Source organism: Paroedura picta, chromosome 2 (genome assembly GCF_049243985.1).
Source record: "Paroedura picta isolate Pp20150507F chromosome 2, Ppicta_v3.0, whole genome shotgun sequence".
In the NCBI taxonomy this organism is placed as follows: Eukaryota; Metazoa; Chordata; class Lepidosauria; order Squamata; family Gekkonidae; genus Paroedura; species Paroedura picta.
The window spans coordinates 2,433,350-2,503,720 of record NC_135370.1 but is presented as its reverse complement, the minus strand read 5'-3'; the positions used below and the strand labels follow the sequence as shown (position 1 = coordinate 2,503,720).

General features: G+C 48.8%; 2 protein-coding genes and 1 long non-coding RNA gene across 5 annotated transcripts in view; all 3 read right to left on the bottom strand.

The window, feature by feature from the left end:
* Window positions 1-5,979, bottom strand: part of CTLA4 (cytotoxic T-lymphocyte associated protein 4) — a 6,627-nt gene extending 648 nt beyond the window's left edge. The window contains exons 1-3 of one of the 2 annotated variants that reach the window (XM_077318857.1): window positions 5,753-5,979; window positions 3,707-4,112; window positions 1,984-2,093 (exon numbers count right to left, since the gene is read on the bottom strand). In XM_077318857.1, the coding sequence (XP_077174972.1) occupies window positions 1,984-2,093; window positions 3,707-4,097 (501 nt within the window). In that variant the 5' untranslated portion in view covers window positions 4,098-4,112; window positions 5,753-5,979. The remainder of the gene's footprint in view (window positions 1-1,983; window positions 2,094-3,706; window positions 4,113-5,752) is intronic. The other variant, XM_077318847.1, reaches the window with a different exon arrangement.
* A 24,653-nt stretch (window positions 5,980-30,632) lies between these two features.
* LOC143828488 (uncharacterized) lies at window positions 30,633-35,398 on the bottom strand. The gene is made up of 3 exons (XR_013227667.1): window positions 35,275-35,398; window positions 33,873-34,016; window positions 30,633-30,924 (listed from the first exon to the last, which is right to left on the bottom strand). It is a non-coding gene; the product is annotated as an uncharacterized LOC143828488 (long non-coding RNA).
* Window positions 35,399-52,630: 17,232 nt separating this feature from the next.
* On the bottom strand, window positions 52,631-69,839 carry CD28 (CD28 molecule). 2 transcript variants are annotated; one of them, XM_077318839.1, is made up of 5 exons: window positions 69,755-69,839; window positions 64,295-64,491; window positions 57,677-58,036; window positions 56,363-56,469; window positions 52,631-54,658 (listed from the first exon to the last, which is right to left on the bottom strand). In XM_077318839.1, exons 2-5 carry the CDS (start codon window positions 64,350-64,352, stop codon window positions 54,518-54,520), a joined length of 666 nt encoding a protein of 221 aa, XP_077174954.1. In that variant the 5' UTR covers window positions 64,353-64,491; window positions 69,755-69,839; the 3' UTR covers window positions 52,631-54,517. The 2 variants fall into 2 exon arrangements, with proteins under 2 accessions (XP_077174954.1, XP_077174955.1); XM_077318840.1 differs by lacking the exon at window positions 69,755-69,839 and adding an exon at window positions 65,490-65,600.
* Between the last annotated feature and the right edge of the window lie 532 nt (window positions 69,840-70,371).

Here is a 70,371-nt window from a genome sequence, read left to right as displayed (position 1 = left end):
AGGCAAACCTTTCCAGATGCCTGCATTCAAAGTATGCTTCTGTTTATCTCCAATATGACAAAATCTGCGAGGCTGCGTTCCCTGGTAGCTCCTTCATTGTTATCTAGGGCAGGGGCTCATGGGAATTGTAGTCCATGAACATCTGGAGGACCACAGGTTGACTACCCCTGATTTAGGGCATGATGTCCCTTCCAGATCCAGATCCCAGCCCCCCCGATAGCACTTTGCGTTGCCCTCAAGTTGCTGCTGATTTATGACAATCCCACAGGGTTTTTGAGGGAAGCGGCTAACAAAGGAACTTTTTCAAGGCCTGCCTCTGGGCCTTGGGGGTCTCCCATCCAAATCCTAGCCAGAGCTGACTCTTCTTAGCTGCTGAGACTGGGCTAACCTTGGCCATCCAGGTCATTGCATTTTGGTAGAGAAAAGCCCCCTCCCCCCCTCACCTAAATAGGGCAACGTGATATCCTCCTTGCCAGGGAAGAGATAAGGCTTGTTAATTCTGGAGACTGTCAAGGATCGAGTATCCCTGAACATTTCCCCCTGGACATCAGTGTGTCTGTTAAATGGACAATGGGGAGACCTCCAAGCTAGGATGTCTAGTAACCATTTAGTGGCCTCCACTCCATGTGCTATTGTGAGAAGATGGATAAACCACATAGAGAGCATTAATGTAATTGGCAGAGTTACTTCTGGCTGCCATAAAGGTGAAGATATCCCCTGTGCAAGCACCGGGTCATGTTTGTCTCTTGGAGTGTCACCCTCTAGCATTTTCATGGCAGACTGAATACGGGGTGGTTTGCCAGTGCCTTCCCCAGTCATTACCGTTTACCCCCCAGCAGCAAGCTGGGTACTCATTTTACCGACCTCGGAAGGATGGAAGGCTGAGTCAACCTTGAGCCGGCTGCTGGGATCGAACTCCCAGCCTCATGGACAAAGCTTTCAGGCAGCTGCCTTACCACTCTGCGCCACAAGAGGCTCCTGGCTGCCATACTAATGCCTTAATTGGGATAGTATAAGAAGAGCCAGCCTCTGGTCTCTCACAGGGGACATCCAGTTCCTCTGGAGGTTCAACAACAAGGCAGAGAGGCTGAGGCCTCCCTAAGAACATCAGGAGAGCCCTGCTGGGTCAGACCAGTGAAGATCCATCTAGTCCAGCCTCCTGCCTCACCCAGGGGCCAACCACTCCACTGGAAGGCCAACGACAGGGCACAGAGGCCAAGGCCTTACCCTGATGTTGCCTCCTGGCTCCTGGGATGGCCCCGGCTAGCCTGGTCTTGTTAAATCCGGAAAGCTAAGAAGGACCAGCCCAAGTCAGTAGTTTGCTGGGAGGCCACCAAGGAAGGGCAAGATGTGTCTCCCTACACAGAGGCAAGGAATGGCAATGCCACCTCTGTGCCTCTCCTGACAGCCCTTTCCACCCCTCCCCCGCTGTCAAGGGAACATTCCCCCCCTGACCATTGCAATGAGTTTCCTCCCCTCTTCTCCAACAGCACAGCAGCGATTTCTGCATTTCTTGACACTTTTTTGGCCCTCGGGACCATAACTGACCTTACTGAAATTCTGGATTCTGGCTAGCTTCCTGGTGATATCATGGCAAGGCTATATGAAGCGAGTTGCCACAATTAGAGCCACGACAGAAGCTACGAACAGGAATTCTGGCCTCCAATGTGCATTTTTTGAAAAAGGAGCCCCTGTTGATGTTCTTTTTGTTTCAAGAAGAAGCAAGAACCACATTAGAAGAAGAAGAAGAAGAAGAAGAAGAAGAAGAAGAAGAAGAAGAAGAAGAAGAAGAAGAAGAAGAAGAAGAAGAAGAAGAAGAAGAAGAAGAAAAGAGTTGGTTCTTATATGCCATTTTTCCCTACCCAAAGGAGTCTCCAAGAGGCTTACAGATGCAAGCCCGATTAGGATACACTTAAGAAATCAGCGAGTTCTCTAAATGTCCTCCCAAATTCTCATGTGGCGCATGGTTGCTCCGGCACTTACCGCCTTTCTCAAAAGGAAGACTGTGATTAGAAGGCTGTAGGCCAGCAAGCCAGAAGCCGCTGCGGCCGCGATCCAAAGGTAAAGGTGGAGGTCTACACAGGGCTCCGGGTCTGAAACGTTTTTTGACAAATTACCACGAGAGAAAACAAATTCTGTGCATGTTCTCTGGTCTTCTCAAGTAATAAGAACATCACACCCTTAGCCGCAACTGCAGAAAAAGCAGGCCTGTTTCCTGAGCAGCCAAGGCCATTTGGTTCAATCCAGCCTGTTCCCTAGTGAGTGTGCCCTTCAGGGATTTGAGGAAAGGGTAGGTAGTGTCCTGAGGGTGGGATTACAAAATTTTTTTTACAGTGTTTCACAATGAAAAAAGCTAAAACCCATTGCTAACCCAAAACGAGCCAGTTTGGAGGGAAGATTAGATGTTGTGTCCCCTTGACTGGAGAATGGGACGCTCCTGGTCATCCTCTTCCACCGACATGTAGCTTTGGGAAGAATCCACCAAGAGTGGGGAGGGAGGGAGGGGACACCCACCTCACCAGCGAGGTGAGGCGTGGGGTGACAGGTGACCCCAGTGGGGTGACAGGTGACATGGCCAGATGGGCCTCACTTCTTTGGGACGGCTCTTTCTCTAGGGATCAGCTGCATTAGGTCCACTATGTTCTGCTTCTCTAGTATAAATTTATTAAATAATGAGAATACAAAGACAGAAAAGGAGGAGCAAACAGGCATTTTACATTAGGCCTGTTAAATCATGCCAAGAATTCTTTCTGCATCCACACAGTTCTGCTAAGAAGAAGAAGGGTTGGTTCTTATATGCCGCTTTTCCCTACCCAAAGGAATCTCAAAGCAGCTTCCCATCACCTTCCCTTTCCTCTCCCCACAACAGGCACCCTGTGAGGGAGGGGAGGCTGAGAGAGCCCTGATATTCCTGCTCGGTCAGAAAAGCTGTATCAGTGCTGTGGGGAGCCCAAGATCACCCAGCTGGTTGCATGTGGAGGTGGAGCAGGGAACCAAACCCAGCTCAGCAAGGTTAGACGTCCGCACCCCTAACCCCTACACCGAGCTGGCTCTACAGCAAGAGCTGCCACTGGGCCTGGGACAAAGGTTCTCTTAAACCTCCCTGGTCTAATAACAGGAAGATTTGGATGTCTCTATAGTTTTCACAAGCTGGGAATGGGTGAAGCTGTGCTCATGGGGACATAGAAAAGCTGCGTATGGCCATTTATTCCCCCCAGGCAGGTAGAAATCCCAGTAGCCTCAAGGGGACAGTGGGTCGGGAAGCCATTGAAAGGCCTGGTGCACATGAATCCCTTATCCACCCAGCACCCAGTGGCTTCCTGTGGCTTCCTGTGGCTTCCTGTAAAAAACAAATCACAGAGATTGAGTTTTAGAGGTAGGCTGGAAGACGTAAGTGCTTCTGGATCCTGAATAATCCACAGGGAGGAGAATCCCTAAAGATCAAAACCAGAAGCTCACCTCTATGCCCCCTTCAAAGCTTTCCAAGAACCTGGGCCGGGGTCAAATGGCTTAGCCAATAGAGATGTCTGGCTGGTTCCCAATGATCGTTTGGGTTATGCGATCCCTGATAGGTCAGCAGTTGGGGATAAACAATTTTCTTCAAGAATCTAAGACTGAGGGCTGCAGAGCTGGGATTGGCCACCTAAGGTCAGTAAATTCCCTTTGCGATGCCTCTGAAGCCCATCCGACACCAAACCATGCTCACCAATCACGTAGAGCTGGGTCCCGGTCCCCATGACCGGGTAATACGGTGGAGGATAAATCCGCTCCATCCGGCAAAAGTACAGGCCCACATCGGTTGGCTGCAGCCCCCAGAGGGTGAGAGTGACCCTGTTGTGGCTCGGCCGGACTTGGCAGCGGACGGGCTCTCCCAGGCTGGACGGCAGGAACTCGGTGGTGAAGGACGCGGAGCAGATCTGGACAGACCGGTTGCCTATCTGCCGATGCAAAGTGACTTGGAAGCGCGTGGCATCCCTGGTGCAGCTGTAATCACAGATAAAGTGAGCCGCCTCCTGCCTCTTCACAATCAGGACGGCCGGCTGAGTCACCTCCATGACTGCAACGAAGAAGCCCAGGTCATCAGGACAAAGAAGCATCTTCAAGAGAAACCGCTTAAACGCAAGGGGGGAGGGAGGAGGGGATGAAAGGATCTCCAGCGATGCGAGGCTCTTAAAATAACACTGAACGTGCATTCAGCATGAACACATCAAACCCAGGCAAAACACTCCATTGCTTTCAGGGAAAAAATATTCTCCATCAGCTGCAATGGCTACCAGTTGAATTCCAGATCAGACTAAAGGTTCTGGTAATTACCTTCAAGGCCATACGCAGTCAGGGCCCAGTGCGCCTGAGGGACCGCCTCCCCGCCTATGCCCCCAAAAGAGCTCTACGCTCTACTGCCTCCAATCAGCTACGGATCCCTGGCCCTAAAGAAGTCCGTCTGGTCTCGACCAGGGCCAGAGCATTCTCTGTCCTGGCCCCCACCTGGTGGAACGAGCTCCCAGAGGAGATCAGGGCCCTGACGGAGCTTAAACAGTTCTGCAGGGCCTGCAAAAAGGAGCTCCTCCACCAGGCATTTGGCCGAGACCAGACGTAATCTACAGCGACCAAGGGCCCCTGCTCCCCCCCCCCTCAGAATCCCATCAACAAGCCCTGGACCTGTTTGTATCACAACTGTTTACTGTTATATTGTGTTGTGTTGGTTGCAATTGTTGGTTATCAATGTACATGTTCTACAGACTGTTTTAAGTAAGGTTCTCTGTTATAATGTAAACCGCCCTGAGCCTCCAGGGAGGGCGGTATAGAAGTATGATAAATAAATAAATAAATAAATAAATAAATAAATAAATAAATAAATAAATAAATAAATAAATAAATAAATAAATAAATAAATAAATAAATAATTTAATATATTATGTTACTGACTGTATGTACCACTTCATTGACTCTCCTCCAGGTAGTCGGTTCAAGTTATTTTTTAAAAGTAAAATTAAAACAGCAGCCACAGCTTTATAAAAGAGAAATACTTGCTCACCCTTGTATGTGCAATTATTGTCTGCATGCTTATCATTTACTGTCTTTCTCCTCTCTGGGGACCAAAGTGGCTGACATCATTCTCCTCTCCTCGGTTTTATGCACACAACACCCCTGTGAGGAGGGTTAGGCTGAGAGAGAGTGGCTGGTTCACAGTCCCCCAGCAAAACCCCACGGCACAGGCCCTACTCTTTTAACCACACCACCACACTGGATCGCTACAGGAATGCCTGTATCTTTTAGCAACCGGTTTGGAGAGAGAGTTGAAAGATTTTTGCTGTAACAAATTTTAACAGCATTTCCAGATGCATTGAAATACAGCTCGCTCAGGGCGATCTAACTGAGGCTCCCCAGATGTTCGTGGCCTTCAGTGGCCATGAGGCCCTGCCAGCACATGCTCATGGGAATTGTAGTCCATGGACACCTGGAGAGCCACAGTTTGGCTACCCCTGTCCTGTGGCATTCTCGTGGTTTTCATATAAGCCCCAGAGGGAAATGTATTTCCCATCTCTCTGCTGGATCATTGTTCTGCACCAGGGGTAGTCAAACTGCGGCCCTCCAGATGTCCATGGACTACAATTCCCAGGAGCCCCCTGCCAGCGTTCGCTGGCAGGGGGCTCCTGGGAATTGTAGTCCATGGACATCTGGAGGGCCGCAGTTTGACTACCCCTGTTCTACACAGAAGAAGAATGCCAAGTCCTGTAAATATCAGACTCACCTTTGCGGACGCCGACAGCAACGCTGGAGAAGACAAAAACAGTAAGAAGTGGAATCATCTCAGCAACAGATGTGGGGTTCAAAGATCTCTGAATGCCACAAAAGCAGGAAACAAAGCCAATTTCTCCTCAGAAGTTCAGGAAAACAGGCTTCTGTTCTCAAGATACGGATTTGTAGTATACTTGAGCCCAGATTGGATGCTCATAGGGGCAGGAGAGACATTGAGAGAGAGAGAGAGGTCTAAATAATACCAGAAAGGCTAACCAAGTTTTTGTTATGGTTTTATGAGAAAGGAAGTTGTGGAGGTGCACCATTAACCGCAAAGAGCAGCATGCAAAGAGAGCATTCATTAGGGAAGAAAAATTAGTCAATGCGAAAGAGATCTTTAAGTGTGCTGTGAATGGGGAACGCGATATTGGCTGGTAGACAAATTTGGTTTTCTTGAGCCAGTCAGGCAAATAGGCAGTGTGTGTGTGTGACAGAGGGAGGGAAGGATTAAATTTACTCAAACAGTTCTGCACTAAAATATATATATATTCTGATCCCCCCCCGCACCGCAGCCATCAGTCTACTATGAAACCTTAACTATAATGCTCACGTGTTTTCTGTGCAGAGAGGTCATGAGGAACGACACCACGAGAACTTTTTAAATTAAATACTTAAATGATTAAGCCGCCTACACTCTGACCTGATTGAAATGCTTAAAACCACCATCTTACGTGCAAGGCTCATGGCGGCCGGCCAGGCAGGCCGTTTTGTACACAATTCTGTTAGAACATGCAAGATCAGTAGTGGATGGGATTGAAAGCATATATGAAGCCTGTCCTGCCATCTGGAGCTGCCAGCGGGAGGCTGGAATCCCTGGAAGAGAAGAAGAAGAGTTGGTTCTTAGATGCCGCTTTTCTCTACCCGAAGGACTGTCAAAGCGGCTTATAATCGCCTTCCCTTTCCTCTCCCCACAACAGACACCCTGTGAGGGAGGGGAGGCTGAGAGAGCCCTGATATTACTGAAGAAGAAGAAGAAGAGTTGGTTCTTATATGCCACTTTTCTCTACCCAAAGGAGTCTCAAAGCAGCTTCCAATCGCCTTCCCTTTCCTCTCCCTGCAACAGACACCCTGTGGGGTGGGTGAGGCTGAGAGAGCCCTGATATCAATGCTTGGTCAGAACAGCTTTATCCGGACTGTGATGAGCCCAAGGTCACCCAGCTGGCTGCATGTGAGGGAGTGGGAAATGAAACATGGCTCTCCAGATTAGAATTCGGTGCTCCTAACCAGTACACCAAGCTGACTCCTAGGAAGGAAAGCCATAAGGAAAGCCACAAGCCTACAGGTAGCGGCAGGAAATTAATATATTAATAATAATCATCATCATCATCATCATCATCATCTTCCCACCCAGAGCACCAGCTTTCTCTCTGCTGCTGGTGCAATCTCTGTGGTGGTTTAATATCCAAATGGGGCCAACTCCTCTATGCACAGGGTCACGTCATGTGGGCGATCTCTTGCCTCTTCATAAAATGCACCCAGAAATGGGCCTCATTAAACCACCTTGTGGACACCAAGCAGCCCTGGAGGCAGAGCAAGACATGCTTCCTGTCTCTTCATGTAGAGCAGGGGTAGTGTCGTGGTTCGGTCCTTGGTGGCTTGGGAACGGGACCGAACCCCGCCATCAGAGGCGCCCGCGATCACGGAGGTAGGGCATGGTGATCATAGGCAAGCCGGCAGCTGGGCGCCCCACCCGATCGTTGAGGTGGCAATGGCCGCTAAAGAACCTCAATGTCCCCCTCCACCTTTTGACAAGGGCCCGGAGATGGCCCTTTGTTCCAGGAAAATGGGCCATCAGGAACCCCGGAAAACCTCGCATATGTGCATGAGTCATGATTGTATCAGCATGTTCCCTCCGCAAGTACTGGGTGGGGCAATACAGCCTAAGGAGGTGGGTTTTGTATAAAAGGGAGCTTCCACCTGGAGTTCGGTGGAAGCTCTTACTCCATACCAGCGGACTCCACGTTGCTGAAATAAAGCTTGTTCCTGTTGTATCGTTCACCAGGCCTGGCGTGACGTTTTCTTCAAAGGGGCACCCTGCTTTTTCAGTTAGCAAGCGGGTTCCCGACATCGTAAGAGCTTCCCACCGAACTCCAGGGTCGGCATCGCATCCGAGCGCTTATCGGGACGGATCCAGAGATGGCGTTTTCAAGCAACGGGGCGGTCTCGACCCCCACGAACCCCGGGAACATGAGTTTAATGTCCCCGGGAGATTTCCTCCGAAAATCGGGGGGCCAGGAGCAGCTGTCCGGGACCCCGAGACCCTCGGCAGCGGCGGCCAAGGGAAGGCGCCGGGCCATGGGTTTCCCAAGCACGGCGGGGAGCGCGCCGAGGTCTGGGGGGTTGGCCCCAACCTGGGACACCCAGCTGAGGCAGGCGCTTCGCCCGGTAGGACCTGAGGAATCCCTAGAGGACCTGCGGCGGGCCATGGCGGACTTGGCCAGGCGCTTGCAGGCAGCTGAAGCCCGTGAGCAAGCTCGGGCCGGGCCCGGGGGGACTGGTAATACAACGGCGGAGGGGATCGCGTCGAGTGAGGACGTCTCCAGCGACGAGGACGAGCCCGGTACTGGTGAGCGGGCCCCGGACCCCGACCCGGAGCAGTTTTCAGTCCCGAGTAGGCGAGACGGCCAGCGGAGAGGCGAGATAGCAGAGGATCTCGGGGGAGCGGGTGAGCCGACGGGGCGGCGAGAGCCGGACCAACGCAGGAGCGACGTGCAAGGCAGGGAGCGGCACGGCGTCGTTGGGCAAGTTGGTAGCCGGTGGAGCGGAGCAGGACGAGACGGCGGACGCCGAGAATCCCGGATCCGGAGGGGGTCGGACTACTCTCCAAAACGTTCCCCCCCAGAGCTTAAGGCGCGTTTCGACGGGACGCCGGACGACCTCCCGCAGTTCCTCCTCCACGCGCTGACGCATGCCCGGAGGTATGGAGACCGGTATGAGGACTCCGAGGACTTGGTCTGGGGGGTGGCCTCGTGTCTCCAGGGCAAGGCGGGTCAGTGGTACCTAGGGTTGGCCGAGCGCGGCGACCCGGCAACTCGGGACCTGCAGGACTTCGTGGTCGCGCTCCGCCGACGATTCCAGGACCCCCAGGCTGAGGACAAGGCAAAGAGTCGGATCAAGGGACTTCGACAGGGTACTAGGGGGGTTATGGACTATATAGACATTTTCCGGAGGGAAGCAGGCAAGGTGTTCTCCTGGAACGAGGAGACCCAAATCGAGTACTTCCGGGAGGGCCTTAACCCGAAGCTCAGGGAATGGGCCGTGATCAAGGGGACGGAAGAAGATCTGTCTACACTGGAGGGGTGGTGTTTTGTGGTCGCCAAGTTGGAAGCCAGCCTGGGTTGGGCCGCCGCACCCCCCCGGGAGGCCAAAGGCGGGTCAGCCGAGGCGCCGAGACCGGGCCCCGACAACTCTCGCCCCAAACGACCCCCGAACCCCGAGCGGGAAAGGAGACGCCGGGAAGGTCTGTGCCTGAAATGCGGGGGGTCAGGACATTTCGCAGCAGCGTGCCAACGGCAAGGGGGGGAGGACCGCGGGCTCTCCCAGGGGGGAGGTGCGACACGCCCCCAGCAGGCACGCCGGGCGGAGGACCTCCGCAACGAACCGGGAAGCGCCCAGGCGACGGGAAACGGCCAGGACCTGCTGTAGACGGCGCCGGGCAGCAGGTCCCGCGGTGCGAGGGAAAACCCCTGCAGCATGAGGCGCGACCTCCGAACGTGGTAATTTTAGAGCTCCGGAACCCGGAGAACGGACTAAGTTGGGTGGGGGAGGCTCTTTTGGACTCTGGATGCGACCACAGCATGGTCCACCCCCAGATAGCCCGGGCTTTGGGGCTACCGAAGCGCATTCGGAAGGTTCCCCTGGTTTTCGTCCAGATGGACGGCAGCCCGATTCAGGGGGGACCTTTCGGGGAGGAGGTGGGTCCTATCGCCATCCACATAGGGGACCACCAAGAGCTGCGGTGGCTGATCCAGGTCCCCGTAGCGGGATATCGGGCGGTGTTGGGCCTGGATTGGCTGAAGGAACACAACCCCGTGGTGGACTGGCGGGCGGGGACCCTGAAGTTCGACTTGACGGTGGGTGCACGGCATCGGGTCCCCCACGAGAATTCCAGCCACAAGAGGACGGCGGCGCGTCCCAGGGGAGCGGCGGCGGCGCAGCAGGAGAAACCAGAGCCCGAGGTCCCGCCAGAGTACCGAGACCTCGCAGCCGTTTTCAGCGAGCGGGAAGCGGACGAGCTACCCCCACACCGCCGCACGGACTGCGCTATCAACATCCCAGAGGGGGCGGTACTACCCAAAGGGCGCATCTACAAGATGAGTGAGGGTGAGCTCAAGGACCTCCGGGAGTTTTTGGATAAAAATCTGGCCCGAGGTTTCATCCGGCCCGCTTCCAGTCCCATGGGAGCTCCAGTCTTGTTCGTCCGGAAAAAGGATGGGTCCCGACGGCTGTGCCAGGACTACCGGGGCCTCAACGCCATCGCAGCGGGGAACGCTTACCCCCTCCCGCTGATCCCGGATTTGCTGGCCCGGCTGGGCAAAGGGACTCTGTTCACTAAGCTGGACCTAAGGGAGGCGTACTACCGGGTACGCATCCGGGAGGGGGATGAGTGGAAAACAGCGTTTAACTGTCAATTGGGACAATTCGAATTTAAAGTGATGCCGTTCGGCTTAAGCGGGGCACCTGGGGTTTTCATGAGTCTAATTAATGAGGTGTTGCAGGACCTTCTGTTTCAGGGGGTGGTGGTTTATTTGGATGACGTCCTGATCTACAGCCAAGATCCCCAAGAGCACGTGACCCTGGTGAGGGAGGTGTTAAAGCGCCTGCTGGCAAACCACCTATACGTGAAGCTGGCTAAGTGCGAATTCCACCGTCCCTCCCTGGACTATTTGGGCTACCGCATCTCAGCCCAGGGCATAGCTATGGACCCCGAGAAGGTGCAGGCGGTGCTGGCCTGGGAAAGGCCCCGCACCCGGAAACAGCTACAAAGCTTCCTGGGGTTTGCTAACTTTTTTAGAGGCTTCATCCCCAGATACTCCTCCGTAGTGGCTCCCCTCACGGACTTGCTAGGTACCAAGGGGAGAGGTCCTCGCGCCACGCGGCCCAGCGCAGCGCTCGGCTGGAATGAGAAATCGGAGGCAGCGTTCCTGGTCCTCAAGCAAGCTTTCGCGTCTGAGCCCACGCTACTGCACGTCGACCCAACCCAGCCGATGGTGGTACAAGTCGACGCCAGCGACGCAGCAGCCGGGGCGGTTCTCCTGCAGCGAGACAAGGCGGGACAGCTGAGGCCGGCGGCCTACCTCTCACGAAAATTCGCCGAAACGGAGCGGAACTGGTCTACCTGGGAGAAGGAGGCGTTTGCGATTAAGTTCGCCCTCACCGAATGGCGGCATTGGCTGGAGGAAACAGAGGAGCCGTTCGAGGTCTGGACAGATCACAAGAATCTGGAGGCGCTCCGGCAACCGCGATCCCTGAACGCCAAGCAGATGAGGTGGGCGGAGTTCTTTTCGCGGTACAATTTCAAGCTTGGTCACATCCCCGGCAAAGAGAATTTCCTCGCGGACGCCCTCTCCCGTCTGCCGCATTATGGGGAGGGGTACGCTCCCTGCACCAGGTCCGTGTTTGGTGAGGAGCAGCTGGGACGGGGGGTCGTCACTAGGCGTCGGGCCAGGGAGGAATGGGAGCCCGACCCGGCGACCGCCCCGCTCCGAGACCGCCTAGTGGCAGCCTACGGGACAGACGAGGAGCTGGCTGAGCTCCGGGACTCTTTGATTTTGGACTCCGGTCTCTGGCGGAGGGGGGAGGCTGTCTACGTCCCGGAAGGGCTACGACGGGAAGCCCTCAGCCTCTGCCACGATGCTAAGACCGCCGGGCACTTCGGTTTCGTAAAATCCTGGAAGTTGGCCCGGCGGCGGTTTTGGTGGCCCAGTCTGCGGCGGGACACAAAAGCTTACGTCAGTGGTTGTCCTGTCTGCCTGACCTGCAAGCCGGGGGTTGGCAAGCCGAAAGGTCTGCTGCACCCGCTCGAGGTCCCGACCCGGCCGTGGTCAGTGATCTCCATGGACTTTATAACAGACTTGCCTCCCAGCAAGGGGAAAACGGTGATCTGGGTGGTGGTAGATCTATTTTCCAAACAGGCCCATTTCATTCCTTGCGCCAGTGTCCCCAGTGCTTCACAGTTGGCTCGGATGTTCCTGGATCACGTGTTCCGACTGCACGGGCTGCCGGACAAGGTGATTTCCGATCGGGGCTCACAATTCGTGTCCCGGTTTTGGCAAGCTTTCCTGCGCCTGTTAGACATCGAGCAAGGGCTGAGCTCCGCTTACCACCCCCAGACGGACGGGCAGACCGAGCGGGTTAATCAAGTACTGGAGCAGTACTTGCGGTGTTTCGGTTCCTATCATCAAGACACCTGGGTGCCCCTGCTCCCCCTGGCCGAGTTCGCGTACAACAACGCAGACCACAGCAGCACGGAGATGTCGCCTTTTGCCGTCGTCTACGGGACAGACCTGAGACACTTCCCGGAGCTTGGAGAGGTCCCCGCCCGGGAATCGGCCGACCTTCGCGAGTGGGGGAAGCGTGCCGGGAGCTGCTGGAAGTCGCTGCAGGAGCAGCTCCACAAAGTCAAGGCAGCGCAGAAAGAGGACGCCGACCGGAAGAGACGACCAGCTGAGGAGATCCAACCGGGGGATCGAGTTTACCTTTCCACCCGGAACCTACGGTTGAATTTGCCCAGCAAGAAGCTAGGCCCTCGGTTTTTGGGGCCTTTCGAGGTCTTGGCCCCGATCAACGAAGTTTCGGTCAAGCTCAAGCTCCCCAAGAACCTCCGGCACATCCATCCCGTCTTTCACGTGAGCCTTCTAAAAAAAACTCCGGACGGTGACGTTTGGCACCCCGTGTTTTCCCCGCCAGCGCCCGAGGTCCTGCCGGGGGGGGAGCACCACGAGGTGGCGGATATCCTGGACTCTAGACTCCACAGGGGGAAGTTGCAGTACCTCGTGGAATGGAAGGACTTCGCTTTGGGGGACCGGGAATGGGTCTGGGCAGCGGACGTCCTTGCGCCCCGACTCACTGAACGTTTCCACAAGCGGTATCCTGGCCGTCCCGGGGGGTTGGAGAATGGACCTTTGGGGGGGCAGAATGTCGTGGTTCGGTCCTTGGTGGCTTGGGAACGGGACCGAACCCCGCCATCAGAGGCGCCCGCGATCACGGAGGTAGGGCATGGTGATCATAGGCAAGCCGGAGCTGGGCGCCCCACCCGATCGTTGAGGTGGCAATGGCCGCTAAAGAACCTCAATGTCCCCCTCCACCTTTTGACAAGGGCCCGGAGATGGCCCTTTGTTCCAGGAAAATGGGCCATCAGGAACCCCGGAAAACCTCGCATATGTGCATGAGTCATGATTGTATCAGCATGTTCCCTCCGCAAGTACTGGGTGGGGCAATACAGCCTAAGGAGGTGGGTTTTGTATAAAAGGGAGCTTCCACCTGGAGTTCGGTGGAAGCTCTTACTCCATACCAGCGGACTCCACGTTGCTGAAATAAAGCTTGTTCCTGTTGTATCGTTCACCAGGCCTGGCGTGACGTTTTCTTCAAAGGGGCACCCTGCTTTTTCAGTTAGCAAGCGGGTTCCCGACAGGTAGTCAACCTGTGGTCCTCCAGATGTTCATGGACTACAATTCCCATGAGCCCCTGCCAGCATTTGCTGGCAGGGGCTTATGGGAATTGTAGTCCATGAATACCTGGAGGACAACAGGTTGACTACCCCTGATGTAGAGCACCCTTTTCCAAACTTTTGACCATGGAGGAATCCCTGAAATACTTCTCAGGCTTCGAGGGACTCTGTAAGTCGTGCCAGGCCCCTCCAGAGAGGTGGACACGGAAATAATATGCGGGAGCCAGCCTATCAACCAATGGTGGAGAAAGAGACTAGGTGGTAGGCGCCAGTGATGTCTTGTGATGCCAGAGGCCACCTGAACCTCTGAGAAAGGCCATGGAACCCCAAGGTTCCCCAGAACCATGGCTGGGAAACCCTGATATAGGGCCAGCCATCCCAGGAACCAGACATAGGACAGTCAAGAATAAACTCCTTGGGCTTTTCATTGTTTGTCATCAGCATAAAACAGCAAATAAAACAAAAATCCACTCGATAAAAGATAATAGTCACAATGGTGAAGAACTGATTCAGAATCTTAGCTCACTAAAAGGATGACTGACTGAAATCATAACTTGACTAAAATCATAAAATGCAGGGGCAGAGTTAGAAGCCTCTTGGAGAGGTCATCCGGTTTGGGCTGCAGTGTCACCCACATGCAGCCAATATCCAACTCTACCTTTCTTCTCCACCTAATCCCAGGGACAGCTCTGATCCTCTGAGCCAGGGTCAGTAAAGGGCTGGATCAGGGTGAACAAGCTGAAACCAAATGCTAACAAGACTGAGGTTTTCTAGGCTAGCAGAGCAGGTTTGAAGTCCCTTCTGTCTTGGATGGGGTTCTGCTCACCTGGAAAAGCCAGGCTCTCTGCTTGGGGGTGCTGATTGACGTAGTAGGCACCTTAGAAAACCAGGAGGGAAGTGGAGTTCCACACCACTTTGGGGCCAGGCAGAGATTTTCCTCTGGGCCAGATTGGCCCAGGGATCCTGGAGGTTTCTTCTGGTCACTGGAGAAGTAGGGGGGGGGGGGAATAGTTGTAAATTTCCTGCCTTGTGCAGGGACTTGGACTAGGTGGCCCCTGAGGGTTTCACTCCACTTTGGGCAGTACTGTCTGCTTTGGCAACTGTTATTCAGACTCCACTCTCTGTTTTCTAGTCCCACTGCATGCAATCCTTTAAGCTGGAAATGGAGTCTGCAAGCTGAAGTAGATAAGCCTATCACTGAACAACAGGCCCTGCCCAGGCACAAAAAGGGGATGCCAGGTCTACTGGTCCAGGCAAGGGTCCCCCACTTCCCAGGTGCACCTTACCCCCTCAGTTCCCTCCCAAACCTGGAAAAATGCGACTTTTTCACCTACATATGATGTTGGTATGCTGGGGCCATGTGCTCTGGGTTTGGGGCAAAACTCTATGATTTGAAGTAAATTCTACCATAAAGCTTTGCCCAAAAGCCAGGGCATCACCCACCTTACATGACCCTGGCATGTTGACATCATTTCTGGGTAATGTCAGCACTTCACATGAAAAAGTTACATTCTTCAAGAAGAAGAAGAAGAAGAAGAAGAAGAAGAAGAAGAAGAAGAAGAAGAAGAAGAAGAAGAAGAAGAAGAAGAAGAAGAAGAAGAGTTGTTTCTTATATGCCGCTTTTCTCTTCCCGAAGGAGTCTCAAAGCGGCTTACATTTGCCTTTCCTTTCCTCTCCCCACAACAGACACCCTGTGAGGGAGGGGAGGCTGAGAGAGCCCTGATATCACTGCTCGGTCAGAACAGCCCAGGGTCACCCAGCTGGCTGCATATGGAGGAGTGCAGAATCGAGCCTGGCATGCCAGATTAGAAGTCTGCACTCCTAACCACTACACCAAACTGGCTCTCTCTACACCAAACTGGCATTCTGGGTTTTCTTCTTTCACTTTGTGTGAAAAAGTGACATTCTTCTGGGTCAGCACATCGGAAAAGCCCCCAGAAAGCACCCCCCACTGGCAGTGTGGATGGGACCAGGCAGCCCTGGGGACAATATCTTGGATAGCCTGACTTAGGAATAGGATACCTTTAAGAAAATTAAACCACATGGCTAAACAGATAAAATAGCTCCTAGTGCATTGCTAGAAGACGGTTGATTTTTTTGCTCTGAACACTCATTGCAAAAGCCCTCCAAGCATCCCCCTTAAACGGTGCAGAACGTTTTGCTAGAGGCCGTTCCGGTGATTCAGCGCTGCTGTACTTCGAATCCAAAACCACACTTCTTAGTCTCGCATGCCTAATGAGCCGTCCTGGCCCACACCGCTACCGCCCTTTTCTTTCCACAAGAGTGTCTTTGCCTTCGCGATCCCCGTCAGCCAGAGTCAACACTTCACCCCTTTCCTCAGAAATATTGGCTCCTAAATATAGAGCTGCACAACCATCTCCAAATCATACCGAAACCCCTTGACGTGTCGGTGTCACTAGAATTACCATCACTGCTTCTTACCCAGATTATCCGGCAGTTGCCCTCGTCAGCACAAAGACTGCTGAACCAGCGGCCGCCCTGGGAGAAGTTGCTGAATATTCAGGTCCGGCCTGGAAAACACTTCAGTCTGCAGAGCAGTGAAATTTGTGCAGTGGCTCAGGAGAGACACAGGATTTTGGGGTAAAGACGCTGATCTCCAGGGAGTCCCGGAGACCTCCTGGAATGACAACTGCAAACGCCAGAGATCAGTCTCCTGGGGAAGAGGGCTGCTTTGGAAGGTGGATCCTACTGAGGTCTACCCCCTCCCGAAACCCCACCCTCTCCAGGCCCCTTAGGTAGCCTCACCTTACGTAGACCTATTTCAGGCTGAAGGGTTATTATGAACGAGAAAGAAACTGGAGCCAGAACTGAGAGATGGAAAACGTGACTGAAATCATCTTGTTGGTGGTTTAACGCTGTCCCACGTCATTCTGCTCACCCAATCTAACCTCATGGAGAAGCAGCCTCCACCCTCTGCAAAGAGTGTAATCTTGGTGTGGTGGCAGCCTTGAGTCTGTCGTCCCTGCTGCATGTGCTACAGGCCTCACGCTTCCAGGGGCCCCACACAGTGCCTCCCTCCCAGGGTTCAGGGCCACGGCCCCTCTCCTCCCACTTCTCCCTCAACCTTTTATGGCAGGAGGGTTATGGCAGGAGGAAGGAAAGTGGCTGTGTTGGGCAGGCACAGCCATAAGGAGATGGGGCCAAGAGATTGGCAGGAACTGAGAGCAGGTCTGCATGCACATGCTCTCTGTGGCACAGCGGGGAGAAGAAGCCTGCTTCCTCCTCCTCCTCCTCCTCCAATGGAGCATGATTCCTTTCTCACCTGCTGTCACCTTCTTGTCACCTCTGCTCCTTCCTCCGTGCCCCCTGCTCACGTTGCCTCCACTGACACAAACAAGGCGGAGGCGGCCCCCTCCTCCTTTGCTCCCTCCAATCCACTCTTGGCAGGGACTTTTTTTTTTTACGTGAGCTTGGTTGATGGACCTCTTTAAGGACACTCGGAGTGATACCTCTTTCCACCAGGGAGGGGGGCTCCCCACTGCAGTTGTGCTCTGCCAGGGCCCCATGATTCCTCATATTGGCTCTGCCTTGGATGAAGAAGAGGCAGTTGCAATTTGGTGGAGTCAATTTCAACAGTCCAGGGAACTGTATGAAATTGACAGGGGCATTTTGAGTCCATTGAAGTTCAACTGCTGACGGCATTTGAACAAAGTCTGACTCCTTTAAGACCCACAAAGGATTATTCAAGTATTATACATACACGTAAAAGCTTATAACCAGAATAGATCTTTGTGGGTCTTAAAGGCGCCACTGGACTCATACTGCTCTGCTTCTTCAGACCAACATGGCTACCCACCTGAATAGCATTGTAAGGGAAGAAATTTCAGTTAGGAAAATGAAGAACAGGTTGGCCTCTACACATGCCGCACAACAAGGCTTGTCCCTCCTCCAAATGCTGGATCAACACAAATAACAAGGGTGGTTTCTGAGAAATAACCCTCAATTACATCTACAGCTTCATATTTTCTGGCACAGGAGACAATTCCTTTACATTAAATCCATCCCTCTGCCTGGCTTGTTTTAGCTGATTGTGTGCTCCTTATCATGACTCATGGTCAAAGGAACACTAATTCGATTGGATTGGATCCCATCCCTCTGAGAACTGGCTGGCTGGATTTATGGCAGCCACCTGCCTGTGGTTTAAAAAAATGCATACAAGGCAGCACGTGACGGGAAGCTGTAGATCACTGAAGGGGAACAAATGGTGACCCCACAATATTGACGTGCGCATGTTGTTTTAAAAAATATGGTTCCCAGATTAAAGGCTACGATCCATGTAATCCTGCATCTGGTCCATACGGTGGCCAGCCACAAGCACAGGCAGGATGTGAAGGCCAAGTCGCACCACCACCCGTCCCTACACATTTATATCCAGTGGTATCTTATTAACCCTGGACATGGGGATTCCATGTAGTCCTTGTGGCCACTAGCCCCGTACATCCTCCCATGTCTGTTACACAGCTTGTATCCAGGGATGGCCACAGGCCACTGGTTTCCTCTATCCCACCAGGTTTCTGAAAAGCCTGAGCACTACCAGATGTCTTAACCTTAGTAGAGAGGCTTCAACTGGCATGGAAAATGTTCACTTGGTTCCATTCTCCAAGAGACCTAGACGCATAACCTGGACAGCCCCTTGGCTTCCTTCAAGAACAGAGATTTACTGATTCACCTTGGCTGTCAAGTTCCAGCACAAGAAAATCAGAGTCCAGTCGCACCTTTAAGACCAACAAAGATTTATTCAGGGCATGAGCTTTCGAGTGCAAGCACTCTTCCTCACACTAAGAACTCCTTACATAACAGTGGGAATATATAGCAAAAATCAATTCTGTTACATCAGTAGACGGTGTCACACAACCAGATACAGCCAATGATAATCCTTTGTCAAAACTGCCAATCAGTCCCCTGGAATTCAGTGTAGTTTACAAAAACACAAGGAGAGCCCAAACTGCCTGTTATCAGTGATCAAGGGCTCTCACCTCACGATATGCTGCTTCCCCATTAGTCTCCATACAACTGTGAAACATCCCTGCAAGGGAATTGCTGTCTTATCACAACCCAGATGTTTAACTCATCTCTCGTAGGGAAATGGACATTTTCTGGTTCCGGTTGGCATTCCCCCAGGAAGTAGCTGCTCGGGGACCTTTTTGATATTAAATGCCAGGAGTCTCATCTCATTTTGGTTCCCTTCCCCCTGGCAAAGGAGGACGTGAGGAGGATTCTGCTTGGCAAGCTAGCCCCAGCTGAATTTCCTTCAAGTAGACTTTTTCCCTCCTCTTCCTGCAGGTGTTGAGTCTGGATGGGGCAGAGGTAGGGCCTCCTGGACATGCCTAAGGGCATCAGTCCTTGACCTCCAGCCTGGGACAGGTGGTCAGTGTGGTGGACTTGGACTCAGTTGGCTTCTCTATGCGGATGGTTTTATGATTTAGCACTTTCCCCCTTCTCCTATAAGCCACTTAGGGTTCCTCTGGGGAGACATCAATCAATAAGCATAATGGAGCCTGTCTCTTGTACAGGACCGAAACATCCCCAAATGTTCCCCAGTGCCTCACAGATCGAAACCCTGCTTTCCAGCCCCACCATCTCATCTCATTTTGATCTGCACAAGTGGAGCAGGTCCCATGCGTAGGATGTCACAGCCCCCTTTCATCTCCCTCATCATGCTTTTATCTCATTAGGCAGCTGGCCCTTGACCACTGGGGTAAAGCCGTGGGCACAGCTGGCCTTTAGGAAAGGCTCTGAGAACAAAGCAGAAGGCCTTCAAGAAGAGTCACCAGCTGCCTTCTTTGGGGTGTATCTCTGACAACGATTGTAAGACAGAGCTTTGCTGGCAGAGTTGTTCGCAGTCCGTGCTCCTTCCACCTGGCTTCCAACCTGCTCATGGAGAAGTCCAGCTTCAGAGACAGAAAGAACTAAGACCTGTGCTGTGATCTGAATGGCCCATGCTAGCCAAATCACATCCAGTCTGGGAAGCTAAGCAGGGTCGGCCTTGGTTAGGGCTGAGATGGGAGACCCCAAGGGAGACAAGGGTCATGATGACACAGAGACAGGCAATGGCAAACCACCATCCCTTGCCTAGAAAACCCTACAGCAGGGGTGGCCAAACTGTGGCTCTCCGGATGTCCATGGACTACAACTCCCATGAGCCCCTGCCAACATGTGACCACCTAATGAGGCGGTGCCTGTCAAGCGTTGAAAGGACTCACAACTAGCTTCTTAATTAAAGAAAGCTTTTATTGAGAAGTACTGCAAACTCAAGACTGGCGAAGACAAATCTGACTAGAGGACAGATTTGCTTCTTCTTATCAATACATTTTCTCCCGCCCAAAACTTGAAAGTTCCCAAGGGAGGGGGGCAGGAGGGAAGGAACCCAGGCAATTAAAACAGCGATACATTCTCATGGCCTTGGCTGGGTGATAACGAAACTGGGCCCAGCCGAGAGGCCTCAACACAAGATAGGAGTTACCACAACATATATTTCACTTTAACTAACAAGCATGAATACAGGACCTGAAACTACCAGGCGCCAAGCAATATAACTGTCATGGAGGAACCCAGGCTAATTTATGGCAGAGATTCCAATGATCCTGACAGTGCCATCTACAACAAAATGGCTTATTCAGTCTCACAGGGAAGATCCTGGTACTGTGATGGTTGTTTTCAGCAGCGAAGAAATGGGTGTTGGTTTGTTTTATAATCTGCACAGCCAGTCCAATGGCCAATGGCCTTTCAGAAGTCGCCCTGCGTAAACCACCCACCCAGCCCTCCCGTTTGCAAAAAGGCACCATGTCAGGGAGGCCTGGCCCAGGCAACAGCAACCAGGGAGGTTTGCTGTACTTCTTAGGATGATACCTTAGTTTTGGATGTATTTACTTTTGCTTTCAGTTGGTTGGCTATATATTACTTGTATGGTACATATGTTATTGAAAGCTATGTATTGGGAAAGGAAGCCGCTAAGCTGGGGAGACAGTGCTGGTTCCAGAGTGGAATCCGTCCTTAGATTTGAAATTTCTTCCTCTCTGCTTGCTGGGCTTTCCTGTCGAGTGTCTCGGGGCTTTGACGTGTAGGCCCAAGGCAATTCTGGATGTGTTAAAGCAGGGGTAGTCAAACTGCGGCCCTCCAGATGTCCATGGACTACAATTCCCAGGAGCCCCTGCCAGCGAATGCTGGCAGGGGCTCGTGGGAATTGTAGTCCATGGACATCTGGAGGGCCGCAGTTTGACTACCCCTGTGTTAAAGCATGAGGAGCACGCCACACGTACTTTCACAGCCAAGCCATAAAGAGAGCCAATTTGGGGAGGTTAATAGAGCAAATATTTGCTCAGAGTCTTTGAATTTAGAAGCAATTTGCTAAAGCTGGCCAATCTCGAAATGGGAAAGGTTGAATCTCACTCCAGGTGTCTTTTAGTTGTCAAGCCCTGGAGATGGCTGTTTTGCCATAAATTGGTGTTTAGTGACATCACCCACCTGTGACGGAACTCTATCCACGGCTACATAACAAATCCATCAGCCCCGGTTGCTCCTGAGAACAAAATAGAGCCGTGGTCACATTCAGCTGCCATTCTGTTCAAAACCCTCTCTTCCCCCAAAAAGGTATGCCTTGCAGATGAAATTAGGAAACATCTCACCATGCGGAGGCTATTTGGCTATGCAAATGTGTGTGTTGTTATTGGGGTCACTGGGAATCAGGAAGCACTTTGGGGAGGGGTGGCGAAACTGTGGCTCTTCAGATGTCCCCTGCCATGCTTAAATGTGAGAACTGAACACATTGCAGAGCTCAGGGGGTCTCCGGAGACAAGCTCAAGGCGGAAGACCACCTGTATGGCTTCAAAAGGATTGTGAAGAGAGAGGACGGTGGCCCCTGGGTTATGATGCTGCCCAAGAGATTTGTTAGTGTAACCCCCCCTCCCACACACACACACACACACACACACACACACACGCACACCGCTGCCATTGCCCTTTCTTTACAACAGAACCATTACTTGTGGGTTAATAAATTCCTACATGGGTGATATCAGTTTGCAATCTGTGCAGGAGCTACATTGAAAATGACCAACTGGCAAATTTCTCAAGGATTCTCCCATAGTATTTTTTTTTCTTGGTCTCACAAGTTCACCAATATTACGGTTCCTCCTCCAAGCAAACAACAGGCCATTCTTGCATTCTTGTATGTCTTCCACTATACGCCAGTGTTTCGATGTGATGTTTTTTTTAACTGTCTAGGCCAGTGGTTCTCAATCTTCCTCATGCCGCAACTCTTTAATCCAGTTCCTCCTGTTGTGGTGACCCCCAACCATACAATGATGCAAGGGTTCTTTCACAGAAATCAAATCAAAATTGACCAATGGCATGAAGATCCATTGTTCAAGATTGCATATAAATAGTCTTTTTCCCAGTTCTGCCTCTTGTCCCACCATGCTGATCTCGCTCTTTTCCGCTGCTCCAATCAGACAAACACTCTATCTTGACCTACCCTGCAAGGCTGTTGTGTAGATGGCGCCCCCCCGGCCAAGCTGCTTGCCCTGACACGACCCCTGTGAAGGGGTCATTCGATCCCCAAAGGGTTCCCGACCCCCAGGTTGAGAACCACTGGTCTAGCATAGCAAGAATATTCTTGATACCTTGATTCTCTTATGACAGAGAAATCGATCATAAGGGAGGTTGTTTTTAAGATGAAGGGGGTGGAAACTGGGCTAGTTCAACAACGTGTTTCTGTCTGTTGGGCTTTTTGTAAAGTGATACAATCAATTTGCCAGAGGAGTCAAGTGTCCCCAACATATCTAAAAAGGGCATCTGATCCTCATGACTGCCAATAGAAAATTCAAGAGAGAAATGCTGGCAGTTGATCCACTCCTCAAAGTCGTGCAAATTATTTTTATTAGTGTAAATCAAAAAATATCGTCCAGAAAGCAGGTATAGAAAAACACAAAAAGTGTACAGGGTTCACCTGTGGGTACACAGCCACTGTTCTTCAACGTCCAGCATAAACAGGTTTGCATCCCCAGGGGCTGAACCCATTGAAAACCCATGTGTGAGAAGAAATCATTAATCCTGACATTCAAGACAATTGTTTTCCAAAATTAGGCCCAGAATATTTAACAAAGAATGAGTTGGAGGGTTTTTAACCCCCTGTGTCTCCAGAAGCTGTTCTGCTGCCTGTCTGGCTTCATCCCAGGGAATATTCGTATATAATGAATTTATATCTATGGTAGCTAAAGCAGCTCCCTCAGGCACTTGTAAGGGTTGGATCCTTAATTAAAGAGTTTGTTTGAGGGAATTGTTTCTGAATAGGATAGTCAAGAAATTTAGACAAGGGCTCAAGGAAATAATTTTGTTGTGAAATAATAGGGCTTCCCAACAGTGGTCTAGTATTGTTATGAATGTTGGGTATTTATTTTCCAAATGTTGGAATGTTGGGTATTTATTTTTGGTAATATACCCCGTACCAAGTCCCTCAAGAACAACACCCTAATCACTTTCATGGTGTCCTCTATTCTGTGATAACTAATAGGTTTACAGTATTTGTCATCATTAAGCTGTCTCTTAATTTCATGTACATAGTCTGATTTATCCAAATGACAATGCCTCCTCCCTTATCCGCCTTTATCACTATGTTAGAATCATGCTGTAAATCCCGAAAGGATTGAAATTCATCTTGGGTGAGATTAAGGGGCAGTTCGCATCGTTTCCCCTCCATTCGTTTAATATCTCTAAGCACTACTTTTTCAAACATAGTAATCTCAGGCACCTCTACGGCTGGATCGAAAGGCCGGCTCAGCTTCGTTTGCTCACTTCCGGGGCCATGGCAGGGAGGCGTGGCCAGCTGACATCACTTCCGGGGCTCCTCAAAGCCCGAAAAATTATTTCAGGGGCTCCTCCACGGTCAAAAGCCTGAAAAAAGGCTGGTCTATACTGTATGTGCGTATTTAAAAGTTGGCTATTAGAGGCTGGGGATAGGTAAAGAAGGTTTTAATCATTATTCTTAGCTCTTCTTTATTTTAACTTGTTTTTGTCCACCTCTGACCTTGTAACCAAGGAAATGCATGCAGGCTTCCCAGGTCCTCCCTGGGCACGGATGGGATCGTGGGGGTAGGGTCGCCACCTCAAGGATAGGAAACATCTGGGGGCAAAGTCTGGGGAGGGCAGGGACCTCAGTGGGGCACAGTTCCCTAGAGTCCAGCCTCATCTGGAGAGGAGCTGTAATTCCAGGGCTGGATCCCCAGGCCACACCTGGAAGCTGGCATCCCTACATACCAAAGAACTTCATCCTCCATTCCATTCATTGCAATCCTGATCATATTCTAGAGAAGCCTTCTTGGACATGCCAAAGCTGGAGGTGGAGGCAGGTTGGGTGTCAAAAGGAATATGCAAACCCCAAGGCAAGACACCTGGGGGAGTTCATGTGACCAATTCTGGGTTCACAAATTCTAGAGGATTTGAGGGGTGGAACCTCTCAGTGGGGTACATTTCCCCAGAGTCCAGCCTCCGGAGCTTCCGTTTTCTACAGGGGAACCGATTTCTCTAGTCTGGAGAGGTTGTAATTCTGGGAGATCCCCAGGCCTCTCAATACTGAATGAGGTTGTTAGATTATTTCAACCTCCCCACATTGGCGGGGAGGATTCAAATATCTAAATAAATACATGCATTATATGGGGCGTGCGGTTTTCAGAAATCTAGTCCACGTTTTGGGGAACTGAGGGATTTTGGCAGGATAGAAGCCATGCCACCTTCCAAAATGGCCACTTTCTCGAGGCGAACACAGTTGTAATCCTAGGAAATCACCAGCCGTTGAATGCTTAGAGATCCCCCATGAAGACCGGCAGAGGTCACGACAGCCAATGCAGTGTAGTGGTTAAGAGTGGTGTAGAACCGGGTTTGATTTCCCACTCCTCCACATGCAGCCAGCTGGGTAACCTTGGGCCTGCCAGAGGTCTCTCAGGCTCATCCACCTCACAGGGTGTCTGTTGTGTGGAGAGGAAGGGCAGACGACTTTAAGCCACTTTGAGACTCCCCAGGGTAGTGGAAAGCGTGGTATAAAAACCGACTCTTTTCAAGGCGCAATGAACAATCTTCACCAGCAGGTGGGGCCCGTTGGCTGCACAAAAAGTTTGCTCTGGCCATCGGAGAAGGAAGAGTCACTCCCTGGAGTTGAAATCTCTATACAGCAGGGGTAGTCAAACTGCAGCCCTCCAGATGTCCACGGACTACAATTCCCATGAGCCCCTGCCAGCGAATGCTGGCAGGGGCTCATGGGAATTGTAGTCCATGGACATCTGGAGGGCTGCAGTTTGACTACCCCTGCTTTACAGTGACAGGCATTTGCAGTCAGGTACAGCAGGGCACCCCACGCTCCAGTGGGGAGGAGTTCTCAGCTTCATTTTCCCAGAGGTACTTTGGACAAGCAAACCCTTCAGCCCACCTTCAGGCAGGGGAGCTGCCAGGGCCTGGTCCTCTGGAAGGAACCGCTGCTGCTGATCCCGAAAAAGGCTCCACCACCCATGTGTCCAGCCGCATACACCATCAGAGAAGGGGCTGTGGGCCGTGCAGACAGCTGTGAGCGGGGGGGGGCAGTGGGTGGGCAGTAGGAGATGTGTTTGGGTAGATGGGAAGAGGCCCCTGAGGGACTCCAACCAGGGTCACAAAATCTGTTGGTCTCACCATGATCTCTTCTTTGTCTCCCTGTCCACCCAAGAGGGGCTCTGCTTCTTTATTTTGCATCCATTTATTTCTTTGAATTCACATTCTCTTCATGTTTATTGCTGTTTACTTATGCATTGCCTAGGCTAGGAGTTAGACTGCGGCGTTCCATAAGCTAGGAGTAGCTGCTGTTATAACGACCTTATACTCTGTCTAAGAGACATATATTTACTTCTATGAAGTTTGTCTTAAACACTGATAATTTAATGTCCCTTGACAAAGCCAGTGGACTGCTTTGTACAATAAAGAATAAAGAAATCATAGAAGATTCAAGACTCTACAGAAGTCTATTTTGGATATTGTGCTTGCCACCTTGGTATCCCGGTGCCTCTATACTTGATTTGTATTTGATCCTTCACTGGGTCCTCCTACCCCTCTTAATTTATCGTTTTTGCTTCAGCGCCTAAATTGCCACCAAGGGGGGCTTGGGAACACGGAGGGTTAAAATGAACCTGTAGCCACCTTTGCTTCAGTCTTGGCAAAAAGCTTGTAGGAGTAAGTAGCTCATTCATCTCAGATAAAGAGTTTCCTTTGAATAGAGAAATTTGCTTCTTGTGGCACTCGGCTGGAGCTTCACTCAGGGCCCCTCAGGATCTGGAGCCAGCCCTGCCACCCTCAGTGGAGCAGCCAGAGCTCAGCACAGCAGGACAAGGCAGGTTTCCTACTTCCAGTCAAAGATGTGACCATACAGTTTTCCGGCCCCTCTCTGGGCTGACAATTGGGCTCCGTCTGAAAATGGGGCACAAGATTGTTTCTCCACTTTTGTTCCTCCTTCAAAGCACTGGTACCCTGGCCACGATCCAGGGTCCTGCACAATATTGCACACGCTTTCCATCTTTTCCAGAAGTTCGGTTGTGAAACGTTTTGCGCAAGGACTCTGCTTTTTTGCCCTCCGTCCTGCAGATTTTTTAAAAACCAAATCCAGGATTCTTATTGGCCGTGACGGACAAGCCATTTTCAGGGCTGTGGATCTCAGATAAGTGAAGCACACCAGAGAAGGACACTGCAAGACGAATAAGCTGATGTGGAATAACGATCGAAACTCCGTAAAGCACAACTGAAGTCTCTTCTGCAAGGGACAGGCTCGGGCTGCAGCTGCCAACTGGAGTTGAGTACTTTGGTGCAGTTCGGCCACCTTGGCGATCACTGGAGCCTGAAGTAGCATGTACGAGCCAGTGGCACATAGAGGAGGAGCGGTGGTGGTGCAGTGGCAGCAGCATGCCACCCCTCCTCTCTGCACTGCAGCGCTGGCTGCCTCAAGCTTCAGGGATCACTGAGGCGGCCAAACCACACCAAAACTCACAACCCTGTGGCCAACACAGTGCAGCGCTAACTGGGCTTCCGTGTGGTAGGTCCTCACATTTCCCCTGACCCTTCCTGCTGGCAGTAGCCATGCCCCCCCCACATCAATGGAATCATTTTCCAGGGTCCCCCCCCCATTAGAAACCAAATATCATTGTAATGTTATAACTGTATAGCAATCTGCCTACCAGGTTTTTAAAATCCCTAGCTTCTGCTGAGATAAAAATTTTAACCCCCCCCCCCCCCAAGTTTCTATTCCTTTTCATTTCAGAGATATAAAGGAAAAGATATGTTGGACCATGCAAGATCTGTAATGTGCATGATTCAGCAGAAATGTCAACTGTCCTCCAGGGGGCATCAGAGGAGATGTGTACATAGCATAGTTTCTGGCATTCTTCAACTAATCTCCTCCTCAATTGGAGACTTCCTGTTTCTTTAAGCATACTTTCGCCTTGATTTCCTCTAGAATCAAATCAAATCACATCAAATTTTATTTAGGGAAACATAATTGGAAATAAAAACTAAAAATTTAAATCATCAAATATAAAATCTAATTGTGATTAAAACTAGGTTTTAAAACAGCATTTCCAAAACATGAAATCATTAGAGAATTTAGTTAGATGGAGGGAGTTATTTTCTGTCTAAACCACACAATTTAATGGCAGCAGCACAGAATTTAGCAGTGGACAGAGTTATTTGTCTGCTGTCAGCATCTAGAAGTTCCTTAACCTTTTCCTTTGAAGAAAGGAAAGGATGATTGCCTCCAGGAGAGAACAGTTAGTTAGAACTCCCTCCCTCCTCTCTTTTTACATAATTATTTATCTTTCTCAATAAATCTATTTATTCCCTAAGTACCCAGTGCTGTACCCTTCCATTGCACATTTAAATTCTGAGAACGGCATACATCTGCAAGGAAAGGAGCTGAGGACTTTTTTTTTTTTTTAAGGAAGGTGGAAATTCAGATAACCTAACAGATTGCTGTAACAATATTCAAACGCCTATTCAAAAGCCTGTTTTTTGGCATCATTGGGATGGGAACAGGGAAATCTGGCCTTTCCTATCTACACGGGTACCACTTTGTGCTGATCATTCACCCATCAACACTGCAAAGCCAGATGGAGAGAGGCTGCAGGAAAGAGGGGGGAAATCCCAGAGGTGGGCAGAAGGGCCACAATGCTGTGTGAAAGCAGGAAACCTCCCCCCAAAAAAACCCTCTTCCCAATACCATATAAACCAGTGCAAATAGCCTGTCTGTCTGTGGCCTGAATGAATCTCACAGTGCAGATGAGGCTGGTACCTACATGGGGAAAAATAATTTACAACTAAAGAAGTCTGAATGAGCCTCTTGTGGTGCAGAGTGGTAAGGCAGCAGACATGCAGTCTGAAGCTCTGTCCATGAGGCCGGGAGTTCAATCCCAGCAGCCGGCTCAAGGTTGACTCAGCCTTCCATCCTTCCGAGGTCGGTAAAATGAGTACCCAGCTTGCTGCTGGGGGGTAAAACGGTAATGACTGGGGAAGGCACTGGCAAACCACCCCGTATTGAGTCTGCCACGAAAACGCTGGAGGGCGTCACCCCAAGGGTCAGACATGACGCGGTGCTTGCACAGGGGATATCTTTACCTTTACCTTTAAAGAAGTCTGAAGAGAAACAAAACATGGGATCCTCAGCTCTCGGAAGCTCCTCAGGATGAGGCCTGGTTAGTCTTTGGAAGGGAGACTCCCAGGGAAGCCCAGGGTCAAGACACAGGCCTGGCAAATTACCTCGATTTGTCTTTGGCCATATATATGTATTTCGCCCATGCAAATTCACGCACAGTCTTTGGGGCTGCTGAGCAGCACTTGAGAACGCAGCCCCTGATTCAAGAAAAGGCCTCCTGGTGGTAGTAGCTGACCTAGTAGTAGCTGACCTATGGCCACCCCGAATGGTTGTGTCTTTCTTTTCAATGCGCCCCATCAGTCCACCACATAAAGGCTCCAACTTACCAGGCTGCATCAACTACAATATTTCTTCAAAACAAAACTAAATCAGAGTCCACTCAGGCACCTTTAAGACCAGCAGAGATTTATTCAAGGTGTGAACTTTTGAGTGCTGGCACATTCGTCTGAGGAAGAGCGCTTGCACTCGAAAGCTCACGCCTTGAATAAATCTTTGTTGGTCTTAAAGGTGCCTGAGTGGACTCTGATTTTGTTCTGTTGTGCTGCTTCAGACCAACACAGCTACTCACTTTAATGTTTCTTCAGTTTTTTTAATAACAAGGAATATTCTTTAAAGTACCTTTATCGTTTTACACTGGCCTTTTAAACTCTACAGATTTGTCTTCTGTAAGACGCAAGAGGGTGCGAGCAGGGCTGACCTTAAGGGGGAGGCATTAGGGGCTCACACTGCCAGGGGGCCTGGAGGGGGCCAAAGGAGGCGTGAGCCCCGTGCTGTATATCCGGTGGCACTTCCCTTGTGCGGGACCCTGGCAGTGGAGAGATCCTGGGATTTTACGGCAGAGAAATTGGGGGATCTCTGGATGTCTGGAAAAATGGGGGGCATGGTCAGCTGACCACAGCACCGGGGTCTCCTCCTATGCCATGCCAAAACTCAGTGTTTGGTTATAATAAGAACTATGGCCATGTTAAGCCAAGCCATGTGCTGCATCCTTCTTGGGGCCGGGGATGCCCAGCTGCCTATCAATATGTGCCCTCCCTCAGATTTCATTACTGACTCCCCCCCCCCAAGTAAACTGGACACTATTTAAAAGGAAAAAAACCTCAGTTTTTCTCATTACAACACTGTGTTAAAATCAAGACTACCACTATTTTTCTCTTAGGGGCAGCATTGTAATCCCCCTAAAAAAAAATGTTTTGGGGGACAGGAAGGAGGATGGTGACGGAAGTGATGCTGGAAGGGGGTGGGGCACGAATGGCAGCTGCAGCAACCAAAAACGTGAGTGTTTCCCCACCAGAATCAGAACCTGCCTCAAAAATGAAATCCATGTATCTGGGGCTTCATTGGTCATGGAGTAACTAAGCGGGCCATTTGTGTCCATGCCTGAAAGGGCAGATTTCAGCGTGGAAATGGATGCAGACTTCGGCCCTTTAAAAAGACAAAGCCAAAACCTATGGATTTCACACATGCGGGATTGGTCTGAGTGGTAGAGTATCTGCTTGGCACGCAAAAAGTCCCAAGTTCAAGCCCCGGTATCTCCAGTTAAAAGACTGGCAGTAGGTGATGGGATCAACCTCTACCTGAGGACTAGGAAACACCTGGAGACGTGAGGGACAGAGACTAAGGAGGGTGGGTTTTGGGGAAGGGAGGGACTTCAGCGGGGTATAAAGCCATGGAGATCAGTTGTAATCTCAGGAGATCTCCCACTGACGAGTGTTGGGAGTAGGGCTGAGCACTTTGGCTTGGTTCGGCCATCTCGGCGTTCACCTTTGGTGAACGCCGAGACAGCCGAACCGAGCCAAAGTGCTCAGCCCTAGTTGGGAGATGATTTATGGAGACCCAGAAAGGACATGTCTTGGCTCTTTGACTGAAAAGGGTTCCCCAGAGCCAGAACCAAAGCAAATGTCATTCTGAGCAAGCATTTCAGTTTCATGGGATGTCAGCGCACTAACAGAAACTGCAGCAAACGTCTTAATGCTGTTTTGAAGACTGTATTTTCAAGCATTTCGGCCATGGATGCTGGGAATTAATATGCTCCAAGAGGCCTCGTCTTCGTTAAAGATGCGATATCTTTGGATACATTTGTGTGGTTCTGATTCTGTGTTCAGCATGCCAGAGTGTTGGCCGACAGACAGAGCCTAGAATTGTATTGTGAATAAATGCACACATTATATTTTAACAGAGCAGATGTGCTGTTATGGTTACCAGCCAGTTGGGATTTCTGTTCGGAAGTATGCAGAGGGTTGCATCTTTCGTTTTTCCTGGAAACTTCACCAATCAACTACAATATTTCTTCAGTTTTTAATGCAAGGAATATTCTTTAAAGTACCTTTGTTGTTTTACACTGGCCTTTTAAACTCTGCAGATTTGTCTTCTGCTGCGGTTTTTATATTGTGGATGTAAGGAAAATATAAAAGGCTGTTGTTATAGTGATATAGTATTTATTTTTTTACCTTATAGAGGCAAACTAGCCTTGGTCACAAGGTTACAGGATTAAAACCAGCTAAATTTCTTTCAGATTTTGTTACTGATAAAGTAAGTTCATAATCTAGGGCTCTGGTTTACATATGATGGAACTGTGAGTGTTGGAGATTTTATCATCAAGGGTGTTTGAGCCCGAAAGATACTTAGGGGGAACTAAATTCTAATTAGTTGGACTTGCTTATAAACAATTCACCAAACAGCTTCTGCTTGTCCAGAAATTTCACTTCGGCAGCTGTGTTCCTTGAATTTCCTTGATAACCCTGCAACTCCCATCAAACGTAAAGTATTTGAAATGCTCCTGGTTGGGAAAAACAAAACAAAACAGAGTTTATAGTTTCACATACACCCTTTTGAGTACAGGTGTGTACAAAAACATGAGCTGCACATATCAGAACTCCGCAATACATATCTCTGGTGAATTTTAAGACCAAGCGGATGACAAGGGTTGCTTAATTTCTAAAAAGTCTTGTGTTACCTAGGAGTGATGCACCATTATGGAAAATTACCTAATCCCTTCTGTACCTACCCAATCACTCTGGCCCTGTTTGGCGTGCCCACCCCTTCTGATTCAAGGGGAAGAGGTCAGCTTGGAAGAGGTCCTTCTCAGCGATGGCACCCAAATTCAGGAATTCTCTCCCCAGTGAGATTCATCTGTCCCTGTCCAGAAACTGGATCTCAGAAACTGAGCAGGGTGGGCCCTGGTAAGAACTTGGATGTGAGAGCATCAAAGGGAGGCAGGACTGCTACTCAGAGGCAAACCACCTCTGCTCCTCTCTTGTCTTGTAACCCCTGTAACTTGGCGGCTCTTGAGGGACACAAAGGCCCATTCCAAACGCACATCTTCCTGCAGACTTCCAGAGCAGTAAGCCTTTAATCTTGATTTTGGGTTCCGAGCCTGTCTTATGCACCATTCTTTTCCCTCCAGTGTATTTATTCTGCAGCTGCAATTAAAAGCTCGCACTACTTTAAATTGGGGAGGGAACATCACTTGTGCCGTGGGTGTGCATGTGGGTCTGTGGGGAAGGGTAGTTTACACAATTGCCATATTGCAGCTGCGCAGTAGCGTCCGACAACCATTTTCCATTTAAATCCTTTGAACATGCATTCTAGGGTTAGTTTGTTGAATGAAAGGGAATGGGAAGGAACGCAGGCAACTGGGGAGAACCTGGTGCAGAAATGGTCAAGGCTTTTTTTGCTTACGCTGGCAAAAACCCATTTTCCTTACTGCAGAGCACAAGGGGGTTCCCTGCTGCGCTATCCACTGCTGTGAAAAATGGAAAGGCGCATGATCTCATCATACAGGGGGACATGTTGAACGTACAGAATGCAAAGCAGAATCAACAGACACTGGCATTGCAAGCTGTTACCATTGGCAACATGTGTGCTTGTATATGCACTTGGGCAAAGTTGGCTGAAAATCCATCGCCTTTTGCCCAGGGCTGCAGTTTGTACGGAGGAGGAGTCTGCTGGCAGAAGCTCTGGGGAGCTACTTTAGCCTTGTGGCACTAAATTGAGGGGGGGGGGTATTTTCACGGATGCCCTAGCGCTAATTTTGTGCCCTTCCTTGCAAAAGTCTGTGTTTTTCTCTTTGTGATCCACTAATTTGAGCCTGCACACGGATTGTGATCTTGGCAGGTTTTTAAAGCTTATCCTGTGAGGATTGTCCTCTGTCCTCTGAATGGATCGATCCCAAGTGATTCTTAAGTTCAGTGGTTTGCAGTGGTATGGCTCAGCTACCATTATGAAGACAGGGTTCCAGAGACTGCCAAATTCTCCCGCCCCCCCCCCCCCAAAAAAAAGTTTGTTCACAAAAGCATTAAAGGCAAAATGTTTCACTGTTTTAGGCTTCCCATCCCCCCCCCCTCTCTCTCTCTGTCTCTGTCTCTGAAATCTGTGTGTGTGTTTTTCCTTTTGCCCTGGGGATGCTTCCCTTTGCCTCCTCTCTGATCCCCCATTCAAGTCAATAACAGCAGTGAATTAAATCTCATGCAGATCTTTTTAAATTTGCCCCATTAAAAATATATATATATTTATTAGATTCATAAGACTGCCCCTCTTGGCACAGCTATGTTGGGACAGTGTACAACAATTTATTTTTTTATTCACCAATCCAAGACTAGTGATAGTCTGATATTGATAGACTCATGCCACTTGTCAAAAACAAGGGGGGAATGGAGCTTGTACACTGATGAAGGACCGAAGATGGTGAAAGGTGCAAAGTGGATGGAATGACTTTGATGTAGGTAAGGGAATCACAGAATCCAAGAGTTGGAAGGGGCCATACAGGCCATCTAGTCCAACCTCCTGCTCTACGCAGGATCAGCCCTTAAGCATCCTAAAGAATCCAAGAAAAGTGTGTATCCAACCTTTGCTTGAAGACTGCCAGTGAGGGGGAGCTCACCACCTCCTTAGGCAGCCCATTCCACTGCTGAACTACTCTGAATTTTTTCCCCCTGATATTTAGCCTATATCGTTGTACTTGTAGTTTAAACCCATTACTGCGCAACCTTTCCTCTGCAGGGAATGGCCTTTGAGGGGCGGCAAAAGTGGGGGATCTGAAGAGATCTGTATACTTTTGAATTATCTTCTGCTTGGAAGTGAAACAAGGGGGAAATCAGCATGAAAGCACTCTCAAAAAACCCAGGAAGCAAAATGAGCGCTGAAGGGAAGAAAATCAGTGCAAAATAACAAAGATAATCCAATGGGCAGTCCTGGTGAAAGCAAGGGAAAACACACCCATGCAGAATAGGCCACAAGTACACTATAAAGCCAGATAAGATACACAAGGCAGGGAGGCACCAGAGCAACAGCCAAATGTTATAATGAATAAAGTTTTCAGTGTGGATGAATAATACGAGCCTTTTTTCACTTCAGAATGCATATTATTAATACAAAATCTGTATTTGAATCATTAGCTACCCTAGTATTAGGAAATATGCACTCATACCCAAAGCAGTACTTGAGAACTAGAGAAGAATCAGCTCTTTTCCCTTCTGCGGGGTGTTAGTGACTGGAAACGATGTGCATAAGATGACTCACTAGCTAGGTAGAGGTGTGATATCAACACCACAATCACAAAAGAGTAAGTAGTATTATGCCAAAATCTTTCCCACACACACGCCCAGTGAACAGAAATTATTTAGAACAATATTAATCAATTGGGACACTGTTGCTAGAACTTGATGGACCAGTGATGAAAGGAAGAAAACATTTGCAGCCTCATAATGGTAAAAGCAAATGACTTACAATTAGCTGCCTTTGTTCCACTATCAGATTCCAGTGCAGCAGGTTCATGCCAATAGCAAGCAGACGCAGAAGGTTATCTGTTGCCAGTTTGGCAAAGGGGTTGTTGGATGCTTCCAGCGTCATTGAAACCAACTCTTTGATAAACTGAAAATAAATATTCTAATGGTGTCAGACACTGATTCATTCTACATTCATGTTGCCAATTCAGAATAACATTCCTATTTTTTTTCTGTGTATGACAAACCTGCAAAACTGAATATCATCATCATCATCTTTATCCTTATCTATTGGTCCTATTAATATTTGTCAAACTGGCCGGGGGGTGGAGCTGTCCGGGTTGTCCGAGTGCCAATACGGGCCAATCAGGGTGAAGCCAGCAAAGCTGATTGGCCCCTAGAGCTCCTGCCCTCCGTTGCCATCTGCTCTGTGCTCACCTTCCAGACGACTTCCAGATGAGCCTGGTTGCCCAAGAGGTGTCATCGCCACACGCACTCCAGCCCACACCCATGCACGGCCCTTGGAGGGGACGACAAAGTGGTGGACACTGCAGGGCCAATGCCCAGCCTGCCCACCACACCCACTTCCAGTCCATGCTGCCCCTCAGAGGCCTGCCACCACCGCACCACGTCCTCCAATGCTGCCACCCGCGGAGGGCCATTGCAGGTTATGCGGCAGTGGCGGCCCACACACCTGGCACTTTGAGAAAGTGGCAGCGGCATCTGCGAAGCGCCGCCACCACTAAATGTCCTCCACAACCACAGCACACCCACCACCATCCAGGAAGCTGACACCACTGTTGGGATGCTACCTCCTCCAAGGTAGGGGCTTCGCCACTCGGAGGTGGCCGGCCGCTCGTAGGGCCCACACTGACACACACTCAGGGAGGCCGCCAGTGCCCACTGCATTCCCCACTGGCATATAAAACATTATGATATTGATCAGACAAAATGCAGAAAGTATGTAAATGTAACTAGTTGATGATACTTAATAGGTTAGTTTGGAAATAAAAAGATAAAATAAGATAAAAAGAAAAACCAACTCATGCCATAGCCACCTTATCGATGGGATCTGGATGGCAATTATTCAAGAGAAGAAGAAGAAGAAGAAGAAGAAGAAGAGTTTGTTCTTATATGCTGCTTTTCTCAACCCGAAGGAGGCTCAAAGCGGCTTACAGTCGCCTTCCCTTCCTCTTCCCACAACAGACCCCCTGTGGGGTGGGTGAGGCTGAGAGAGCCCTGATATCACTGCTCGGTCAGAAAAGTTTTATCAGTGCCATGGTGAGCCCAAGGTCACCCAGCTGGTTGCATGCGGGGGAGCGCAGAATCGAACCCGGCACTGAAGAAGAAGAGTTGGTTCTTATATGCCACTTTTCTCTACCCGAAGGAGGCTCAAAAGGGCTTACCTGGCTCACCAGAGGAGAAGTCTGCACTCCTAAACACTACACCAAACTGGAATGAGGAAGTCCTTTCTTGTTCCGTAGAAGGGGGGTTAGATATTTAAAACAAATACTGTATATGTATTAAAAGGGCACTGGGGAAAAATGTGCAGTGTAGTTTCGACACACTGTACTCCACAGGGGCAGCTAAGAGAATTTGTGGAATTTGGGGGGATTTTTGGGATCTCCCTGACAAAATTGCTCTTGGCAACACATCTGGCAAGAGAGAAGATTCTTCGTTGATGTGGTGTCATTAAACAATTCGGGTAAAAGGCCATGTGGTCTGGACTTAAGAGAATTCTCAACTTTAGAGGAAATTTAGTATCCAGATATCTGAGTTTTATTACTTGAAAAGCCTCTGCTGCTGATACCATAGACCAGGGGTAGTCAACCTGTGGTCCTCCAGATGTCAATGGACTACAATTCCCATGAGCCCCTGCCAGCATTTGACAGCTGGGGCTCATGGGAATTGTAGTCCATGGACATCTAGAGGACCACAGGTTGATTACCCGTGCCATAGACAACAAGTCAAAAGATAAACCCAGTGTTTTAATTTTACATTCAGTACAGGCAAACCAGTTGGAGAACTGGGATTCTGTAAGCAATTGGAAGATAAGGCTGCAAGTATCAGGTTCAAAATACAATCATGGCCAATATTTGGCAGTTATAAGCAAAACTGAATAAATACCATATTATTTTGTTTGGTTGTTTTAGAAATTCCTTTCCTTGCTTTCTTTCCCCTCCCCTTTTGTCTTTATTTCTTTCCTGTCATTTGTGCTGGCAAAAATAAGACTTTACCAAGCGCCTTGTTCTATTACCAACAACAGTACTATGGCCCTGTGCTCTCTACCATATCTATACCATGTCTTCTGGGCTAGCCCTGAGCCCTCAAGCCCAGCACTGTGTCCGAGGCTGGCGGCAGCCCACCTGCATCTAACCAGAGGTCATTCCAGAATACTGGTGTGGTATTCAAGGCAAGAGGTGTTCAGGATGGATTGCCATCATCTCCTTGCGCAACCGTGGGCTTCCTGGAGGCCTCCCATCCAACTACTAATCCGGGAGACCTTGCTGTGCCTCTGAACTCTGAAGAGATCAAACTGCCATGGCCACCCAGGTCAGCACACGAGCCATGTGCTAGGAAACAGAACTACAGCCCTCTTTTGTGATGGTTGACTCCACCAACCCATCCCCGTGTAGAGGGGAGGTGCTTGCTCCTGGGAGGATGAACAGCCCGTATTGTCTTTCACATGCATAATCATATGCAGAAAAAAACAATGCAGTATCAGAACACAGGCATAAATGTGACCGTTAAAATTATGCCAAGACAAAAAGGTCAGCGTGTTGACTTTGGTGAAAACCTGTACATGCATAATAACCCCAGGAAAAGGAGATAAAGTTCCCAAGAAAACACCTGGCCACTCCAGCAGCTCCAAACGTCTCCATTAGGACTGTCCTTAATGAGGTTGTGTGGTGATGTTTGTGAAACGGAAAGAACGGCCTGGATCCCACAGTAAATTCTCCTAACAGAAGCCTTCTGTCTTCTCCCACCCCCACCCCCACCCCCAGCACTGCTTTCTGCACAGTTGCTCCCAGGGGACAAAGGACAGGAGGGGGGAGTGAATCAAAGGTGTCCCACAGGAAGACAAAATCAGTTTCAAAAATTGCTTAGAAACATAGAGTTGGAAGGGGCCACGGTCTGCTAGTGGAAATTTACTGCAGGATCCAACTCCACATTTAACCTGAGAAGTGGGGCGCACATAGAGTGGTGGGAGGCATTTCAGGCATTTCGTTTCCCTCCCCCTCCAATATTTTTGCCTTGCCTGAAAGCCCCCATAGCCTTTCCCCTTTCCTGTAACTTTCTTGTGACTATCTTGGGCGGCCAACCTCCCTGCGGGTCAGGCCCAAAAGCAAAATGCAACACTGTGTTAGGCAAAATCCAAATTCATTACCATACATAGATAGTAGAGATTATTTCTATATATTATTTCTATAATAAAACACTTGGGTGCTGAAGCTGTGATGAAGAGTGGCATCCAACATAGAAATGTTCAAAGATGGACTTCTAAATAATGGCCGTTTCATAATAAGGAGATGTTTTATGCGGTTTGGGGAATGTTCAACATCTCGACCATCTATCTAACTGCGTGGCAGATGGCGTCTAAAGAAATGAAATTGGATTTTGCCTAACACATTTTGCTTTCGTGTCTGACTTATTTACACTCTGTACCGCCCTTGTTGTTTCACCTCCATGTGGGACCTGGAGATCTCCCGGAATCACAAGGGATCTCCAACAGACGCAATGGATCTCCCCACTACAGAGATCCATTCCCCTTAGAGTGTCCCTCTGAGTCACTCGTGATCACAGGAAGCCCTGCTTGGCAGATCTGGAGCTCCAGCTGGGTCTTGCACTGCCCATGACCCATTTTAAGATTACAGCAGGATTACAGCAGGTCACGTAAAAAATGCTGAAGACCAAAACCGAATGGTATCATGTGGTCTTACACAGATTTATAGAGACTTGGAAGAGGATAGCAGAACATCTTGTCCCTCACAGTCAAATTGGGTGAAGGGAAAGACAGAGTATGGGAGAATGGTATCAATGTCTCTTCTTCCTTTGGAAGTCAATCCTTCCCCTGACCAAGGAAAACAGCATAAAATGTGAACTTTCTCTCTCTCTCACTCTCTCTCTCTCTCTCTCTCTCTCTCTCTCTCTCTCTCTCTCTCTCTCCTGATGCTGCTGCACTGGATCTCAGGACCAATCCCTCGGTAGGTAGCTATGGAAACTGCTTCTGAAACAGGCTAATTTAGAGGGTCTAGTTTTTAACGACAGAGGCTGGAGAGTGGATGGATTAGGAGGCAGAACACCAGATGCAAAACTAAGTTCTGTTATTAGGTGGCCATTTTCAAGACTCCTGATTAGGCTTTAGGAATTAATTTGCGATATGTTTTATCTATAACAGAGAATGAGGGGGCTGGATGGAGTCACTGAAGCAGTCGGTGCAAACTTAGAATCATAGAATCATAGAGTTGGAAGGGGCCATACAGGCCATCTAGTCCAACCCCCTGCTCAACGCAGGATCAGCCCTAAGCATCCTAAAGCATCCAAGAAAAGTGTGCATCCAACCTTTGCTTGAAGACTGTCCAGTCTTCAAATGGACTCCGGGGAATGGTACAGGACAGGAAGGCCTGGAGGATCATTGTCCATGGGGTCGCGATGGGTCGGACACGACTCCACACCTAACAACAACGTTTTATCTATACCGTGCCTTCTCTGAGCCTTCAGTTCTCTCTACTGTCCACTAACTGCGCAGCAAGGCGCTTTGCCCTTCATTGCAGGTATTGCCGCATTTTCCTAATTCTCCAAACTGTTATTATTGCCCTCGATAAGCTTTGCGTTGGATCCTGCTGGGATTTTCCATTGTCCGAAGACGACTGTCCTGTTCCCTCCTTCCACTGCAGCCCATTGATTTCCACCTAGTCCTGCCCCTGGGCCACAGGATTCCCACAAGTTAGAGTTCCAGTCTCAAGGTGTTAGCTGGAGGTCTCTTGGTAACAGAGAAAGGGAGAGTCCATCCCCTAACATATAACAGCAATCATGTAATCTAGAATCTCCTTGATAATTACATTTTGGGAGACAGGCTAGTATGGAAGACAAAGAGGGCCCTATCATTCTGCTTTCGATGGTTTCTTCCAGATTTGACTGTAGCCCACTGATCATTCACACTTTTGCCAATTTAAGGCTTAGCCAAAAACACTGACTATGCTGTATCTAAGCCAGGGGTAGTCAAACTGCGGCCCTCCAGATGTCCATGGACTACAATTCCCAGGAGCCCCCTGCCAGCGTTCGCTGGCAGGGGCTCCTGGGAATTGTAGTCCATGGACATCTGGAGGGCCGCAGTTTGACTACCCCTGATCTAAGCAATACATTCCAGACTTCAACCCTCAAGTTTAAAGAGGCCCTCCGCCTCTCCATTTTCCTTCCCGTTCCCCAAGACTGGCTCTGGGTACTTTATCTTGTGTTTATTTTTAGTGTCTGTTCCGAGATAGATGGATGAATGGGATGGGTCTTGGGATGACACCGGATGTCAGTTGCGTGAGCTGACTCCCACGGAATGGAATGCGAATTCCCACCCACCCACCCCTTTCTCTCACCCCATACTACCCATGCTAGCTGAATTATAGGGATATGCAAGAAAGAAAAGGTTCTTTCCTCTCTGCAAGCAATTAACTGATTTTTAAAACAAAAACAACAACATTCCATCCAAGGGGTCATTCAGAGACATTTGTTGGGAGCAGAAACTACTGGTCAATGTTCTGTAACACAAGGATCAAATTAAGCGGTTTAAAGTCTTCAGCAAATTCTGTTTAGGGATGCGTGAACGCCTGCCAAGTCTGCTCCTGTCCTGTTCGCCGGCTGCAAAGACGGACTTGCTTTTTGACAGTCAGTTTGATGGTTGGTTGATCCGTTGTCCGTGTTTAACAGGCTGCATCACTGTGCCCCTTTTTAACCACACAGAGCAGTGAAATTGCGTTTTTGAACATGTACATCCTCACTACGGTGGCCAGCTCTGGGTTGGGGAATACCTGGAGATTTTGTGCGTGGAGGGGTGGGGCCTGGCCAGGGTTTGGGGTGGGTGGGGAACCTCAGAAGCATATAATACCACATGCTGGCAGGGGCTCATGGGAACTATCGTCCATGGACCTCTGGAGAGCCACCCCCCCCCCCCGCCAAAAAGTCTTTCTGCTTCAGCATCCATTTCCTCCAGGGGAACTGATCTTGATTGTCTGGAGATGTAATGAGCAGGCATCCCCTGGAGCCCCAGTCCACACATGGCCTTGAGTTCTACCAACCCACGTCCTTGTTTTGTAGATGCTCTGTTCAGCAGAAGTCCCCAACCTTTCTTGACCCTGTGGGCACTTACAGAATTCTGACACAGGGTGCTGAGCTCAGCAACAAAATGGCTGCTGCAGGAGGCGGAGCTAACCATACAAGGCCAGGGAGTGAAATGGTAGGCATGGGGACTGCAGCAAAGAAATTAAAAGACGCTTGCTCCTGGGGAGGAAAGCTATGGCAAATCCAGACAACATCCTAAAAAGCAGAAACATCACCCTGCCAACAAAAGTGCATCTAGTCAAGGCTATGGTCTTCCCAATTGCTGGCAATTATGGCTGCGAAAGTTGGACCATAAGGAAGGCCGAGCGTCAAAGAATTGAGGCTTTTGAACTCTGGTGCTGGAGAAGACTCTTGCGAGTCCCTTGGACTGCAAGGCGAACAAACCGGTCAGTCCTGGAGGAGATCAGCCCTGACTGCTCTTTAGAAGGCCAGATCCTGAAGATGAAACTCAAATACTTTGGCCACCTCATGAGAAGGAAGGAATCCCTGGAGAAGAGCCTAATGCTGGGAGCGATAGAGGGCAAAAGAAGACGGGGACGACAGAGAATGAGGTGGCTGGATGGAGTCACTGAAGCAGTCGGTGCAAACTTAAATGGACTCCGGGGAATGGTAGAGGACAGGAAGGCCTGGAGGATCATTGTCCATGGGGTTGCGATGGGTCGGACATGACTTCGCACATAACAACAACAAAAAGAAATATATAGGTGATAAATGATTCTCAAATATTCTTGCATATACAAACATCCCTTCTGCCATGCAATTGTGTGAGGACAGTTGTTGCTACAAAGCAGTTTCTTATTAGTCTGCAAAGCCAATCAGAACTTCAGTGGCCCACATGAGCCTGGCCACTTTCTAAAAACAGTTATCGGGAAAGTTGTTGGTGGGCACCATTGCGGCCCTGGGCGCCACATCGGGGACCCCCTGAAAGAGAACCTCAGATCACTCACAGACTATATAAACCAGTCATAAATAAATGTTACATTTCAATGATGGTGTTAGCTTGTGGAGACTTTGGTGAGGCTAATAGCCACTGATTATTTTCAGTTGGCAGGATCTTTACGCATGCGTGGCATAGTGAAAACCCAAACAAATCAGTTTGGAAGACATTCTTGGCTGCTCAGCATGAAATGAACAGCTCCCCTGGGTGATGCCCGAACATGGCCAGTTCGACTATCAAACACAATCTCAGTGAGCTGGGCAGTAGGGTCGCTTCTAATTAACCTTAGAATGACATAACCCTATGGGGAAAGGGGGCATGGGATATTCATTTTTATTTATTTGATTGACTGATTGGTATTTATACTGTCCCTTTCAAAGTTACCAACTTGGGGCAGTTCACAACCACAATATAAAATTTACCAGAAGCCTACCTCATGAGCTCCCAGCCAGAGAATGGAAGAAGAAATGCAGGTAGCCTTTTCGGTCCTGGCCCCAACCTGGTGGAAGGAGCTCCCGGAAGACCTGAGGGCCCTGCCGGAGTGACCAGCTTTCCACAGGGCCTGCAAGACGGAGCTCTTCCGCCAGGCGTACTTTTGAGGCCAGGGCAGAGTCCCGGGTTTCCAACTTGGACCCCAGGGTCCATTGGACCAGCTCCCTCTCTCACTGGAGGGATGGCCGGGCCTCAGGCTGAACAAGACGGGATTAGAATCGATTATAGAGGATGTCCTCTGCTGACTGCTTTATTGTGTTTACTGTTAATTGGGTAAATTATGGGGGTTTTATTGTATTTTTAATATTTTATTATGTAAACCGCCGCGAGACCTGCTGGGGAGCAGCGGTATATAAATCTAAAAATAAATAAATAATAAATCATTTCTTTCAGGGGAAACTCAGGGTGTTATTTTAAGAGTCAGGTCAGGGAGACACAGTAGCATTCATTGGGGAAAGGAGCTCAATGCTGTTTCATTCAGAACCAAACTCCAGTCCTTTCACTCCACGGTCCTAACTGTGTACGGTTACACAAAGTCTGGATCCTGATGCACTTTAGGGCCAGCAAAGCCATGAGCTTTCATGTGCATGCAAACTGCCTCAGATACGGCGTCCTGGAATGGAAGTCATCACTGGTATCTGCATTGTTTGCACTGTTCAGCTTCCTCAGCGGAAAGATGAATAGAAAAGCGATATAAATCATATACTCTACTGTTAGAGAAGGTAAGTCTTTCCAGTTCCGACAGATTTGTCATCTACGGAGTTAGATTTATTTTATTAATTTATGTTAAGTTATGAATGGCTAAGAAAAGTTTAAGATTTTGGCAATGTATGTTATTTAGCCAAAATAATGTGATGTTAACACATGGTTAAAATATATATCTGGTGTTAATGGTAGAGTATAAAAGTTATATTGCTTTTTTATTTCTCTTTCAGCTGAGGATGCTGAACAGTGAAGCCAGCGCAAATACCAGTCACGGGTTCTGGAAATTCATGACAATACATGCCGGAAACAATTTACAATTAATGGGCACATTATAATAACAAAGAAGACAATTGTTTTTCAAAAAGCTCTTTATTTAGCCATCTCTTTCGTCTCTATGCCGTGGACTCTTTCTGCCTACATGGAATGCAAGTCATCAGTTCATACTTGTAGGCAAAGTCTGAGAGTAAATTAATACACAGCGTAGTGAAAATGGTTAAAGAGATAAACAGGAGAAACCAGCAATTTGGATTCCGATTGGATTGCCTGGGAAACATCTTGGGTTCGATAAAGAGGCTTCCTAGGAGAGTCCAGGAGCAAATCTATAATCAATTGCTGACGGCAATTAGCTGAGCCCTTGTCCACATGTCCCCTTCCTTGATATGATTTGTACAATTATGAAAGGGTCAGTCTGTAGTTGAGGCAATTAAAACTGTTGAAAAGATTCCCTGCGTAATCAAAGGCAAGACATCTGCATCTCTGAACAGACTACGCAGGTTGTCAAACCTTTCTTCAGCAGGAGGTGCTCCCGGGTGATTTAAAAAAGGTCTTGAACGACTCCTTCACCTGCTAGCAAGTTTGGTTCTGCCCTAGAAACAGCATGTGGACTGGGGAGGAGAATCAGGAATGAAGTAATCAGGTAAGCAGCCCCAAGGAGAGGAGATCCTTCAAAGAGAGAAGATCCTTGCTTTAGGATGCTTAGGGCTGATCCTGCGTTGAGCAGGGGGTTGGATTAGATGGCCTGTGTGGCCCCTTCCCACTCTAGGATTCTAGGAGTCTATGAAAAGTAAAGCTTAGAAGAAAACAACTGCAAAAGATCCTTTCCAAGATGGATCTGTACAGAGAGTGTGTTGAATGTGTGCAAAACACAGGAAAGGCAGTATGAAGATGGGTAGCTCAAATGGAAAGGACAGGAAGTGCTTGGCTCTTGTGGCCCCTTCTTATCCGCCCAGGGAAATGCCAATCGCCACTTTGGGGTCAGGAAGGAATTTTCCTCCAGGCCAGATTGGCCCCGGGATCCTGGAGATATTTTCCTTCCTGTGGATTCTTTCGCATGGGCAGGGAGGACGTAGGTAATGGAGAAATGTTTGCCTTCGACAGCGGGTTGGACTAGATGCCCCAAAAGATCATCTCCATGTTCATATGTTCTCTGAGGTCTCCGCTGGACTGGTCAGGAAGTTTCAGATGTTCACCGCTGCATTTTATAGCACGAATGTTCTCTGTCCATTCGGTCTTCTTCTCAAACACAGCCTGGCCACCCACTTTGCATGGGTGATAGACGTTTCCTGCCAGAAATTTCTGCAGACACCGCACTGATTGAATCACACGCGAAAGTACCGTGAATTAGTCCTTTGATTTGCGCGCGCACACACATGCACACCACAGATATGTCATCTCGTTTCCTGTAAATTACATGTCTTGCTCCAAAACAGGTTGGCACTTGGATCAAGCGCTTCGGCGCCCAAAGTGGCCGTTCGCTCCCGCCACAGCCAGCAGTGCCCAACCCTAGTTGGCTCCCTTGAACTTGCACTTGTCTTTCAAAATTAAGATTTAGATGAAGCGCAGTTGCATTTACTTGTTCTTGGAGGATGGGAATATGTGGGATTTTTCACCTCCTCCCTCAAGTAAAAGATGTTTTTCTCTTTCTGCCGATTGCCTGGCCCCGTTTCGGAATTCATGGAGCCCGTAGCACCAGAGCCGGTTTAAGGATTCGTGTGGCCTTAGCAGAGCACGGCTGGCACTGATCCTGGCGCTGCACAGATAACAGCGGGGCATCCCCCCCCCCAGGGATATTTGGGACTTTGGAGGGAACCGATGGTTTCACTTTGCTTGAACCTTGGTGGGACGCACAAGGGCAATGGCCCAGTATCTAAGGGGACCTTCCCAATCATGCAGCTCGCTCAATGAGCGACGTGCAAGGTCAGTTCCTAAGAGAGCATGCGCATGACTGTGTCTGTAGACCTGCTGAGGACCAAGCTTGAGGTCTGGAGCAGGATCATAAGCCTGCCATGTAATTGGCCAATGCGCAGCCGGATCCCGTCTGATGGAGCCAATCAGTTTTAAATGAAATTGACCAATAGCATGCACTGCCGGGAAGATCTATTGTGTGGCTGGCTATTGTGTTCATACGTTGGGGCTGGTTGTGAGTGTCTCTGGTTCAGTTTGGGTTCTTGTACGATCATGCTGGGGAAACAATAAAGAGCTGATTGAACTCCCCATGTCCTAGCTCTCTTCGAAACGACAGACCTAACGCATAACGCCCTTTTTCATTTTTGCGGTCTGCAAGCCATGTGAGGCCCCCCCCCCAACAATCACAGCAGGGAGGCCCCCTTGACTATGCAGCATCGCGGGGGTCCTGGGACCAGGGGACCTGTAGCACATTTTGTATGTGCTGCTGGGATAAACCACTCCTCTCAATTCAGTGCATCAGATATGTCCAGTTCATGTAGTGTCTACTTCCATTTTACTAAGTGGGTCTGCATGATGGATGTCTGCCATTTCAATTGCCACTGTCCTTAATAGTGTCCTGAGATCTAGCCTGTAAGCACTCCTGAAATAGCAGCCCAGTCTGTAAAGGTGTGCACCTCCGAAAGAAAGAATGAAGACTCACGGTGTTTAGTCATTTCAGCGCCACACCCACGCACTGTACCAAAGCAGACAGACACATCTGTAAACTGGGCGCAAAGAGTCCACAGGCCACGTGGGGGGACGTCAGTTAGATCGCAGCCGCACAAACAGCCTAGTTTCCTATTGTTGTGGCTTTGCACAGCAAAGATGACACACAGAGATTATTTGTGCAGCAGATTCTACCTTCCGATTTATCGTCCCAAACATCTCTGTTAGTAGCAGAAGGAAACATGTGGGTGTTACCTGCAAGCAGTTTTTTTTTTAAATGAGAAAAATTGCTCGTCTCATCATGCATCAGGTAAAACAAAACACACACAAAAGACGTTTGAATTCCGGCTCATCGCTATTTCTCATCTCCAGTAATGTGCATTTATGAAGAAGTAAAGCACCTGTTTTGGATGTCTTTACTCGTGAGTCACAAGTTCTGTCCTGGGTGTAGTCTGCACAGAGCTTTTATTCCAATCCCAAGTCGATTCAGTCCCTGCCATCTCCACTGAATGCAATTTCATTTTGATTTTGTCTGATTTAAATTTTCCCTCTGCAACAAATATGATTGATCCAGAGTGACCCACCTTTATCCTGCAGTATCCTAGAATGGATATAACCCTCAGTATTTGAAGAATTGGATTGATAAAGCATGAGAAAGCATGCAGAGCTCTGCCTGCTTCAAATTTGTCCCTGAACTCCATGGTAGAGAAGCCCTGACTGGCCAGGGTGCCAGGTCCTGGTTTACAGGATTTAAAGGGGAAGCCTTAAAGGGGAAGACTTAACTTTTCTCAACAGAAGCTTTAGAATCCTAAACTTCTCTTAGTAGAGATTTGCCTCTTGGTTTTTTCCTCCCTCCTCTGCTGTCTCCAATCCTCCCCCCCCCCACTTGTTCAAGAAAAGAAAGAGGCTCCTGCTATGCTTGGCTCCCTCCGCCCCTTCTGAGCTTCCCTAACCATGTGCAGAACACTTTTCTGTTTCAATGGGGAGGGGGGAATAAAGGAAGACCCGAGTTCAAATTGATCTGGATTCAGCAGGATCCACAGCGGAATAAATAAAGTAAATGCAGACTCTGCCCTGGTTTCCTTCAGGGTTATCATCCTCCAAGTGGGGTCTGGAGTCCTTCCAGCATTATAACTGATTCCCCAAACTCCAGGTGTCACCTCTTCTGGAGAAAATGGGAACTCTGAAGCATGGAGTGGCCGAACTGTGGCTCTCCAGATGTCCATGGACTACAATTCCCATGAGCCCCTGGGGCTCATGGGAATTGTAGTCCATGGACATCTGGGGAGCCACAGTTTGGCCACCCTTGCATCTAGGAAAAGGATGTCCAAGAGTGATCACTCACACGGTGCTTAGAAGGACCACGGTATAAAATACTTTCATCGTTGCAAACTGTGAAGTGAGGTGGTTTACCTTGTTTATTTGTTCACTGAAATATTTTAATCCTGCCTTTCCTCTGGGCTCAAGATGGATCACAGTGATAATCTGAATAACGACAAGAGAAAACCAAAATAAAATAAACCCCAGATAACCTACAAAGCTCTGCTTATTAGGGAAGCAAACCTCAGGTGAGGATGGAGCTCTCCTAAAATTGCAGGAGTAGATAGAGATCAGATTCCCCTGGAGACAATGGTGTCTTTTTCTCTAGCACCACATCCCTGCTGAGCCCCTTGTTGAAGGATGGGGGCACCTTCTTTGGGGGTCTGTAGGTCTAATCCCATAAATCCAATCCTCACCGAACTTGGGGGACACATAGAAGAGAGTCAGTCAGAGATCTGTTGTGAGTTTGGCATCTACTGCACAGTATCCATCTTATACGTTTCAGAACCTCCTGAACTTGTGCCTGTCATCTCCCCCGAAAACACTTTCCTAGAGGTGACATTTGGGGGAGCCATATCTCAAACCTCATGCATCCAGTAATCAACAAACTTCAAGGTGAGATAGAGGAGAGTCAGCCAGAGATTGCCTATGAGTTTGGTGTCTGTAATTTACACAGGATCCATTCCATGCCCTCCAGAATCTCCTGGATCTGTGCCTGTCATTTCTCCAGAAGGCACTGTCCTGGGGACTGGGGGCTCTTTGGAGGGCTGTAACTTGGACACCATAAATCCAGTCCTCACCAAACCTGGAGGGCAGATAGAGGAGAGTCAGCCAGATTCCCTATGTGTTTGATACCTCTAGTATTCCAGAGGGCGTTCCACTGCATCACAAACTGAATCACAAAGTGCCTAAAACTTTATGGTTTGAAAACTGCACAGACCATGAACCTGTCAGAATCCACAGATTTTCTGCCATGATTTCAATTGTTTCAATGATTTGATTCTGTTGCCTGCTTGACCTGTCTTGCCCGGATGTAACACAGATGCTCTGGTTTGACACCCCATGGTCGTTTCCTGACACTAAGTTTTACAACGCCCTCCCCTCCCCACACATTCCTTCCCCTCCCTTTGGTTAGTGCTCCCTAGTTCCCAGACCTGTACTTATAACAGCCAAATAGTTATCTCTGTTTTGACTTCTTTGAACTGTGCTTGGTTCAAATTCCCATGGGAAGGGAGACAAGCCCCTATATTGCTTGTTGTATGCTTGACGCTTCAGTCCTGACTTTGCCTTCATTGTAGGTGCTTTCATTTTCTTTAAAGAAACGTTCATTTTATGAGGTTACTTATTTAAAAATTGATGTTCTGACAGAACCATGAACTGAACTGCATTTGTCAGGTTCATGCCCTTCACTAATCTCTGCTGGGCTCTCCCACCAGCTGACACCTTCAAAAGGAGCAGCTCCCAAGAGGTCCTGCATTTGGCCTGAAGAGGCTTTTTAAAGTGAATATGACGTATTGTAATAGGATTTCAGGTGTTGTAAGTCACCCTGCGAGACCCTCTGGGTGAGCAGCAATTTTTAAAAACTAATAAATAAAATCAATACATTGGAAGGGGTGAGTGCAAGTCTTTCCTTAGCTGGCATCAGAGGGCCAGAGTAGACACTTGGCAGGATCAAAAGTTTTGTTAGGGTAGGAGCTCCCATGAGTCTTTGCTCACTTCTTGAAAGAAGCAGAGACACACAAAAGCTCATCTCCTGCCACAAATGTTGTTAGTCTTCAAAGGGCCACTGCGCTGTTCTTCTTTTCTCCTGCCACAGACAGACACAGTTTCTCGCATTGATCCGACAGAATCAGAAGGTCAAGCTCCCGCCGGATGGTGCCACTTCCTCGTACAAAAGTTACATGTTTGAACTCTTATGAAAACAAACATCCCTTTTGACAGCTGGCCAGGCCTCCTCAACAAGGCTGGGCTGGGGGAATACAAGGCCCGTCCTTATATTTCCTGCCATCGATGTGCAGCTTCTGGTATCTCAGGAAATGGTGAGATCACGGTGGAGAAGCATTATGTAACCAGTTGCTGCCGGCACAAGATAAAATTAACATGTCCTGTGCCTGGCATGATGTACGTTGGGAGGGAGCGGGACATCAGGCAAATCCCAGTCTGAATCTTTAGGGTTTACCATCCTCCAGGAGGGGCCTCAGCATTACAACTCATCTTCAAATAACAGAGATCAGTTCCACTGGAGAAAATGGCTGCTTTTGAGGGAGGACCCAAGGAAGTCCCTCCCTTCACTAAACCCTGCTCTCCCCAGGCTCCACCCCCAGATCTCCAGGAACTTTCCGACCCTGGGGCAGTTCCGCACATTATTAAAAATACCATCAGACCCAGAGAATGGCAAAGCGCAACATTATATTCCACCCCCCCTCCGGCCAAACAGAAGTCAGAGTTAGTGTTGCCACCCTCCAGGGGGGGGGCTAGGAATCCCCTGGAGTCCCAGCTCATCTCTATTATTTATTCATTTATGTATTCATTTATGTATTCATTTATGTATTCATTTATGTATGTATGTATGTATGTATGTATGTATGTATGTATGTATGTATGTATGTATGTATGTATGTATGTATGTATTTATTTATTTATTTATTTACCGCCCTCCCCGGAGGCTCTAGACCAGTGGTCCCCAACCCCTGGTTCGGGGACCGGTACCGGTCCATGGATCAGTCAGTACCGGGCCGTGGCTCCTCCTCATCCTCCCATCCCCCACCTGGCCCACCTTCGCCCCACGGCGGCCATTCTTGTGCTGACCGCCAAGAGGTGAGGTAGGCCAACAGGCCCCGGGAAGCTGCCCCGGGAGGGGGGAGAAGAGGCCTTCGCGGCCGGGGAAGGTGCTGACCTGGTGCATCGCAGACGCGCCAGCCCAGCTTCTTCCCAGGCCACGAAGACGGGAGGCTGGGCCGGGAGGGGGCGGGGATAGCCTGAACAGGGTGGGGGCCCTCCCGCACCCACCCACTGCCCGCTAGTGCCCGCTGTAATTTTTTTAGTTTCTAGTCACCCAATAAATGCTTAACAAATTTTTGTAATGTATACAAAATGAATAAATTCTCACCCAGGGCTGTCAAGAAACCCCAGGGTCTCACAAAACCCTAGTTGAGAAAGCCTGGGTTAGAATGTCGGTCTGGGGTCTCAGAGACCCAGGTTCGAATCACCCCTCAGGGAGAGCAAGGTGGGTAACATTTAAATGAAGTAAACAAAGAAACCAAATTTCTAGATCCCCACTCAGCTGTCCTGAGATTTGGCAGATTTGGGGCTGCTCAGTAGTTGGCTGGCAGACTTCTTGGGAATCCTTTCTAAGCTGTTTTGGAGTTTCAGGCATGGCAGCTGGAATAGCCCAGGCGAGGCTGATGTTGCCAGTCTGGGAGGGAAGCAGAGTGGGACACGGTTGCTACTTGGAGAGGAGAACACACACATACACACCGGGAGACAATGGCAACCCACCTCTGCCCACCTCTGCCCCTGAAAGCCCTAAGTTGGCACTTAATGATATCGTGTTTATGGCAAAAAATAGGATAAAATATACAATCAAATAAATAAACGATTCTAGAGCGTACATACGTGATGACTCCCTTCCCATGCTGTCTTCTGACCTTAAGAAAACAGCATGCTTCTGCTGTAAGGGGGTGTGATTTTTTTTTCAGTTTGGAAACCAATCTCCGTACTTCTGTTTCCTCTTTGGTGGGCACTTTTGATTACCACTTTAAAAGCTGCTTCAACCTCAAGTGGTCTGTTATCAGTTCATTGTGAAATATTTCCTACCCAAGGCAGCAAAGTTTAGAGTGCATGGCTACTTGATCTCATCTCTGTGTGTGTGTGTGTCTGTCTGTCTGTCTGTCTGTCTGTCTGTGTCTCTGTCTCTGTCTCTGTGTGTTTGTGAATCTGGCTCTGTCTCTCTGTCTCTGTCCCTCTGTGTCTCTCTCTGTGTCTCTGTTTCTCTCTGTCTCCGTCTGTCTGTCTGTCTCTCCCTCTGTTTCTGTCTCTCTGTCTCTCTCTATCTCTCTGTCTCTCTCTTACTCCAGAAATTACGTGTGAATCCTTCTTTTTCATACGGTTATTCAGCAGGATTCTGAGAAGCATGAGTCAAGCTTACACATCGCTTTGTGGCATGGGAGAGCAACCGTTATACAGTCTCTTGGGTTCAGATCAGGTTGCAGGTTCTTTGGGGGAATTAAAATGGGCAATTTATTGGTGCCAAAACCATAAAAACCTTTATTGGACACACTTTTCTTGCATGATTTTCCTTTATTATGGACATGTTTTAAGAGCCTGCTATCTTTATTGTAAACCTATACTTTGTGCCTCTTTGGAAACACTTTAATTAGAAAGTTAAGATTGGGCTCTAGATCAAATCGAGCCAGAACTCTCTGCTAAAAGGGACAAATTGAAACTATCCTACTTGGGTCACATTGGCTCTGGAAAAGACAATAATTGCTAGGAAAAGTCGAAGCCAGCAGGAAAAGAGGAAGACCCAACAGGAGATGGACGGACTCAGTCAGGGAGTCTCAGTTGATTCGGACAAGTGGCCGTTTAAACTTTACGGAAAGGGGGAAAGTTTCCTTTTTCGTCCTTGATATAATGGCTGCATCAGCAGCATACAATACTGTTGAGAACCAACATGGATGCAGCTTAGGAGGATGTGATCTGCGCCATCCAGATGTTTAGCCAGATCATTCATATAAAATATGAAGAGTGCAGGGGCTGAAAGACCCCTTAGAAGAAGGGATGCTGTTCATCAAAGGCCCTGATCTACTGCACCTGACCTCAAGGTGCAATAAGATACTGAGATCAATGATGCTTCTACCTTCTCTGAAACCCTCCTGTGTGTCTGTTATCAGGTTTTCTTGTTCAAGCCAGTCTTTAATTTTATCTAAGAGATGTTTTGGATAGTGTTTGCTGATGATGCTGAGTAGGCTAATGGGTCTGTAGCTAGCTGGGTCAACTTTTCTCTCTTTTTCGTAGAATGGCACAATGATGGTGTACCCGAGTCCATAATTAATATTGAAAAGAGCATGGGAAACAACAGGACAAACAACAGCCAAAGCTCAAAAAGGAACCTCCTGGAGTTGCCAACTTCCAGGTGGAGCCTGGGGGACTTCCCAGAATTACAGTTTGATCTCAACTACAGAGCAGTTTCCCCGTACATTAAATGTATGGCTCACAGACCAGAACCGTCCTGTCCAGGGCTTTGACCCATCCTCCAAGCCATTGGACTTTACATTTACTGCCAGACAACACTGCTAATGCCTAATGGGTGGTGGAATTGGGTAACAGGGAGAGACTGTAAGGAAATACTGTTAGAGTGTTCATGTGTTAAGCGTGTTTGTAATCTGAGTAATAAATAATACTGTTTGTTAGGTTTGCCCTTGCCTTTTATAAAGCTTACATCTCCCCTAACTGGCATTATATTTAATGTCACACATGACCTGACCCAAAAAAGGGCTGTTTATGTCAGAACCAGCGCTCAGCAGATGGGTTTGACCCCTCTGCTCTATATGTCTCAGATTCCAGGTGAATTTCCCAAATTCTCTCTTCCACTACACTGCCACAAAATCTCCCAGAATGTCCCAGGACAAAACTGGCCAACCTGAAGATAAACACATAACAAAAGTGCAGCCTAGAGGAATTAATGATAAACCTAATGAATAGATTCACTTTAAATGCACTGCAAGACAACTGCACTTTAAGGCAGGGGTAGTCAAACTGCGGCCCTCCAGATGTCCATGGACTACAATTCCCAGAAGCCCCTGCCAGCGAATGCTGGCAGGGGCTCCTGGGAATTGTAGTCCATGGACATCTGGAGGGCCGCAGTTTGACTACCCCTGCTTTAAGGTGACAATGTTGTCTGTCTGGCCCACACTCTATCGTGCCCCACCCCACCCCTCTTTCTGCACTTTAACCCAACTTTGTTGGATTTCGGTGTCCAACATCTGGCCTTCTGCAGTGGTGCAGAGGTGGTGGCAGGTCCGTCCAAGTAGGAATGCCCTTGACTGCTAAAAATGTGCTTTAAAAAATGGCAGCCCTTCAGCTAACCAAAATGCACTTATTTATTTCTCTTTATTATCATTATTCACATGACTGAAAGCAAGCAGCCGAGCCAAACTTCATGCGTCCAGGTTGCTGATAATCAGCTCAGGGAGAAACAGAAGGATTGTGTTTTTCACTCTAGCCTTCGCTTTGCTACAGGTCTAGAGCAGGGGTAGTCAAACTGCGGCCCTCCAGATGTCCATGGACTACAATTCCCATGAGCCCCTGCCAGCGAATGCATCTGGAGGGCCTGTGATATCATCTGACGAGCCAGATGGCCATGAAGTGAAAGGAGTCACCGGTCTTCTCTCACACATGCCTGGGAAAGCAGCGATACTAAGAACCTGGGCGAATCAAGCCCTCTGCTGCCTGATGTTTTTTGTCTGCCCCATCTATGACTTGGCCCAAGACTTGATTGAAACAGCTAGCATGTAGTAGGTAAGAGCAGGGACCTCTGATCTGCAGAACCGGGTTTGATTCCCCGGGAAGGGAAAGTGACTGCAAGCCCCTCTGAGATTCCTATGGGTTGTGAAAAGCGGGGTATTAAAAAAAACAACTCTTCTTCTTCTTGACAAGTCTTCCAGACTTCAAGAGGCGTCTCGATGCTGTATATTTCCAGTCTCTACTAGATGTGCCGATTGATTTTATAGCCAGGGCAAAGGTCATCCAGCTAAGCACCCACTTCATTTATTGTGGCAGCATATTCTTCATCACGCTGGGGGGATATTTCTGAAAAGTGGATATACTTCTGATTTTTTAAGCTGATGTTCTAAATTCGGCATCACCATTTGAAAAGAGAGGTTTATTCAATTAAAAAAAACTCTTTCCCTGGCTAATTTGTGACTATAGCCGATGGAGCTGGGGTACATTTTTTACACATTTTGTTACTCTAACGAGAAATAAGAAAACTAAGGTCATGGTTTTTTAAAAAATCACCGCGAAAGATCAAGGTTTTGGTGTTAACCTTCAAGGCCCTAATCGGCCTGGGACCAGCGTATCTATGGGACCAGTTTTTCTACTACGTCCCCCATCCAAAAATAAGGTCATTAAGGTCACCAGACCAAAGCTTGCTGAGGACTCCCAGCACAAAGGAAGTGAAATTGGCCTTGAACAGGTCCAGGGCCTTTTTGGCCTTGGCCCCTGCCTGGTGGAATGTTCTGCCAGGAAAGATCAGGACCCAGCAGGACCACAGAACTGCAAGACTGAGCTGTTCCACAAGGCCTACGGTCGGGGCCCTGACTAGGCTTGTGTGCTTCGGCATGTTTCGGACACTTTGGCAGCCATTCACGCCCAAAGCAGCTAGCGCCATGGCGCTAGCTGCTTCGGGCGTGAATGGCTGCCAAAGTGGCCAAAGTACACCAAAGGACACAAGCCTAGCCCTGACAGGCCCTCCAGAAATGCCGGCCTCCCTGCCACAAATTGAGCATGGCCTGGTCCTAAAGATCAAACCTCCCACCCAATCCAAACCTGCATTCGTTGGGAGATATCGAATGGCTTTATCGTATTCATAGTGGGTTTTATCATTTTACTGGTTTCTTTACTAACTGTTCTTTCCCGCTCTGAGCATAGGAAGGGCGCGTGATAAAAATAAAAGACTATTGTTATCTTATTGTTGTCAGCCATTCGGATGAAATCTAGACGTGTTTGCAAAAGATTCAGAGTCGTGCAGCTGAATTCACAGTCCAGCGTCCACTCTTCTCCTTTCCTACCATCCTTTTTTGTCCGTAACCTGCAGTTTTCATCCTTCCCGTTGACAAAATATCCAAAGACGTGTCCAGTTCCTAACCATTGGACACGGTCATTCCGAGCGGAGGCTGGTGCATTCTTCCAGTTGTCCCACAGTCAAGAATACCTACGCCCTGCGGGCAACCATACTGTTCCCAAAACCATCATGGCTCCCAAAAGCGGTAAGTAGTGTACGTCCTCGCAGGGGCTCCGGGCTGACTGCTCCTTTTGTTTGGACTGTTCACTTGCCAGGAAATCATATTTTGATAGTCCTTCCGGGGAAGCTTCTTCTTCTTGTTTCGTACCTGCCAAGCACAAAGGTGAACCAACACATGGAGCGGCCTGACACAAAACGGCCCATCAAAGACCATACTGACTGGTCAGACTGGCAGCAGCTCATCAGAGCCTTGGGCTGAGGTCTCCCACAGCACCTAATTCCAGATCCTTTTACTGGAGATGCCGGGGATCGAACCCGAGACCTCCTGCATGCCAAGCACATGCTCTGCCAGTGAGTGCCACGTCCCCTTCCCCCAAGGCACATGACCAGGAGGAGAAAAGCAGACAGGGCTAATGGCTTGCACACATCCTGTTTCCATACTTCTAAGTCCTGTGCAGAGGAGGAACTAGCATGTGTCCTTGATAAGCAAATGCACATGCTCCTGATGCACACCCAGCTTGAGCATCTTCCCACAAAGGAGATGCAACAGTTGCCCCTTTGCATAAGAAGAAGCAGCATGGACAGCTGATGTGCCCCTTGAATATCATCATTATTATTTAATTTATAAGCGGAGGGAGGCCTGTAGTTGTTTCCCGTTTTTCTTTATCCTGCCATGCCTTGTCATAAGCGAAACCACCATTCTCTGCAAAAAAGGGACTGTGTTTAGGTGGCCTCTAGCAACCCATCCCCTGATACAGAAAGGCAGGCATTATTATAAATTATTTTTGTTTCTGATTTAGTCTGCACAGGAAACTGTTTATTGACTCTAAACAAATCTGTGAAGGGTCTGTTTAGACCAGGGGTAGTCAAACTGCGTCCCTCCAGATGTCCATGGACTACAATTCCCATGAGCCCCTGCCAGCGTTCTCATGGGGCTCATGGGAATTGTAGTCCATGGACATCTGGAGGGACGCAGTTTGCCTACCCCTGCTTTAGACAATAAGAAAACCAGGGTGTGAATTGTCAGTAGTCAAAACCCCAGGTGGCTGCAGCAGGGATCTGCAGTTCTGAAGGTGATCCAAGGGAACTCTGAAGCTGCGTGGTTTTTTCCGGCCTATGCAACGCAGAGTCACCATCGTAGTAGTAAAGGGGAGGGAGCAAAAGGAGGGTGAAGGGCGCAGGGGGTGATGTCACTGCTGGGGGTGTGGCAGGGATGTGTCACCAGCTGACATCACTTCTGGGGCTCCTCAATGTCTAAGAAAATTATTTCAGGGGATCCTCCATGGTCGAAAGATTGAAAAAGGCTGGGTTATAGTGTCAGATTAGAAGCTGCAAAGCACCAGGTTCAAATCCCCACTCCACTATGGGAGCTGGCTTGATCCTTGGATCAGCCACAGGCTCTCAACCAGGCCCACCTCACAGAGCTCTTGAGAAGAGAAAACGAGGGAGGGGAGAATGCTGGGGGCCACTTTGGACCCCCATTGGAGAGAGAATGGAGGACAAGTGAGCTAAATAAAATTCTTACCAGGGGCATGAGGGAGGCCAAGACTATGTTGCCAGCAATGTATCGACATCACTTCCAGCATGTACCAGAAATGACATCATCATATCAGTGATGGCCAGGCAATGTTCTGGTATTGGGGCAAAAACTCTATGGTAAAAGCCAGTTTTACCATAGAGTTCCTGCCTAAATACCAGAGCGTTGCTGCGACATCCTAGAGTACACCCCCTGGCAAAACTGTAGGAGACTTGAGGCAAGTGGCCGGGCAGCAGTAGGAGGGGCTTGATTTTCACCTGTTACACCCCTGCCAAGAAGAGTTTATCTATATGGAGATAAACAACGATTTCTTACCCGACAGTAGACTAAAGCTCCTGTCACTGCTATGCTGTAACAAGCAATAACAGCAAGAGCGGCAGCCATAACTCTGGGATATTCTGGTACTTGTTGCCTCGGAAGTTCTGGGGAGCAACAAAAGGAAATGAAGGTCCAAACATGCCTGTACACACACTACAGCCTTATGTCATGTCCCTAAGCCTAAGGCTAAAGGAGAAGCAGCCTGTAGACCTCAAGGAAGCCTCTGAAGCCCATGTGGGACCTGGGGATCCCCTGGAACGACAGCACATTTCCAGATGAAAGAGATCCGTCTCCCTGGAACAAACTGCTGCTTGGGAGGGGGGACTCCATAGATTATCCCCTACTGAGGTCCCTCCCTGCCCCAAATTCTGACAGCTCCCAGCTCCACCCCCAAAGTTTCCAGGTATTTCCCAAGCCAAGCTGGCGACCCTACAAGCCTTGAGTAAAGTTTGCAACCAGCCAATGTTTCACAAGGAACCCTCTACGCATTGTGGTTGGATTGAGGCGAAATCAAGGGGAAAGGTCAGTCCCATCACTGCCAAGAAGGCTGGGCAGGAGAGAAAGAATACAAGGTCCCCCTGAAGCGGCCTTCTTATCTCATGACCAGAATGGTACAGAAGACCCTACAAGCAGGAGAGGATGCCTCGCCCAAGGATGGTGGGTTGGATCCAGAAAGAGGCAGGAACAGGTGAGACCAGCAAAGCAGCTGACTTAGGAAGCTTTATGGTTTTCTCAATCATTCTTTTATGTGTTTATGTTCCCCTGTTTTTTGAAAATGTATCCCCTATTACAGCTAGGGTTGCCAGGTTCCCTTTAGCCACCGGCAGGAGATGGGGTGTAGGGCTGCTACATTTGGAAACTCCTGGAGATCATGGGGTGGACCCAGAGGAGGACAAGGGATCTCAGTGAGGTATGATGCCATTGTGCCCACACGTTACACCTTTGCAATGAAGAGTGCTGGAGACTTAAAAAAAAACAAAAAAAGCTGAGCATTCCGTGGCAGGATATGAAATATTTGGGTGGAGGGTTACCTATCTATGTATGTATGCATGGATTTAATATCCCGCCACCCACAGCAAGCCACCTCGGTGCCCCCAAATGCCCCTTATAGGTACAAGCCTGAAGCAAGATGTGAATCAGCATCCTCTTCCCATAGCCACTAAGGGGACAGGGAGATAGCCTCCCTAGCAGAGGCAGAGTTGGAGACCTATCACATTTGGTGCCCAGGCCCATGCTCTCTGAGATCCCCCCCACCCATTTTTTTAAGCAAAAGCAATCCTTTGAAAATATGCATGAAAAGGGCTTTTTAACCTCCTTTCACGTGGATGACCGTGCCGTTGCCCTCGCCGTGGTGGTACGGTGGTGGGAACACAGCCTCAATTTTGCAGGTGTAAATATCTGTATGAGTGACATTCAGGTTGGACAGGTTGAACATCACGACAGTTGCATTGACCTCCATGTGGCAGTGGATTTCACTCCTTTTGACGTTGTAAACGGGAGAGGTTGTATTCCAGTTAGCTGAGTAGACCTCCACATCTCTGGCTGCCCCTCTAAACATCGAAAGCTTGAATGTCTTCGTCTGCGGGCTGTTAAAGGTGAAGCGGCAGAAGACGGTAGCACTTTTGTTCTCTGCTATGAACAGTGGAGGCTGCACCACGGAAATGACGTTTTCTGTAAGGGAGAGGACAGAAGCCAGCTGTGATCTCCAGCTGTGGCCCTAGGAAACCAACATGAGCTGGGGAAAGACAGGTGAGGTTCCTATGCATGTAGAAAAGTATTTTAGTTGGGGTTGTTTTAGGGTTGCCAGGCAACCAGCACAGAATGCAGGGAGTTACCGGCAGCAGAAAGAGGCCTAGCCTGGTGTCACTAGAAACGTGGCAACATCACGTCCAGCATTGAAGGCATACTGAAATCTGAGTAAGAACTCCACGATAGAAGCTGTTTTGGCCCAAATACCAGAGCATTCCATGTCACTGGCAACAAGATGACATCACTTCTGGTGCTGCCTGGAAGATGACATCACTTCTGGTGCTGCTGGGTTGCCAGCTCCATCGCTGTCACACCCACTGTTGGACGTCCTGCCGCTGGCCAGCTGATTGGCCGTGGGAGCAGCTGCTGATTACAAGAGATCCCCCCTTCTAGAGGGGCTTGACAGCCTAGGTCAGGGGTAGTCAAACTGCAGCCCTCCAGATGTCCATGGACTACAATTCCCAGGAGCGTTTGCTGGCAGGGGCTCCTGGGAATTGTAGTCCATGGACATCTGGAGGGCCGCAGTTTGACTACCCCTAGGTTGTTTGGACCTCTCCAGCTCCTGTAGTTTTAGGGAGTGGCTGGAGTTTCCTGGTTTTAGCATTGGTTATCTTCAGACACAATAAACTAGTAATGCTCAAGGTATTTCGAGCCCTATAGCAGAGGTAGAATCCCAGAGGAGGACAAGAACCGTGTTTCCTGTATTAAACCTTTTTGTCAAGAAATGTCTCTCTGTTTAACAATTATGTCTTGTTCCTAAATGTATTTCCTCGTACAAGTTAGTCAGTCACTTTCCTCCTGGCGGACCAGCTCAATTTCAACATATCATTCACGTAAAAGTCAAATGAATAATTAAAACAGTTCATTGAGTCAAATTTAAAGCAATTAAAATTGGTTTGAAACAGACATTAATTTAAATACTGGATCTTAGTACCAACTAGCAGCATCAACAATGACACAGATTTTAATAAGATTTGTTTCCACTTTGGATTTTCAGAAGTTCAGCCCTAATTAGAATTCCAAATCAAACACTCAAAATTAGAATTCTAAATTAAAGGCAATCTTTTGAGAAACATGGTCCTGATAAAATGAAAGCCTTAAAGAGCCTAGCTGTCCAAAGGAACCATTTCTCCTGGGGCACTGACCCCTGTAATTTGGAGACCAGTTGTAATTCTAGGTGATGTCCAACCACTACCTGGAGATTGGCAACCGATGATCCACAGGTGCAAGAGTCACTTCTGTGGGAGGCCTGGAGGGATCCTCATCACAAAGTGAGATCCAAGTTGGGATCATAAAGCACCCAATTGGGAGCTTGAGATCCCAGCTGGATAATTAAAAATAGCCAATGGGAAACAAGGATTACAGCTGTTCTGTAACCAATGAAATGCCAGAATTAACATCCAATGAGAGGTCTCCCCTTAGGACCAATGAGGTTACTGGCCAGAAAGATTATTTTGTTCAGGATCTGTATATATTGGGTGAGGTTGGGGAGGGGTGGAGTATAAATCGAAAAATAAATAAATAAAAAAGACATTCAGTTGCTTGTGTCAATAAAGAGGACTGGAGACAGCAGAGGAAGGGGGGGAGAACCAAAAGGCAAATCTCTGCTGAGAGAAGTTAGGGCTTCGGGAGTACAGGGAACTGGGAACCAGGAAGTCTTTTAACTGATGCCCTGGCAAATCAGGGAAGACTGGTTTGCTATGAGAAGGGAGTTAATTTGCAAAATGCAAAAATCTGCACACTTCCTGATGCTGGGTTTTCAAATATTGAGGGTTATATTCACACCAGGGTGTAAACTGCACAGAGCTTTTATTCCAATCCCAGGTCGATTCAGTCCTTGCCATCTACACAGAATGTGATTTCCGTTTTGATTTTGGGCAATTTAAATTTTCCTTCTGCAGCAAGAAGGATTGATCCGGAGTGACCCTATCTTTATTGTGCGATATCTTAGAGTGCTTTTAATGCTCAATATTTCAAGATTCAAATTGAAAAAGCAGGCTGTTTTGAATCAGGACTTTGCTTCATGGTAGAGAATCCCTGATTGGCCAAAGCTGCTCATGTGACAAGTTTGCCTTAAATTAGAAGCTCTTAATTTCTCTCAATTTCTGTCGGTCTTGAATTTATTTCTCCCTCCTCTGCCTTCTTCAATCCTGTCTCCTCCCCCCCTCCCCAAGAAAAGAAAGAGGCTCCCTGCTTGGCTCTTCTCCCCCCCTTCAAGAAAAGAAAGAGGCTTGGCTCCCCCCCCTTCTGAACTACCCTAACCACATGCAGAACACTTTTCTGTTTCAATGGGGGGGGGGGGAAGACCCGAGTTCAAATCGATCTGAATTCAACAGGATTGACAATGGAATAAACAAAGTAAGTGCAGATTCTGCCCTGGTTATTGCAGGGGAAAGAAACAAACCTGGAGCTCCAGACTAGAGGCCGCCACTCTTAACCACCACATCAAGAACCAAAATGTGTTAAGAATGTCAGAAATCCAAAGCATTAGCAAAGGAGAGTTCAACATAGAGGCATGGATTTGTTGCTGTTGTTGTTTCTTTCAGTGCCCTTTCTTCAGTGTTTATATTATGCGGCCCCTGAACCAAGCAGAGAAGGTAAATTCCTACATAGGCGACTCAAGAATTTTAAGATCATATAAAGATCATTTTTGTGTCCCAAGCTGTCCCCAATGTGTCTCTAGAATTAGTGTAAAAACTATGGCAGCATAATCTTCATATTCAAGAAGTGATAATCAGAAAAAGGAACATGAAAGATGTTCCAAAATCTAACAAAGAACATTTTTCATTGCCCAAAGGAGTCTCAGAGCGAAGAAGAAGAAGAAGAAGAAGTTGGTACTTATATGCTGCTTTTCTCTACCTAAAGGAGTCTCAAAGGGGATTACATTCGCCTTCTCTTTCCTCTCCCCACAACAAACCCCCTAGGAGGGAGGGGAGGCTGAGAGAGCCCTGACATTACTGAAGAAGAAGAGTCGGTTCTTATATGCTGCTTTTCTCTACCCAAAGGAGTCTCATATCGGCTTACATTCGCCTTCCTCTCCCCACAAAAGACACCCTGGGAGGGAGGTGAGGCTGAGAGAGCCCTGATATGACTGAAGAAGAGTTGGTTCTTATAAGCTGCTTTTCTCTACCCAAAAGAGTCTCAACTATCAGGAGAGCCCTGATATTACTGCTTGGTCAGAATAGCTCTATCAGGGCTGTGACTAGCCCAAGGTCACCCAGCTGGCTCCATGTGGAGGAGGAGTGGGGAATCAAACCCAGCTCACCAGATTAGAAGTCGTCGCTCTTAACCATTGCACTACACTGGCTCTCCAGAGTGTAGAAAGTACAACAAATAATTTACATGCACCATTTGGTTATTCGTTCATTAAACCCAGCACCAATTCCCCGCTCACATTCTCTCAGCCTAACCCACACCTCACAGGGTTGTTGTGCTGATAATCCAGAGGAGAGAAGAGAGCTGTGTAAGTCATTTTGAGTCCCCATCGGGGAGAAAGACAGAGCACAAATGAATTTAATTAAATAAATAATTACCAAAGATTATTAAAAGAAAGTGCTTGTGCTCTCTCCCACACATGGCAAAGGCAGTATGTACACAATCACTTTCCCTTCGTGCTGGAAAAATTCAGGTGCCTGGGTGGTCTGAAGTAGCAGAACAAAGTTTTAGTCCAATCAGGCACCTTTAAGACCAACCGAGTTTTATTCAAGGTGGGAGCTTTGGTGTGCAGGCCCCCTCCCTTAGAGAGCAGAACAAGAATCATAAGAGTATAGATATAAGGGGAGAGCAAATTAATAGTTATTTAGTAAACAGCATCACAAAGACATCCACAAATATTCAGCATGATAATGAAGATCAGGTAATTCCTTGCTGGAATAACAAATCGGTCCTTTGGGTTCACAAAAACGTAGAGGGAATTAAAAAATTTAAAGGTTTGTGATTAATGGCAGACACTTTCCCAGTTGTGGGAAGAAGTAATGAACAGAGACCTGTGGCTGGAAAAATTGTTAGTGCTCGTTCTGGCGCCAAGGATAGTTATGTGCAGGGAAATGTTTTGCAGAGTCTACCCCATATCTGTTGCACAGAGTCTGTTTGAAGATTCATACCCAATAAATAATTGGCACCGTAATCTGGAGACCTCTCATGGCATCTCACAAGTGCTGTTAACCACGCTACGTATCGGATGGTTTTCAGTGGCTCAAAACACAACTTCCTGCCAACAGCAATGTTCCAATGGAAACAGAGGCCTCTATTAAGCCCATATTTTAAGACAACTCTAACAATCGTGCCCAGCGTCAACAAGGAGGGCAGAGTCCAGAACAGAATGACGAGCAGAAGGACATTTGCGATCTCCTGCCAAAGGCCTTGGAGGCCAAGGGAGTCCGTTCCTCTTGGTATGAGGAATATGGATCGCTAAAGGAATTGTCAAATGCAAGCCGTTTGAGTTGTTTACGCTACGGATAGGCCAGGCCAGTCCAAGATTATCAGAATGTAGAGTAGGGTTGGGTGCTTCGGCGTCCGAAGAGGCCGCTCGCACCCGATGCAGGCTGCACCGCAAGTGGCCACTTTGGACGCCGAAGCACCCAACCCTAAGCAGAGTTGGCCATCACTTAGCACAGGGATGGGAGACCATCAAGAAAGGTCTAGATTGCTGTCCAGAAGAAGCTGAGGACCAGCCAGTGCTGCTCCTCTTTTGCCATGAAAACTCCTCGAGGAAACCTCATGAGCCAGATTGACACCACTGAATTATTATGACTGTACTGCTGACTATGAAAGTATTTTGGACACTTATTGGGTCACCACAGAGCTTCTGTGAGTGGGGAGGACTGAACAAAGATGCCTTTCTGTCGGGGAACTGATCCCTTGCACTTGCACGCACCAACATACTCACCCTTCTAGAGCAGGAGCGGAACAGGCCACTGAAGCCCAGCTGGGGGTGAAAATGAAATGAAAGTGTCTCAACCGATCCCACTATCTCAACCCCCTCCCTGCAGTAAGTGGGAGATCCCCCAGCGATCTCTGCAGGATGGAACTTTGCCGGGCTTCTGGGAAAGATCTCTCTCTGGTGGGGGCGTATTGGCTAGCAGCCTGCTGGTGGGGGTGGAATAGCCCTTGGGCAGATTCAGGCCAGCTTGTATAGGATTCCCATCCAGCTTGCCTGAAGGGGTTGTGTCAGCAAGTCAACTGCTTTGTGTGCCTTCAGGTTATTCTTCAAAATATGGAATCAAAATTAATGGCATCCAAAATGTGCATCAATATTCTGGAAAGGCACCCTTAATTTACCCTGATCTGGATGGGCCAGGCAATCCTAAATTCATCAGATCTCAGAAGTTACATAAGGTTGGCCCTGGTTAGCACTTGAATGGAAAACCACCATGGAAGTCCAGGGTTCCTATGCAGAGAGAGGCAACAGCAAACTGTCTCTGGACACAAGAGCATCAAAAGAGCCCTGCTGGATCAGACCAGTGAAGGTCCATCCAGTTCAGCATCATGGGGCCAGACAGTTCCTCTGGATGGCCAACTACAGAGCATAGAGACCAAAGCCTTCATAAGAACATTAGAAGAGCCAGCTGGATCAAACCAGGGGTCCACCTAGTCCAGCCTCCTGCCTCACACAGTTGCTCTGAAGGGCCAACAACAGGACAGACAGGCCAAGACCTTCATAAGGACATGAGAAGGGCCCTGCTGGATCAGACCAATGGTCCATCTAGTCCAGCCTCCTGCCTCACACAGGGGCCAGTCAGTTGCTCTGGACAGCCAACAACAGGGCACAGAGGCCAAGGCCTTTCCCTGATGTTGCCTCCTGGATCTGAGATCCAGGGGTTTAGTGCCTCTGAATGTGGAGGTTCCCCACAATGACCTTGGTTTGTAGCCATTGGTAGACTCCTCCATGAATCCACTTGCAAGCGCCTTAGTCCTATGCAAGGTTCCCCAAAAGTCCCACTAAGTGAAATCCAAAATGGGTCGATGGGTTTGCCCTGCTCATTCTCGCCTTAATGACACTTTAAGACAGGGGTAGTCAAACTGCGGCCGTCCAGAAGTCCATGGACTACCATTTGCTGGCATTTGCTGGCAGGGGCTCATGGGAATTGTAGTCCATGGACCTCTGGAGGGCCGCAGTTTGACTACCCCGGCTTTAAGAGCTTTGTCACCCCGAAATGGCCTAGGCATCCAATGATTTACCTGTTTGACAGGTGAGCTGAATGGTGCTGCTGAGTACTGCAAGGATCCACCGGATCATGATGGAACGAGAGGTCGAGAACGCTTCGGTTCCTCAGAAGACAGCAGGAGTCGGCTGCAGGGTAAAAACAGGTCTACCTGTTGGATGAAGCTTTGGCCTCCTCGTTTCCCTCGCGCTTTTCTTTCTCATCTTTTCCTCTCTGCACAACATGAAACGCAGAAGTGACAACCTGCTGTGTTGCAAACAGGAAGCAGAGTCTCTCTCTCTCTCTCTCTCCCTCTCTCTCTCTCTCTCCCTCTCTCTTTTTGATGACTTCTATTTTGTCTTTGTTTATTCTTGTTTTTTTCTGCGGCTCTGCAGTACAGGAAGAGAGCCCAGTGCCTGAGTCAAGATCAAAAGGCTCCACCAGCTTTTAAGGTGAACCCAGCTTGGTCTTCAGAGGGAGGAAATGCCGGATCCCCAGACTGCTCTCAAGAGGCGTTGGGGGCCCAGCTGGAACAGAACACTGTTAGCCAGGGGGCTGGACTGGGCTTGCCAGCCTCCAGGTGGTGACTGGAGGTCTACTGGGATTCCATTCAGGTGATCAGTTCCCCTGGAGAAAATGGCCCCTTTGGAAGGTAGGCTCCAGGACAGGGATTCTGGAGATCTCTGGGGTGACCTGAGAGCTCCTCAGGGGTTCCACAGCCTTTCCCAGAAGTTCAGATGGGAGCTGACATCCCTAGAGGTCACTGGAGCCCTCTTCCTTCCCCTGCTGCTCTATGGGCCTGGTCTCTTCCTCCACAAGAGAAATGGTAAATGATCGATCATTGGACTAGATGGCCTGTATGGCCCCTTCCAACTCTATGATTCTATGATTCATCCCATGGCTCCCGCATCTCACTTCCATGCCCACTTCTCCGAAGGAGCATGCCACCACTTCTGGGATTTCTCAAAGCCTAAAAAATATTTCAGGAGTTCCTCCATGGTCAAAAGGTCGGAAAAGGCTGCTCTAGAGCAGGGGTAGTCAACCTGTGGTCCTCCAGATGTTCATGGACTACAATTCCCATGAGCCCCTGCCAGCAAACGCTGGCAGGGGCTCATGGGAATTGTTGTCCATGAACATCTGGAGGACTACAGGTTGACTACTCCTGCTCTGGAGCATTGAGGTCCCTCCGCAAACCCCACCCTTCTCATGCTCCACTCCCAAAATCTCCTAACCTGGCTAGTATGGCCCCATGCCTTCCCCTACTGGCACCTATCTGCATTTGTGTTAGAGAAAGAGGCTTCTGATGGCCTCCCACTCTGCCACCTGATGCCCAGGGATGCTGGGGAGGGAACGGAACCATGAAGGGTTCTAGCATCTTGTTCTAACAACCTTTTTCCCCAAAAGGGGGAGGGGGATAATAAAGGTGAAAATGACAGGGGTGTTCCGGAACTGGTGTATAAGAAGCTCCTGCAGGGGGCAACAGGTGGAAAGTATACCTGTGAATGGGCGGGGTTTAAGTGCCATCCAGCCCCCTCCAGCTAATGGTGACCTTCGGGCAGAAGTGGCCAAACTGTGGCTCTCCAGATGTCCATGGACTACAGTTCCCATGAGCCCCTGCCGGCACATTGTTAACAGGCCTCCTCCGGTCGTGCAAACTGAGAGCTGCCTCTTTCTTGATTTAGGAGATTTGTCTGAGTTTAGGGCTGATTCTGCACTTGCCTCGGCGGTGTGAGGATTAGCCAGATATTCAGGCTCAGCCTGGGGAGGGGCCTGTGATCTTCCTTCCCTGGCCTCAACCAAATGCCTGGCAGAAGAGCTCCATCTTGCAGGCCCTGTGGAACTGGGATAGCTCTCGCAGGGCCTTTAGCTCCCCCAGGAGCTCGTTCCACCAGATCGGGGCCAGGACTGAAAAGGCCCTGGCCCTGGTCAAGGCTAGGCAATCTTACCTCAGGCCGGGAATCTCCAGCAGATTAGCAGCCACAGAGCAAAGGGCCCTGTGGGGGCCTTGAGGAGGCAGGCAGTCTGTCAGGTATGTGGAACCCAGGCCACACATAGCCTCGAAGTTTAACAATGATACCTTGAACATGATCCAGGCTGCAACAAGCAACCAATGCAGCTGCCTCTGCACAGGCTGGATGTGGTGTACCAGTGAGGACCCTAGCAGCTGCATTCTGCACCAGCTGCAATTTCCAGGTCAGGGACAAGGACAGGCTCACGCAGAGCAAGTTACAGAAATCCAGTCTAGAGTTGACCATTGCATAGATCAGGAGTAGTCAAACTGCGGCCCTCCAGATGTCCATGGACTACAATTCCCAAGAGCCCCCTGCCAGCAAATGCTGGCAGGGGGCTCCTGGGAATTGTAGTCCATGGACATCTGGAGGGCCGCAGTTTGACTACCCCTGGCATAGATCATCACCAAGCAATCAGACGACAGGTAGTGCGCTAATAGCCAAGCCTGGCATAGATGGAAGAACACTGGATGGGCTACTCCTGTAAGGAGGCACCCAAGATCACCTCCAGATTCCTGGCCAAGAGATGTTAAGCTTCTTGCCCTGCCACCTTCCTACCCAGCCACAGGACTTCCATCTTCAAGGGCTTGAGTTTCAGGCAACTCTGCTCCAACCATCCAGGCTTGGCTTCCAAACATCTGGCAGATGTATCTTTGGGGAGTCCTCCACTGCCTTCCCGTCAGCTTTCTTCATGGTCCAGCTTTCACACCCATGCACCCATCCTGGTTGCCAGCAACACATCCTTAGCCTTAGGGATCTTCTCTAGCTCCTACCTTCCTGGTGTCAGGTTTCTTCAGTTGCCCAGAAAACACAGCCTGACTTGGTGCAAAGATAGGTTTATTCTAAAGCAAGAAAGTGAACTCAACATATACTTTGTCGGAACTGGGGTTCAGGGAATTGAAGACAGCATATAACCCTTTCTACTCCCACCCCCACCCGTGAGAACCCAAATAATGCAGGAAGTTTCAAAGAGAAAACAAGCCAGGCCGATGGCAGGGATCCCAAGGCAGGGAAGATGGAGGGGGGGGGGGGCAGGTGCAATTAGGGAAAGGAAAGGAGGGAGCAATAAACTTTCTAGAGTTGATCTATACATCTAAGGGCAATAAACCAAATAGCAGATGTTCCAAATGGTTTGTAACAGATCCAAATTCAGGAATCTCCAGGTGAGAACTGGAGATTTCAAAGCTCTTACACTCCAATGCATCAATGAATCCTAACAAGATCTGCAACACAAAAGCAGTTTTCAACAGGAAGGCAATTAACACATCAGTCGGTTACTCTTCAAAGACCAATAGTGGTACCTATACACAGAATATCAACAACCTCAGATATGCAGATGATACCACTCTAATGGCAGAAAGTGAAGAGGAACTAAAGAGCCTGTTGATGCGGGTGAAGGAGGAGAGTGCAAAAGTTGGCTTGAAACTCAACATCAAGAAAACAAAGATCATGGCATCCGGCCCTCTCAATTCCTGGCAAATAGATGGGGAAGAAATGGAGGTAGTGACAGATTTTATTTTCCTGGGCTCCAAGATCACTGCAGATGCGGACTGCAGCAAAGAAATTAAAAGACGCTTGCTCCTGGGGAGGAAAGCTATGGCAAATCTAGACAGCATCCTAAAAAGCAGAGACATCACCCTGCCAACAAAAGTGTGCTTAGTCAAGGCTATGGTATTCCCAGTTGCAATGTATGGCTGTGAAAGTTGGACCATAAGGAAGGCCGAGCGTCAAAGAATTGAGGCTTTTGAACTCTGGTGCTGGAGAAGACTCTTGTGAGTCCCTTGGACTGCAAGGTGAACAAACCGGTCAGTCCTAGAGGAGATCAGCCCTGCCTGCTCCTTAGAAGGCCAGATCCTGAAGATGAAACTCAAATACTTTGGCCACCTCTTGAGAAGGAAGGACTCCCTGGAGAAGAGCCTAATGCTGGGAGCGATTGAGGGCAAAAGAAGAAGGGGACGACAGAGAATGAGGTGGCTGGATGTAGTCACTGAAGCAGTCGGTGCAAACTTAAATGGACTCCGGGGAATGGTAGAGGACAGGAAGGCCTGGAGCATCATTGTCCAAGGGGTCGCGATGGGTCAGACACGACTTCTCACCTAACAACAACAACAACAACAATACACAGACTAAGGTGTGTCTGTGGGGGGGGGAGAAAGATACACATTGGAACCACAACAATTTGACAGAACCAAACTGGTTCTGATACCTAGCTCCCATTCTCAGCTTAGTCTCCCAATTTCTTGATTGCAGTCTCTCTTTCCACTGATGACAGAGCCAAGGAATACAAGCACTTGAACAGTTTCCATTTCTTCACCATCACCTTTGAAGTTGTGAGCTTCTTGTGGCGCAGGGTGGTAAGGCAGCCGACATGCAGTCTGAAGCTCTGACCATGAGGCTGGGAGTTCGATCCCAGCAGTGGGCTCAAGGTTGACTCAGCCTTCCATCCTTCCAAGGTCGGTAAAATGAGTACCCAACTTGCTGGGGGATATAACGGCAATGACTGGGGAAGGGAATGGCAAATCACCCTGTACCAAGAAAATGCTAGAGGGTGTCACCCCAAGGGTCAGATATGACTCGGTGCTCGCACAGGGAATACCTTTACCTTTACCTTTACCTTTTTTACCTTTTTTATTTCCCCAGCAGTCACTTTTTCAGTCCCCTGTAATCCTGTTTTGGTATTTTCTGCTTTGACCTTCATCAGGAGTTGTTTCAAGTCATCGCTGTTTTCCACTGATAGTGTGGCGTCCTCTGCATCTCTCACCCTGTTAAAGTTCCTTCCACCGATTTTCGCTCCACCGCCATCTAAATCTAATCCAGCTTTTCTTATGAAATGTTCTGCGTACAGGTTTATCTTCCCTTAGAGACAAACTCCTCAAAGTCACAGATGGTGAAACAAACAGGGAAGCGACTCACATCAACTCCACGGAAAGAGGCATCATAACTGGAGCACCAGCACAAGATGTAGACCTTCCTCCTGAGAAACCCCCTCAGAAACCCTCTCAGCATGAAACATCAAGTGGCTCCAAAGGAACATTCCTGCTTACTGAAAGTTTACAGCTGGAAGAACAAGCTGGGAATTCCATCCCTGAGACATCACTTCAACGTGAAAAGATTAATGCCAACTCTTTTGACTCTATGCCTTCTTTAGAGTCATCACATTGCTCCATCATGGAAGCATGCTTAGAGAACTTAGAACACTTAACCAATATAAATCCGGACACTAGAGATGTTCAGGAAGAATATCTCAACTCCCACACCCCTAGTAACTGCAACAAAGATACAAAAGAACGAACATCACAAACAGGAGCAATTAAGGAGGATCTTGAACTAGATTCACGTGCAATCCGCAATTCACTCCAAAGCAACGGCCTGGAAGATATTAACAGATCAGTCCCTGGCAACAGAACTGCAAGAGGCCGGAAGGCAGGACACTTTCTTTCCAACCCCAGTCACCATGCAGGCTCCCCCGGAAGATGATCCTGACCAACCAGAAGCTGTGGAGGATCCTTTTCCGCCCCTCCAGGACAATGTTATGGCATCCAGCACTCGAGGCCCGGCCAAACGACTGGAAATTCTGTCCTGGAATGTGGCAGGTTGGATGCGGATCCAATCAGGCAGCTCTGAGATTCCCTTTATTCACTCATCTTATGACATCATAGCTCTGCAAGAGACTTGGACTGGGCTGATCTAGAACTCGATGGTTATAATTCTTTTAAACTAGAGGCAGCCCCAGGTCTTGGTTCTGGGAGGCTAAAAGGACGTCTGGGCATTCTGGTTTCCACCCAACTGAGAGCTGTATGACCCTCTTTTACATTAATCTATGGCTATATTGGTTTGTTGGGATTCAGGGAAAATACTGTTTTTCAATGTCTACCTTCCGGAGGAGTATATCCAGATGACTAGCCAGCAACATCCTGATGCCAAAGGTATAGTCGTGGGGGACTTCAATTCCCGGATAGGGCCAGATAATGATGTGTTCTGCACTAAGTATAATTTACCAGCCTACGATCATGCTGAGGTGGATGCTTATAGTTTACTTCCCCGCCTATCCAAAGATCCATGCTCTAACTTTGCAGGCACTTGCTTGGTATCCATGGCCTATAAA

Excerpts from the sequence above, each read along its gene's own strand:
- CD28 (XM_077318839.1), bottom strand. The coding sequence starts at position 64,352 with ATGATCCGGTGGATCCTTGCAGTACTCAGCAGCACCATTCAGCTCACC. Across the intron at positions 58,037-64,294 it reads TCAGCTCACCTGTCAAACAG|AAAACGTCATTTCCGTGGTG; the intron begins GTAAATCATTGG and ends TCTCCCTTACAG. Across the intron at positions 54,659-56,362 it reads GAGCTTTAGTCTACTGTCGG|GTACGAAACAAGAAGAAGAA; the intron begins GTAAGAAATCGT and ends TGTGCTTGGCAG.